This window comes from Hordeum vulgare, chromosome 5H (genome assembly GCF_904849725.1).
Source record: "Hordeum vulgare subsp. vulgare chromosome 5H, MorexV3_pseudomolecules_assembly, whole genome shotgun sequence".
NCBI lineage: Eukaryota > Viridiplantae > Streptophyta > Magnoliopsida > Poales > Poaceae > Hordeum > Hordeum vulgare.
Window position 1 is genome coordinate 505,866,476 of NC_058522.1, and position 72,089 is coordinate 505,938,564.

Genomic DNA, 72,089 nt, shown 5'->3' on the forward strand with positions numbered 1-72,089 from the left:
AGCTTATGCGCGTTTCATGGCCCGTCCGTGTTACGTATACCTGAAGCTGAAGATGCCAGGCCCGAAAGGTGTGATCACCATCACGGGCAATCGACAGCGGGCCGAAGAGTGTCTGCAGCAGGGATCAAGAATCGCCGACCAGCAGATGGCCGTCCTCGAGCTTGACGAGTACAAGAGAACAGTCGACCCCGCTGACTTGATGCGTTTGAAGAAGCTAGCTTTGGAATCTGCATTCCAGTCGGCGGGAGAGACGAAGAAGGTCAGCATCCACCCGACGGACGCCACTGCTGCCCCGACGAACATCTCCACCACCCTCGATCCTAAATAAGAAGCCGAGCTCACCCAATTCCTCCGTGAGAACTGGGATATCTTCGCACGGAAACCCTCTGACATGCCAGGTGTATATCGCAGCTACAAATCAAGTCGTCGGTACTGTTCTTACAGTCGAACGAGAAGAAGAAGGCAAAGCATACAAAGTTCAGCGGCCAGTGTATTACGTCTCCGAAGTCCTGACTCCTTCCAAGGAGAGGTATCCCCACCAAAACTCATCTATGGGATTTACATGACTGCGAAGAAGGTAGCCCATTATTTCCAAGACCACTCGGTGTCTGTTGTTTCCGATGCCCCGTTGTCGGAAATCCTCCACAATCGGGACGCATCAGGCCGAGTGGCAAAGTGGGCAATGGAGATGTTGTACTGCGATATCAAGTTCGAGGCCAAGAAAGCTATAAAGTCTCAAGCCCTGGCTGACTTCATAGCAGAATGGGTAGAGCAACAGCAACCGACCCACATCTACTCGGCTCATTGGACAATGTTCTTTGATGGGTCCAAGATGTTGAATGGCTCTGGTGCTGGCGTTGTGATCGTATCGCCAAAGGGCGACAAACTCAAATATGTGTTGGAGATACACTTTGATTCCTCCAACAATGAGGCAGAATATGAAGCTCTCCTTTATGGATTGTGTATGGCCATCGCACTCGGCGTCCGTCGCCTGATGGTCTATGGCGATTCAGATTTGGTGGTTAATCAAGTGATGAAAGAGTGGGACGTCAGGAACCCCACCATGACCACATACTGCAATGCAGTGAGGAAGCTTGAGAAGAAGTTTGAAGGTCTAGAACTTCACCATGTTCCGCGACTGAAGAACCAAGCAGCTGATGAGTTGGCAAAACTCGGATCCACTCGGAGACCAGTCCCGAGTGACGTCTGCCGCGAGCACCTCCACCTTCCCTCAGTCAAAGAAGATCCTTTCACAGAGGAACCAGCACAACCAAAGAGCTCGAAAGATCCGACTGAAGTCGACGTACCTGCTGTGGTTGATCTGATCATGGAGATTCTTGCTGTCATCCCCGATTGGACTGTGCCGATCATTGCATATATCCTGAGGCAGGAATTACCAGAAGACGAAGTCCAGGCCAGGCAGATAGTCCGCAGGTCGAAGTCGTTCACTGTCATTGATGGCCAGTTGTACAAGGAAAGCGTTTCAGGCGTTCTTCAACGATGCATCTCCCAGAGGAGGGACGGTTAATCCTGGAAGATATTCACTCGGGAACCTGCGGTCATCATGCCTCTTCGAGAGCGATCGTCGCCAAAGCATTCAGAGCTGGTTTCTTCTGGTTGTAGGCAAACGAAATGGCTAAAGATATGGTCGACCGATGTGAAGGCTGTCAGTTCTACTCCAACAAGTCCCACAAGCCAACATCTGTGTTGAAGACAATCCCTCTTGTGTGGCCGTTTGCAGTATGGGGATTAGATACAGTCGGTCCATTCAGGACAGGCCAAGGAGGATACACACAGGAGTCGCACGTTCCAAGCAGGCGACCTGGTGCTCCGAGTGGATCAGCAAAGACCTCACAAGCTGGCTCCTGCCTGGGAAAGACCCTTCATCATCTCCAAGGTGCTGAACAACAGAGCATACAGACTCTACAACATCGACAGGGAGACAGACGAGCCGCGAGCATGGAACGGTGAGATCTCCTGAAGCGCTTTTACACGTGACCGTCGACTGAAGCGATGTAAAGAACAAGTATTGATGAAATAATATAAAACAGATTGAGCTTTTGCAGATTCAGAATTCTTCCGTGGTCACAAACTCCGGTCTCAAAAAAAAACTTAGCTGCGATCCAGAATCGCCTAAGTTCTAACTTTCTCCGAGTGTGCACTAAACGTCGCACTGGGAGACTTAGCTGCGATCAAGAATCGCCTAAGTACTAACTTTTTCCGAGTGTGCACTAAACGTCGCACTCGGGGACTTAGCTGCGATCAAGAATCGCCTAAGTACTAACCTTATCCGAGTGTGCACTTAACGTCACACTCGGGGACTTAGCTGCAATCAAGAATCGCCTAAGTACTAACTTTCTCCGAGTGTGCACTTAACGTCACACTCGGGGACTTAGCTGCGATCAAGAATCGCCCCAGTACTAACTTTATCCGAGTGTGCACTTAACGTCGCACTCGGGGACTTAGCTGTGATCAAGAATCGCCTAAGTACTAACTTTCTCCGAGTGTGCAGTTAACGTCGCACTCGGGGACTTAGCTGCGATCCAGAATCGCCTAAGTACTAACTTTATCCGAGTGTGCACTAAACGTCGCACTCGGGGACTTAGCTGTGATCAAGAATCGCCTAAGTACTAACTTTCTCCGAGTGTGCACTTAACGTCGCACTCGGGGACTTAGCTGCGATCCAGAATCGCCTAAGTACTAACTTTCTCCGAGTGTGCACTAAACGTCGCACTCGGGGACTTAGCTGTGATCCAGAATCGCCTAAGTCCTAACTTTCTCCGAGTGTGCACTAAACATCGCACTCGGGGACTTAGCTGCGATCCAGAATCGCCTAAGTACTAACTTTCTCCGAGTGTGCACTAAACGTCGCACTCGGGGACTTAGCTGCGATCCAGAATCGCCTAAGTACTAACTTTCTCCGAGTGTGCACTAAACGTCGCACTCGGGGACTTAGCTGCAATCTAGAATAACCTAAGTACTAACTTTCTCCGAGTGTGCACTAAACGTCGCACTCGGGGACTTAGCTGCGATCCAGAATCGCCTAAGTACTAACTTTCTTCGAGTGTGCACTAAACGTCGCACTCGGGGACTTAGCTGCGATCCAGAATCGCCTAAGTACTAACTTTCTCTGAGTGTGCACTAAACGTCGCACTCGGGGACTTAGCTGTGATTCAGAATCGCCCAAGTACTAACTTTCTCTGAGTGTGCACTAAACGTCGCACTCGGGGACTTAGCTGCGATCCAGAATCGCCTAAGTACTAACTTCCTCCGAGGGTGCATAGAACGTCGCACTCGGGGACTTAGTTGCGATCCAGAATCGCCTAAGTAATAACTTTCTCCGAGCGTGCACTGAACGTCGCACTCGGGGACTTAGCTGCGACCAAGAATCGCCTAAGTAATAAGTTTCTCCGAGCGTGCACTACTCGTCACACTCGAAGACTTAACTGCGATCAAGAATCGCTGAAATGGGAAAGCTTCCCGAGACTGTATCCTACAGATACACTCGGGGACTCAGCAGACCCTGCTCATGTGGATGTCAAGACCATTGACAATTACATGAGTAGCAGACCCTCATTGAGGCTCATGTGGATGTCAAGACAACTGACAATTACATGAGTAACAACTCGCTCCGAGTGCAGCATGTCCGTCGCACTCGAAGACTTAGCCGCGATCATGAATCTCCTAAGTACTCTATTACCTTCGAGTGTATCCTACAGATCCACTGAGGGACTCAGCAGACCCTCATTGAGGCTCATGTGGATGTCAAGACCACTGACAATTACATGAGTAGCAGACCCTCATTGAGGCTCATGTGGATGTCAAGACAACAGACAATTACATGAGTAGCAGACCCTCATTGAGGCTCATGTGGATGTCAAGACCACTGACAATTACATGAGCACCAACTCACTTTGAGTAAGGCCTGTCCGACGCACTCGACGACTAAGCCGCGATCATGAATCGCCTAAGTACTCTATTGCCTTAGAGTATACCCTACAGATCCACTCAAAGACTCCGCAAGACCCTCTCCGAGTGCGGCTTGTCTGTCGCACTCGACAACTTAGCCGCGGTCATGAGTCGCCTAAGTATTATATTACCTTCGACTGTATCCTACAAATCCACTCGGAGACCCCGCAAGACCCTCCCAGAGGCTCATGCAGATGTCAAGACAACTGACACTTACATGCTCCGCTTGTTTGCCATTGGATTCACCAAGAAACGCCAAACAAAACTCGAGCCAAAATTGCAACAGAAGAGCAAACGATTTGATTCAAATTCGAAGTTCACCTAAAGATGGTTCACTCGGTGCGGATCAAGCTTACCCGCACCGAACCAAGAATGTGACGGCCAACAGAAGTGGCCAAGGTTTCTTACAACCAACACTTAGCATACCAAGGTAAAAGTTTTCTTACGCGTCGTCCGGATTGGCGCCAGGACCGGAGGGCTCCACGAATGTGTCCAGGTCGACCCCGTCGGCGATGCGGGTGGCACTCTCAAGGAAGGTTTCCATGAAGTCTTCGAATCGAAGTTTCTTTGTGTTGGCGACCTTCAACGCTTTCAGCTTCTCCTCGCGCACCTCCTTGCAATGCACTCGGACCAGGGACAGAGCAACATCTGCACCACAGCGAGCCGCAGATTTCTTCCATGACTGCACCCGGTTTGGGACCTCCTCCAGTCGAGTCATCAAGTTTTCCATCTCATGCCGCGACTCATCTTCCGGCCAAAGCTCCTTGTCGATCCGGCCGACGACTTCTCTCAGTCGACCGATGAAAGGACCAACTTTGCCCACGCGAATGTGCGCTGCGAGCAGATCTCGATTGGCGTCCTCGCCGAGTGGAATGTTCTCGCGAATCGACCGCTCCACGTCAGCTGCTTCAGCTTCAGCGTCCATGCAAAAATCTGCAAACACAGGACAAGCAAACAATAAGCGCCGAGTGTAACACACGTACCACAAGCACTCGGAAAAACAGGACTTACCACCCAGACGCGTCACCATCTGCCGAGCCCAGTCACTGACGTATTTCTCCTGCGCTATACACCGTTTGTTCAGCACATCCATTTGTCCCATCAGCGCGGACCTTTGTTTCCCCATCTTCTCAACTTCAGCAGTCAGTGCCTTGTTCGCTTCACGAGCCTGTTCCAACGACTTCTCTCGTTCCACCAGAACCTCCTTCATACCAGCCATTGCAATCAGTGTCGCATCCAGCTCACCGGCAAACTGAACCTTTTCCGCCCTAAGAGTCTCGTATGATGTCCCCATCTCACAAGTTTTCTGCCAGCCAGCACCAAGAGACGATCAGACAAATCCAACACTAAAAAGTCTAAGTTCTTCAGACCCCTGCCGACGCAAGCAGTCGACAGCGGTCTCGGGGACTACACCCAGTGAGTTCACTGAGAGTGACCCCACTGGCATGAAACTCAAACAGGTCCGCCCTAGGGAGATACATGAAAACACGTACGCCTACAAGGCTAATACTACCCGACCTGAGTAAAATTACTCTCCGGGACTCTTACAGTAGGTGCACTCCGAGTGCCCCAACTGTTAGCAATCGACCATATTATTTACGGATCTGACCAAGTCAAAGACAATATGCATAAAGACAACTGTCGGTGCAAGCACTCGACAGAAGTCTCGGGGACTACACCCACTGGGTTCACTCAGAGTGAACCCATTGCAAACATCATACGGTATCCGAGCACACCCAGTGGGTTACAAGAGAAAAGTAAATACTTACTAGCCCACTTACTCGGATATCGTCCCGCAGCTCCAAGCTCCGCTGGTACAAGGATGCGATGGAGTCGTACGCCTTCTAGGCTTCTCCCGCCATCAGCTCCGCCTGCGCCATGGTCCCCTTGGCCGCTCTGACCTGATCCTCCGGGAGGCGCTGGACGTTGAACTCAACATTTGACGGGCCTGGCATCGTCGGAAGCTCCTTGGGCATCCCAAGGCCCGCTCCAGTCGGTTCAGCAGCCACCAGCGCCTCCTCAGTCGGCGGCATCGCCTCAATCGGCGGACGTTCGCGGCGAGAGCAGTAACTGGCGGGACAGCCTCAAGGACAGGCTCCGCAGCTTGCTCAGGTCTCCCCTGGTCACCCTCATCCACATAACTCACCCCTGCCAGACCGAACGGCACGAGATCTCAGAAAAAGAAAGGGGCAAGACCGAAGACAGAATTCGCGATGCGATAATATAAAACTTTCGGAATCGCTACAACGCACCTGGCTGGGACGAGACGACGTTGTCCGCGTCCATGGATCATCCTCCTGACACGCCGGAGAGGTGCCAGAGGTGCCAGAGGTGGCAACCCTGTCGAGTGAAATTCATTCGACCATCAAACAGGAGTTCAATCGAATATCAGAAGAAGAACAATGCACTTACGTTGAGGTGACGGGAACAGTGACCCTCATCCGCGGCAAAGCCTTCCGAGGTTTAGATCCTCTTGGTTTAGACACCTTGGAAGGCTGACCCGCAGGATCAGCAGCAACGTCCCTGGTCCTCTTGGTGCTCCGAGCATTCGGGACCACGGGAGCAGTGGGCGGAGCACTCGAGGATGCTGGTGGGGCCGAGGGAACTGCAGGTTCATGTCGGTGCTTGGTTCGATGCTCCGGCAGCGGGGGCGGCGAGTCCTGCTCCTCGTCTTCCTCCTCCTCACTAGACTCTTCCTCCATTTCCCCGTTGTCGGAGACATACTCGGCGCTCTCCACGCTGCCCTCCTGGCTGCCCTCCTCCTCCTCCTCGGCCGGGTTCCCGTTCGAGACAGGAGAAAACCAGTTGGTCCACTTCTGCATAGAATACAGTCGGCGACATCAGACGCCAGGCAGAGATTCAAGAAAGCAATAAAAGTAAGACAGATACGCGCACTCGACAAATGGTACTCACCTGGTTCGGAGGAGGATTGTCCGTGCAGAAAGCCCTCACTCGCCGAGACCCTCTGGGTTCTCACAGGCTCCTCTGATCTGGAGCACCCACGACGCCACCTTCTCCTCGGTCACGCCCAAGACGTTGGTCCGAGTGGAGTCTTCGGGCCCCGTGTAGTGCCACATGGCGTGGTCGCGACCCTGCAGTGGTTGTATGCGCCGACCGAGGAAAATCTCCAGCAAATCTATGCCGGTGACTCCCCTTCTGACGACATCTACGAGTGCCTCGACCAGAGGCTGGATGTCGACCTTTTCCGCCTTCGTGAGCGCAAGCTGCTTAGGCGGAGCGGGTCGATCTAACCTAAAGGGAGGCAGCCCTGTCGTGGCATTCGGGCAGGCAACGTCCTGGCAGTAGAACCACGTCGACTGCCAGTTCCTAACCGACTCACTCAGTTGAAGGGCAGGATAACTACTCCTACTCTTGTTCTGGAAACCTAAGCCTCCGCAGAGCTGGAGAAGGTGTGTCTTATCATCCGACTGGTGAAGTCGTTTGATAGTTTGGGATCTAGCAGAGAAAATATGTTTGAACAACCCCCAATGGGGATGACAGCCGATGAAGCACTCGCACAGGACTATGAAAGCACAGAGATGAGCTATAGCATTCGGGGGAAAGTGGTGAAGCCGCGCCCCGAAGTGGTTCATAATGCCTTTGAAGAAAGGATGCGGGGGCAGAGAGAAACCTCGATATACGTGGCTGAGCAGCAGGACGCGCTCCCCCTCCCGGGGCGCCGGCTCGATCTCATTCTCCGCCGGCAGCCTCCACGACTTGTGCACGGTCATCCCGTGCTCCACCAGCTACAGCATATCCCCCTCCGTCACCGTGGAGGGGAGGAAGTCCCCCTGGATCCACCCCGCCGGCAACGCTCGCTGCCGCCGCTGAGCAGGAGCCACCGCCTTCCCCTTCTTCTTCTTCGCCTCCAGCTTGCTGGTCTGTCCCTTGGTCATGGCGGAAACTGCGGTTCCGTGAAGGAGAAGGAAAAGGAGGAAGCTTGGGTGCGCAGGGGAAGGCGAGAGGAGCGGAGCAAGCAAAGGCAAGAGATCCGGCGAGGGTAACGAGAAAACCCTCGCCGCTGGGGTTTAAGTAAGGTTTCGACTGTGTCACTGGCAGGTGGCCCCGAAACCTTATCCCCCGACCAACCGCGGCGATATCAGTGGAGAAGATGAAGGCGCGAGAATCGAGGCGTCAGGCGCTACTCGAGCGCGATGGCGTCATCCCCGCTGAGCGCGCGGTTACCGAAATTTGAGGATCCCGGAAAATCCGCCGCTGTCAGTTGACTGGTCGCGTCAAGAGATACCCTGGAAGCACTCGGTTTCCGACAGTTTATTCCACAAAGAATTCCACTCGCATCGTTGGTCAGAAAAGATAAAATGGATCGAGGCAAGCAACGCCAAAGTCACATCCGTTCCAGTCGGATCCAAACTTCAAGCATCGCTTCGTCGTTCCAACCCTAATCCATTCGGGGACTAATGCTGGGGTCATAGTCCTAGGGTAGGGTCATAGGCCTGCCTTGTAGGTCCAACCCATGGACTACCCCTCATAAGGGATAAGACCCTTAGTCAGTTCCGACTGAACTAAGGAGTTCCCTCCATCCAGTCGGTAACAGATCCTCGACCGTCCAGTGAGAGATTAGCATTCGGAGTTTATCAAACTAACCGACTGGATTCCACTCTGTGCATCGTAACCCCCCTGGAGGGAAACGGTCATACATTTCCATGTTCCTTTATTATCATTTAATACGTACGTTACCTGTAACGTAGGCATTTATTCGCCACTACTCCACCCCTGTGCACCGAACCGTTGTGGAGGTTAGCGCACTCTATATAAGCCACCCTCCCCCACTGGTGCAGGGGTTAGCAATTCACTGTATTCCATATTCCACTCGACTACAAGCTCCCTGAGCACTGAGACGTAGGGCTATTACCTCCACCGCAGAGGGGCCTGAACTCATACAACCTCGCCGTAGCTAAGGCTCTGCCCATCCCTTTCGTACCCTACACATCTACTGTCAGGCTTATACCCACGACAACCTCCTTGCTATTATAGCTCCCATATTGAAGCTCTTGTCACCTGTTACTGCGCTCTTAAGGATACTAAGGTCAGAAGCGCTTAGGTGACAATGTGCACCCTTGCCGTTAATGCACCTACCTATGAAGAGGGCAAGGTACTGCAAGGCAGGGAAATGGATGCTTCCTATGGTGGCTTGCATGATATCTCTGGTTTCTCCAACAGTTATACTCGAGATAAAGTCTCTGACCGAAGACTTAGGAGGATCATTAACACTACCCCCATTGGGTATCTTGCAAATCCTATTAAATCCTCCAGATCCATGGTAAATGATTTATCATACAGATCAAATAGTATGGATGAGTCACGGCCAACTGAGAATTTAAATCTACGCACGAAAGAGGCAGTGAGCATAGCATACTGTTCACATTTATCTGAGAGGAAGTCTTCTAACCCGGCATTGCGGACAAGTGTATCAAACTCATCCTTGAAACCTGCTTCGATCATGAACTCATCGGAATGCCATTCACATGGTTGTACCGGTGTGTCCCTTAGTTGAAAAGGTTCAGGCTCCCGAAAAGACAGACGAGGACCCTTCTTACTTGAGGAACCACCATGAAACTTCCTCCTGAACATAATTTCCTTATGCTGAAATTTTTGAAGTTCAAGAGAAAAGTGAATAAAGACCCACCACACCTTGTAGCAACTACTCCTACTAGTGCCTAGAGACCGTATCACGCGCTAAAACTACTTGGGACCAGCTAAAATCAACATTTATAGCTCAAGAACAGGGTCACCAAGGTAGCAAGAATTCGCGAAGGATAAAGCACTAGAGCAAAAACAAATTGGACCAATGGAGGAGTCACTTACCAAGGAGTAATTTCCCCAAAACAGTTCGGAGAATGGTGCTTTGAGCAAGGAGATCGAAAATCACACCCAAATGAGCAAGAACACGGGTTTGAGCTGCGAAACTATTTTTTATGGAGGTGGAAGAAGAGGCTGAGAGATGGAATGAGTGGAGGGGGTGCCTTTGGGCCCCACAAGCTTGCACCCCACCACCAGGGGGGGTAGGTGGCGGTGGCAGGGCTTGTGGCCCACCGGTCTGGCCCCCATGCCAGCTCTCAGGCCCAGAAATTTTCAAAAATTCCAGAAAAAATCATACTAAATTTTCAGGACCATCGGAGAACTTTTATTTTCGAGGTATTTTTCTCCGGGACGCTAAAAGAGAAAACAGGGAAAAACTAAACTAATTCTATCATTTTTCTTCTAAGCAACATAAAAGGAAAACTCAAAACAGAGGTATGTGACTCTTTGATTCATCCGTTTCATGGTCATCGAAAGAAATCCGTCAATGGGATTGATCAAGTCCTTATGACAAAACCTTCTCGAATCGCAAGAGAGAACGGAGAATTTTCTGATAGCCACTAAGTCACCTCAATGGGGATACGTATCTCCCCAACAAGCAAATCATACTTCATCTTGACACGAGGAATAGAGCATTCAAAGCTCCCAATGAGAATCGGTGAAGTGTTTTCGATAGCATTGATGCAATGTACTGGATATCATTTCTTCGGAAAGTGCACTGTGTGCTCATTACCGTTGACATGGAAAGTGACATTGCCTTTGTTGCAATCTATAATATCCCCTACAGTGTTTAAAAAGGGTCTTCCGAGGATGACAACCATGGCATCGTCCTCGGGAATATCCAAGATAACAAAGTCTGTTAAGATAGTGGTGTTAGCAACCACAATAGGCACATCCTCGCAAATGCCGATAGGGAAAGCAGTTGATTTGTCGGCCATTTGCAGAGAAATTTCAGTGGGTGTCAACTTATCCAATTCAAGTCTACGATAAAGAGAGAGGGGCATAACACTAACACCGGCTCCAAGGTCACATAAGGCAGTTCTTATGTAGTTTCCTATAATAGAGCAAGGTATAGTGGGCACTCCGGGATCACCAAGTTTCTTAGGAGTTCCACCTTTAAAAGTATAATTGGCAAGCATGGTGGAGATCTCAAGATCGGGTATCTTTCGTTTATTAGTCACGATATCTTTCATGTACTTGGCATACGGAGACATCTTGAGCATATCAGTTAACCGCATCTGCAGAAAGACGGGTCTTATCATCTCAACGAAGCGCTCAAAATCCTCATCATGTTTTTTCTTGGATGGCTTAGGAGGGAAGGGCATAGGTCTCTGAACCCATGGCTCCCTTTCTTTACCATGCTTCCTAGCAGTGAAGTCATTCTTATCGTACTTCTTAGGTCGTTCATTATCAGGATTAACCGTAGGTTCAATCTCCACATCCTCATCATTGCTAGGTTGAGCATTATTATGAACATCACTGTCCATATTGTCACCAGGTTCATGTTCATCACTAGATTGTGTTTCTACATCAGACGCAGAGATATCATTAGGTTCTTCAGGTGTGACAGTATTTGGTGAACTGGCGTGTAGGCTCCTATCATCCTTCTTCTTCTCCTTAGGATGACTAGGTGTATCAGCATTGATTCCTTGAGAATCTTGATCAATTCTCTTAGGATGACCTTCAGGATACAAAGGTTCCTGAGTCATTTTGCCTCCTCTAGTAATGACTCTGACAGAGTTGTCATTTAATTCATTGAGCAAGTCATTCTGAGCTTTAAGTACTTGTTCTATCTAAGTAGTAATCATAGAGGCATGTTTACTCAGAAGCTTCTATCTACACAAGCACTTAAATGGCTAAGCATACGAGTACTTTGTTCCAAATGTCTCCTAACATAATCGTTGAAACTCTGTTGTTTGGCAACAAAGTTGTCAAATTCATCAAAGCATAGGCTAGCAGGTTTATCAAAAGGAATATCACTCTCATCAAACCTACGCAGAGAATTCACTTCTACTACTTGTATCGGGTTATCGAGACCATGGATCTCTTCGATAGGTGGTAGATTTTTGACATCTTCAGATCTAATGCCTTTCTCTTGCATAGATTTCTTGGCTTCTTGCATATCTTCGGGACTGAGGAATAGAATACCTCTTTCTTAGGAGTTGGCTTAGGAGGTGGTTCGGGAATAGTCCAAGCATTATCGTTGATCAAGATGTTATTCAGTAGAGTCTCAGCTTGTTCTACAGTCCGTTCCCAAAAACACAACCGGCACAACTATCTAGGTGGTCTCTAGAGGCATCGGTAAGTCCATTATAGAGGATATCAAGTATCTCATTCTTCTTAACAGGGTGATCAGGCAAAGCATTTTGTAGCTGGACGAGCCTCCCCCAAGCTTGTGGAAGACTCTCTTCTTGGAGTCGAGCAAAGTTGTATATTTCCTGCAAGGCAGCTTGCTTCTTATGGGCAGGGAATTATTTCTCACAGAAGTAATAGACCATCTCCTGGGGACTACGCACACATCCAGGAGCAAGAGAGATGAACCAAGCTTTAACATCATCCTTTAGAGAGAAAGGAAATAGCTTAAGGATATAGTAGTGGCGGATCTTCTCCTCATTAGTGAAAAGGTTGGCTATTTCGTGCAGTTTGGCAAGATGGGCTATGACCGTCTCAGACTCATAACCGTGAAAAGGATCAGATTCGACTAGAGAGATTATCTCAGGATTGACAGAGAATTCATAATCCTTATCGGTGACAAAGATAGGCAAAGTGGCAAACTTCGGGTCATTTTTCATCCTAGCTTCCCGAGATTTTTCCTTCCACTTGAGAAGTAATTTCTCAGCGTCATAGGCATCCTTACACACAAGAAAATCCTTAGTTATCTCTCCCTCCATAACATAACCCTCAGGTATATCAGGCAATTCATATCTAGGAGAGCTAGATCTAGCAGGAGCAAAAGCAGGTTCTATCTCAATAGTATCGGCAGTATCAGAAGCATCACGAGCATTGGCAGTAACTCTAGCAATATGAGCATCAAGGAACACTCCTGGTGGAACATCAGGCAAAATAGTATCTCTAGCAGTATCAAGCATAGCATCATCAGGCAAAATAGCATCTCTAGCATCATCAGGCAAAGCAGTATCAGGCATAGCATCTCTAGCAGTATCAAGCATATCATCTCTAGCAGTATCAAGCATAGTATCAAGCATAGTATCATATGGCATAGTATCAAGCATAGCATCTCTAGCAGTAGCGTCATAAGCATCATCAAGCACAGGCGACATATCAAGATTTCTAGCAGGAGGTGATGTCGCAAACTTACTCATAACTGAAGGTGAATCAAGTGCAGAGCTAGATGACAATTCCTTACCTCCCCTCGTAGTTGAGGGCAAGACTTTGGTCTTCGGATCCTTCAGATTCTTCATAGTGATCAGCAGATATAAATCCCAAGTGACTCAGAGTATATAGCAATACCTCCCCGGCAACGGTGCCCGAAAAATGCTTGATGCCAACTGTTCTTCCCCTTTGTAACGGCACCAGAAGAATGTTGTTAGCACTCTCCGGCAATCGAAACTAGAAGAAGGTTGTTGACGGCCCACAAGCGCATGGGACCGCAGCAGTTTTCGAGGGTAGAGTATTCGACCCAATTTGTTGGTTTACCGGACAGGAGGTGAGAGGATACTCTCAAGTATTAGCAGCTGAATATGTCAGATGCAACCACACCTAAAAGATTAGTATCTGCAAGCACAGTAGTAACAGCAAAGTAATATGATAACAACGGTGTCAGAAACGATCTGTTGACAGCAGACTATCCCTAACGATTGTATCAATGGCGCCAAGTTGCCTCGTTGATGGAAGTTGTCAGTTCCCGTCAACGTCCACCGAACCAAAATTGTGCAAGTAGCAGCAGTAGCAAGCGACAGTAGTAGCAACAGTAGCAGCAGAGCAAGAAAACTAAGAGCAGTAGCAACAGTAGTAGCACCAGCAGCACAACAAGACAAGTAACAACAGTAGCAACAGTAGTAGCAGCAGCAGAGCAAGACAAGTAACAACAGTCAGCAGTAGGACAAACTCGTAGGCAATGGGTCGGTGATTTGTTTGGATGATATTCATCATGCAACAGTTATAACACGGAGAGATATGTGGCTAGCTTCCGTTCGTCAATGTGATGTAGGCATGCATTCCGTGTGTCGTCATACGTGCTCAGGGAAAAGAACTTGCATGACATCTATTGTCCATCCCTCCCGTGGCAGCGGGGTCCAAAAGGAAACTACGGGATATTAAGGTTCTCCTTTTAATAAAGAACCGAACCAATGCATTAGCACTTGGTGAACACATGAACTCCTCAAACTATGGTCATCACCGGGAGTGGTTCCGGTTATTGTCACTCCGGGGTTGCCGGATCATAACACATAGTAGGTAACTACAACTTGCAAGATCGGATCTAAAACACACATATATTGGTGACAACATAATAATTTCACATCTGAAATCATGGCACTTGGGCCCTAGTGACAAGCATTAAGCATGGCAAAGTAGTAGCAACATCAATCTCAGAACATAGTGGATACTAGGGATCAATCCCCATCAAAACTAACTCGATTACATGATAGATCCCATCCTACTCATCACCGCCCAGCGAGCCTATGAATAGATTACTCACGAAAGACGAAGAGCTTCATGGAATTGGAGAGGGAAGAAGGTTGATGATGACGATGGTGACGATTTCCCCTCTCCGGAGCCCAAGACGGACTCCAGATCTGCCCTCCAGATGAAGAACAGGTGGTGGCGGCGCCTCCATATCGTAAACGCGATGAAAACTTCTTTTTTTTTCTGGGACGAAAGGGATCTTAATGACCCGAGATTGGGGGCGGCAGAACCGTGTGGGCCCCACAAGCATGCCTACCGCCACCAGGGGGTGGTGGCGGAGCCAGGACTTGTGGCCCACTAGCCCACCCCCTGAGGTGGAACTTGGCACAGATATTTTTCTTATTTTCCAAAACTGCTCCCCGTAAATTTTCAGCAAGTTTGGAGAACTTTGATTTCTGCACAAAAATAACACCAAGGCAATTCTGCTGAAAACATCGTCAGTCCAGGTTAGTTCCATTCAAATCATGCAAATTAGAGTCCAAAACAAGGACAAAAGAGTTTGGAAAAGTAATTACGATGGAGACGTATCAGGAAGCAGGTTCGTAGGCCTATCTCTAATGAACAACTCCGTCAGTAGTCCCCGAATTGGTTGTGGTATTGCAAACCGAGTGAATGACTTCCTTAGATGTGTTTGGTGTTTCGGGGATGCTAAGGTTGCACCCCGAGGCTGCGTCATTCGGACTCTCGGCGAACCTCAACGGATTCGAGAGTTACGAATCCCGAATGCCCGAACATACAGGTATGTCCGCAGTTGGTAGTGATCGACTATCTTTCGAGAAGGTAGATTTAATGGATCGGACAATCGTGAGCTGTGAGCTCCGAATGCCTAACCGGTGAGTTGGGATGGATCCCACTCGCATCGAAGTAAAGACAATCAGGTCATCTTCATTGGTTCCCCGAGTGATTGGGGTCCTGCGGGGGGACAAGCAAAGAGAACATTCGGCCCACCTCGTCACACGCCATGGATAAGGAATCCATTCGGGATATGAGGTGGAATGGTTTTTTCTACTACTATTTGAATCGAAGGAGCGCTCGCGGGCAGAGGTTCCGGCGGAGACGCGGGTAGTGGAGGTAGTGGGGTGAAGCCCCGATTTCCACGCCCATGATGTCGCTGTCGTGCTACAGTGTGCGCCATCCTCGGGATACTACGGATATTCCTCGCGTTGGCGACGTACTAGGTGGGGAATCTTCCCGTTGGGTATTTAAGGCACGAGCGGTCGGGAGAGGAAACCATGCCTCAGATCCGGGTCATTTCCAACTCCACCTCCGCCCTCTCACCATCGAAGCCGAGAACTGCATGCCAACTCCGATGATTCCCAGCCATGACTCCTACGCTGCGCAGCATGGTGAAGGGAGCGACGGCGAAGGCCGAGCGGGCCAAGAAATGGTCGCTGCGGATCCTCTTCGAGCGCCGGAGCGCCCCCGCGAGGCTGGATCTAGGGCAACTAGATGTCGTCCCGAGTTTCAGAGGGGCGGTTGCCAGAGCTAGAGAGCGAAGGCGTGAGTGCCCACGGTAGCTGGCGACTGCCCGAACACGGCGAGCAATAACCCGTGCCTCAGAATGACAACCGAGTGCTCGTAGTCACCCACATCGAGAGAGGTTGCTCCTTGCCTCCGCACCTCTTTTTTTGATCGTTTCTTGGTTACTTTGGGTCTCAACTCCACCACCTTCCCCCCAACGATGTATCGTACTCAGCCGCATTTGTATCCTTGTCACGTGCATTGGGGGTTGTTCAAGCGCTTGTTCACGTGTCGAGTGATGACCGTGAAGAAATCTTCTCCGTAGAGGGGGGAGGACTAAATGTAGTGCATCTGTGTGGAGGCTTAGGTATTCAGCACAGGGGCAAGAGTAGCTTCCCCGAGATGAGTGTTCCAGATTCGGTGAAGAACTGGCAGGATTCTTGGTTTTACTGCCGAGACGTCACAGTCGGCGAGGGTCATCCGGGCCTCCCCCCTATACTATTGATAGGATCAGTCGGCTCCTTCCTTGACCGTGTCCAAGGAGGAGAAGAATGATGTAGATATCTTGGTGATAGAATTAATAGCCTTGATGCGGAAGGGTGTGAATGGGATGGACCTCCTGGAATCTTCTTCCAGCGTAGGATCCAGCCTCTCTAGGCTAGATCCCATCCAATGTAGAAACATGAAAGCCGAGTGATCCAACTCGTGTTCCTCCTGAGGAGATTGGGGAAGAGGCGCTGGAGAATAAACTCAGGGCCATCACTCCGGTGAGGGACAATCTCAGGGGCTCCAGGCAGGTGCCCCTTTCTCAGCGGAGGAGCTGCTGAATGAGGTAAGCTATCGAGTATCTGGACGAAGTGAACTTCTTCATTGCTTCAAATCCTATTCGTGATTTTGCTTTCTTCATTCGGCAGGCTTTTACAGGGCTGGTTAGTTCCGTTTCGACAGTTGACCGTCCACCCATTGATGCGGAGAGTGACACTGAGAACCAAGACACCGAGCACCTGGAGGGCTCGGAGGACGATGATGATGATAGCGGTGATGACGAGGAGATAGAGGAGAGCAACAACGAGAACGGAGATGACGTGGAATCTTCTTCGTCTGACAAGGTTCCAACTGAGGCCCGTTCCAAGGAACGCCGGGACCCTGGAATTCGTGTTGGCGCCCTAAAATCTTTGTCGGTGGCGAAGCCGAGTGCGTCAGCGATGCTGACTCGCAGCTCCAAATGGGGTTGGAGCGAGCCTGAGATGCTACCGGAGCAAGCCACCAATCAGCCTAAGACCACAAGCTCCAAACCTTGCAAGGCCATTCTACTGCGCATCAAGGTCGACGTACCCGTGGCTTCAGCATAAAAAATCCAAGTGATGATTGGATTTTTGTTGTTTCTATTGCAGTCCTGATACTTCGACTTCTTCACTCGAACCCAAGACCTCTGACAAAGGTAGAGCAGACGTTGATGTCGCTTCATCTAAAGGTAACCCTTGAGCTTTTCTCGTGATTCATTCGAGACTCCGATTTTGGCAATACGAGTGGCCTTTTGAATGTCTTGTGAGCATGTGCAGAGCCGCGAAACATGATTGAACTCGACGCCGACGTCCCCTCTGTAGTTGGAGAAGTGCTGAAGGAGGCTTCGACTCCCAGCCAAGTGAGCATCAAGGCCAAGAGTCCCGTGGTGAAGGAGACCACCTCGCCTGGGGTGTCACTCGGCCTATATCCGCTGACCACTCCATCGCCTCTCCCCAAGGATCGCAACATCTTCCAGATCCACCATACCCCAGAGTGTTAGGAGGAGGCACGCAAGGAAGCCTTGGCTCAACTGGACGTGATGGTTGGGTGATTGAAGGAGGCGTATGACGCGAGTGAAGCCGTGGCAAAGAACATTCGGGTGAATCCTTCATGTACGCCTTTGTTTCTGAATCTATTCCCGAGTGGGCATGCTCAAAGGTACGCCCACTTGGTGTTTGCTTTCAGTGGGGGCGCGTTGAGTGCACCAAGTGGGTGTAGTCCCTGAGACTACCATCAACTAAAGTAGTTGGCGGTAGTCTTATTTTCTTTGTATGTTCGACAAAGGCTAGTAAGGTGCGGAGCCTTTTTCTTTCCTCTATATCTCCAGTGGGGGCGCGTTGAGCGCACCAACAGGGTGTAGTCCCCGAGGCTACCGTCGATTGAGGCAGTCGGCGATATGCTCAGTTTGCTTGTCTTGATCGATAGAGGCTAGTCGGGTGGGGAGCCCTTATCCTCTATCGCTCTAGTGGGGGCGTGCTCAGCGCACCCACTGGGTCTAGTCCCCGAGGTTACCGTTGACTGAAAAAGTCGGCGGTCGTCTTAGAGTTGTGATGTTATATTATGCCTTACTTGTATTTGTTGATGGCAGACTTCTTGTGGGCTCGGGGGTCGTGATGATGTCGTGGATAAAGAGTTGCAGGAACTCCGACTGAGCCTCGATGCATAAAAAGCCAAAAAGAAGCGACTGGAGCAGGAAAAACGAACAACTCTGGGTAAGCTCTCGCCATCCGACTGATTCTTGCGTCGGTTATCTTTTATGATCCGACTGAGGCTATCTTGTCAGATCGCCTTTCTGAGAGGCTGAAGAATTCCATTTCTCTAGTTACCATGAAGGAGGCCCTCGAGAAGAGGGATGAAGATCTCGCATCCGTTTGGAAGGAGGCCAAGCAGAAGACCCAAGCGGCCGAGGCCAAGCTCAACACGGTTGGAACTTTGGAAGAATAGAATCGGCTTTTGAAAGCCGATGTGGAGAAGATTGCAACAAAGCTTGCCGAGCTAAAGAAGAACTGTGCCGAGTGGTAGACCAACTTTGAGAAGGTCGCCGCCAAGAAAGCTGAACTGGAGAAGTTCATTGAGGACTTCAGCGTGGAACTCTGTGAGATTCTCAAAGGTATGTTGAGCGTTCGAATGCTTCCCCATTGCCACTCTGAAATTTCTGAGTGGCATTTCTCATCCTTTGTTTTCCCGTTGAGTGGAGCCTTCGCCGCTGATGTTGAAGAAGAGATGACGCGAATAGAGAAAGAGCTTGATCCCAAGAGAGGGCTTCTGAAGAACAACACTGCTTTGTCTCTCCTCAGACTGGAGGCTCATGTCGATTATGTACTAGCTTGTTTCAAGTTGCTCCAGTCAGCCGTTGGGGAGATATACCAGGAAAAAGCCCCTGATAGTGCACCCGTGAAGGATGCCTAGACCATCATGAACCGTGTGAAGGCCATTCCCAATGAACTCAAGTCGTGGAAGAAGTCGTCGGCAAGGGTCGGAGCTGACATTGCCCTTTCACTCGTCCGCATCCATTGCAAGGGGTGGATGAAGAAAATATGAAGAGTCTCCGGGTCGTCAACCGCAAAAGCGCCAAGTTTGAAGAATTCATGGATATGTTCATGGTGGCTGCCACTCAGATTGCGGAGGGGGTCGATCTTTACACCTTCATCGAATCAGTGGAATCTTTGGCCTCCAAGTGATTCTCGGAGGAAAAACGTTTAAGTTTTAATTCGTCGTCTCGAGATGCCGAGTGATTTTATGTAACCCCAAACTTCGAGTGGGATCTGGGCCCTCTCTTATGCGTACCTTTAGTTGAACTTGATCCCGTTTATCCATGTTTGAGTTTGGATCTTATTTGCTCGGTTGTCTTTATTTGGGGTCACTTTTACTCGGCTGAAAACCGGTTCGCATCCGAGTCCCCAAGTGTGGAAGTTGTCCTCACTCGGGATTGTTTTTGACTTAGGCAAAAGCAGGTTCCCAGCTAAGCCCCCAAGTGTGGAAGTTGTCCTCACTCGGGATCGGTTTTGACTTAGGCGAATGCTGGTTCATAGCTAAGCCCCCGAGTGTGGAAGTTCTCCTCACTCGGGATCGGTTTTGACTTAGGCGAATGCTGGTTCGCGGCTAAGCCCACGAGTGTGGAGGTTGTCCTCACTCGGGATCATTTTTTACTTAGGAAATGCTGGTCCACAACTAAGCCCCCGAGTGTGAAAGTTGTTCTCACTCGGGATTGGGGTTTTGACTTAGGCGAATGCTGGTTCGCGGCTAAGCCCCCGAGTGTGGAGGTTGTCTTCACTTGGGATCGGTTTTGACTTAGGCGAATGCTGGTTCGCGGCTAAGCCCCCTAGTGTGGAGGTTATCCTCACTCGTGATCGTTTTTGACTTAGGCAAATGCTAGTTCGCAGCTAAGCCCCCGAGTATGGAGGTTGTCCTCAATCGGGGTCGTTTTTGACTTAGACGAATGCTTGTTCGCAGCTAAGCCCCCGAGTGTGGAGGTTGTCCTCACTCGGGATTGTTTCTCCCTAGGCGAAAGCGAAATCGCTGCTAGGGATGATTGTCCTATTCATCTTGGCGCTCGAATGAATATCTTGCCTTCATTCGAAACCGCTTTAACTTAGGCAAAGACTGGTTTGCAGCTAAGCCCCCGAGTGTGGAGGTTGTCCACACTCGAGGAAGGGTTTACCTTAGGCGAACCAACTTCCCTACCAAGAAATGTTTGTTCAATTTATCTTGGCGTCCGAATGAAAATCTAGCCTTCATTCGAAATGGCTTTAACTTAGGCAAAACTGTTTTGCAACTAAGCCCCCGAGTGTGAAGGCTTCCAAGATCACTCGGGGAAGGGTTCACCTTAGGTGAAACAGGTTTGCTACCAAGAAATGTTCATTCTTGCAAACATGTTGATGGTATGTCCATCTTGGTGTCCGAATGAGGATATTGTCTTCAATCGGAACCATTTTAACTTAGGAGAATGTTGGTTCGCAGCTAAGACCCCTAGTGAGGAGGTTGTCCACACTCGAGGCAAGTTTTACCTTAAGAGAAAATAGGTTTGCAGTTAAGGATTTTCTACCCACTGGGGGCGCATTTCACCGGAGTGAATTATTTGCGGATAGTTGAAGAAAGTAAGAACTTTATGCTTATAATCATTCGGATTCATTACATGAATGAAAAAGAAAAGTTCTATGTGTAGAACTTGTCGAGCAGGTCCGCCTTCCATGTTCTGGGCTCCTCCACGTCGTTGTCGATGGTGTACTGTCGATAAGCTCCATTGTGCATGACTTTGGAGATGGCAAACGACCCTTGCCATGGAGGTGCCAGCTTGTGGGGTTTCTGTTAGTCCAATCGGAGGACCAAATCTCCCTCTTGAAATGCGCGGCACCTGACTTGCTTGGCGTCCTAGCATCATAGGTCCTACTGGTACACCATGGACTGAATGAGGGCCAACTCTCTCTCTTCCTCTAGAAGATCCAAATTGTCTTGGCGTGCTGCTTCAGCTTCAGTTTCATTGTACTGCTCCACTCGGGTAGAGTTGTGACATCACTCACTCAGCAGAACTGCTTCCGACCCATACACCATGAAGAACGGAGTACGCCTAGTTGAAGGATTCGGAGTCATTCGCATACCCCACAGGACGGATGGTAATTCTTCTACCCATGCGCCCGCGACATATTTGAGGTCTCTCATCAGCCGAGTCTTCAGTCCTTGAAGTATCATACCATTCATCCATTCCGCCTGTCCATTCGACTACGGGTGCGCCACGCAGGCATAATTAACCTGAGTACCTTGGGAGTGACAGAACTCACGGAACTCTTCCAAGTTGAAGTTGGTTCCGTTATCGGTGATGATGTCGTGAGGGACACTGAATGTGAAGATGACCCGCCGAATGAAGCTCACGGCAGTCACCGCGTCCAAGGTTTTGATGGGTTTAGCTTTGACCCATTTGGTGAACTTATCTACCACATCTAGCACGTGGATGAATCCACTCGTCCTAGTGCACAAAGGGCCGACCATGTCGAGGCCCCATACGGCAAATCGCCAAGTGAGCGGAATCCTTTTCATCATGGATGCAGGCTTGTGTGGTTGATTCTTGTAAAACTCGCATCCGACGGACGGGTCCACTGATACGTCTCCAACGTATCTATAATTTTTAATTGTTCCATGTTATTATATTATATGTTTTGGATGTTTTATATGCATTTGTATGTTATTTTATATTATTTTTGGGACTAACCTATTAATCTAGAGCCTAGTGCTAGTTTCTGTTTTTTCCACGTTTTTGAATATTTCAGATAAGGAATATTAAATGGAGTCCAAACGGCATAAAATCTCTGGAAAGATTTTTCTTGGACCAGAAGACATGCAACAGACTTGGACTAGGGGGTGTCGTGGGTATAAGTCTGACAGTAGATGTGTAGGGGACAAAAGGATGGGCAGAGCCTTAGCTACGGCGAGGTTGTATGAGTTCAGGCCCCTCTACGGTGGAGGTAATAGCCCTACGTCTCAGTGCTCTGGGAGCTTCTTGTCGAGTGGAATATGGAATACAGTGAATTGCTAACCCCTTGCACCAGTGGGGGAGGGCGGCTTATATAGAGTGCGCTGCCCTGCACAACGGTTCGGTGCACAGGGGTGGCGTAGTGGCGAATAAATGCCTACTTTACAGGTAACGTATGTCTTAAATGCTAATAAAGGCACATGGAAACGTACGACCGTTTCCCTCCTGGGGGGGTTACAATGCACAGACTGGAATCCAGTCGGTTAGTTTGATATACTCCGAATGCTCACCTCCGACTGGATGGTGGAGGGTCCGTTGCCGACTGGATGATGCGAAGTCCTTAGTTCAGTCGGAACTGACTAAGGGCCTTGTCCTTTACGAGGGGTAGTCCTAGGGTAGGACCTACATGACAGGCCTATGACCCTACCCTAGGACTATAACCCCATCATTAGTCCCCGAATGGATTGGGGTTGGAACGACGAAGCGATGCTTGAAGTATGCATCCGACTGGTATGGATGCGACTTTGGCGTTGCTTGCCTCGATCCATTTTATCTTCTCTAACCAATGATCCGAGTGGAAGTATTTGTGAAACAAACTGTCGGAAACCGAGTGCTTCCGTGGTATCATCTCACGTGACCAGTCAACTGACAGCGGCGGATTTTCCAGGATCCTCAAATTTCGGTTACCGTGCGCTCAGCGGGGATGACGACATCGCGCTCGAGTAGTACCTGACGCCTCGATCACCGCGCCTTCATCTTCTCCACTGATATCGCCGCGACCGGTCGGGGGATAAGATTTCGGGGCCACTTGCCAGTGACCCAGTCGGAACCTTACTTAAACCTCAGCGGCGAGGGTTTTTTCGTTACACTCGTCGGATATCTTGCACTTTCCTGCTCTGCTCCTCTCGCCACCTCCTGCGCATCTCAAGCTCCTTCCTCCTTCTTCTCCCCTGCGAATCCGCGCCCTCCGCCATGACCAAGGGGCAGACTAGCAAGCTAGAGGCGAAGAAGAAGAAGGGGAAGGCGGCGGTTCCTACTCAGCGGCGGCAGCGAACGCTCCCGGCGAGGTGGATCCAGGGGGATTTCCTCCCCTCCACGGTGACGGAGGAGAACCTGCTGGAGTTGGTGGAGCACGGGATGATCGCGCACAAATCATGGAGGTTGCCGGCGGAAGGCGAGATTGAGCCGGCGCCCCGGGAGGGGGAGCGCGTCTTGCTCCTCAGCCACGTGTACCGAGGTTTTTCTCTGCCACCACACCCCTTCTTCAAAGGTATCATGAACCACTTCGGGGCGCAGCTCCACCATTTTCCTGCCAATGCCATAGCTCATCTCTCTTCCTTTGTCGTATTGTGCGAGTGTTTCATTGGCTGTCCCCCCCATTGGGGGCTTTTCAAACATATCTTCTCTGCTAGATCCTAGACCATCAAACGGCTTAGCAAGTCGGATGACAAAACCCACCTTCTCCAACTCTGTGGAGGCTTAGGCTTTCAAAAGAAGAGTAAAAGTAGCTATCCTGCTCTGCAGTTGAGTGAATCTGTTAGGAACTGGCAGTCGACATGGTTCTACTGCTAGGACGTCGCTTGTCCGAATGCTTCCACTGGACTCCCTCCTTTTATCTTAGACCGACCAGCTCCTCCTAGGCAGCTCGCGCTTACGAAGGCGGAGAAAATCGAGATCCAGCCTCTGGTCGACGCGTTTGTAGAGGTCGTCCAAAAGGGAGTCACTGGCATAGATTTGCTGGAGGTTTTCCTGGGTCGGGTTATCCAGCCTTTGCAAGCTCGACACCATGCCATGTGGCATTACACAGGGCCTGAGGACTCCACTCGGACCAACGTCGAGTGCGTGACCGGGGAGATGGTGGCGTCGTGGGTCCTCAACATCACCGGCGCCTGCGAAAACCCTAGAGGATCTCGGCGAGTGAAGGCATTCCGGAAGGACAACCCTCCTCCAAACGTTGTGAGTACAACTTGCCGAGTGCACACAACTGTCTTAGATTTATTGCTTTCTTGAATCACTGTCTGACGTCTGATGTCGTCGACTGTATCTCATGCAGGAGTGGACTAACTGGTTTTCTCCCGTCTCGAACGGGAATCCGGCCGAGGAGGAAGAAGGCAGCCAGGAGGGTAGCGTGGAGAGCGGCGAGTACGTCTCTCACAGCGGGGAGATGGAAGAGGAGTCCGCAGAAGAAGAAGAGGCAGATGAGGAGCAGAACTCGTCGCCTCCGCAGCCAGAGCCTCGGACTAAGCACCGTCATGAACCAGTGGCTCCTTCAGCTCCTCCAGCGTCCTCGAGTGCGCCGCCAGCTCCTCCAACTACTCTTGTGGCACCGAGTGCCTCGCCGGCCGTTCCCGTGGCTCCGAGCGTTCGGAGCACAAAGAGGACCGGGGATTCTGCCGTTGAGCCCGCGGGCCAACCCTCCAAAGCAGCAAAACCGAGTGGATCTAAACCTCGGAAGGCCTTGTCGTGGATGAGGGTCACGGTTCCCGTCACCTCAACGTAAGTGCATTGTCCTTCTATCTTCCTTCAGTACTTGATTGAACTCCTGCTTATTGGTCGAATGTATTTTACTCGACAGAGTTGCAACCTCTGCCACCTCTCCGACACGCCAGGGGGATGACCCCATGGACATGGACAACGTTGCCACATCCCAGCCAGGTGCGTCGTAGTGACTCCGAAAGCTTACGTTATTGCGTCACCAATTCTGTCTTTGGTCTTGCCTTTTTCCTGTGGTCTCACGCCGTGGGAGCTGCCAAGGGAGCCATGGTGCAGGCGGAGCTGATGGCGGGAGAGGCCAAGAAGGCGTACGACTCCATCGCGTCCCTGTACCAGCGAAGCTTGGAACTGCGGGACGATATCCGAGTAAGTGGGCCAGTAAGTATTTACTTTTCTCTTGTAACCCAGTGGGTGTGCTTGGATGTCGTATGATTTTTGCAATGGGTTCACTCTTAGTGAACCCAGTGGGTGTAGTCCCCGAGACTTCTGTCGAGTGCTTGCACCGGCAGTTGTCTTTATACACATTTTTTGTTGACTTGAGCAGATCAAAAATTAATCTGTTCGAATGCTGACAGTTGGGGCACTCGGAGTGCACCTACTGAATGAGTCCCCGAGAGTAATTTTACTCAGGTCGGGTAGTAGTAGCCTCATAGGCTTAGGTGTTGTTGTTGGAATTATGCCCTAGACGCAATAATAAATATAGTTATTATTATAATTCCTGTATCAAGATAATCGTTTATTATCCATGCTATAATTGTATTGAATGAAGACTCATTTACATGTGTGGATACATAGACAAAACACCGTCCCTAGCAAGCCTCTACTTGGCTAGCCAGTTGATCAAAGATAGTCAGTGTCTTCTGATTATGAACAAGGTGTTTTTACTTGATAACTGGATCACGTCATTAGGAGAATCACGTGATGGACTAGACCCAAACTAATAGACGTAGCATGTTGATCGTGTCATTTTGTTGCTACTGTTTTCTGCGTGTCAAGTATTTATTCCTATGACCATGAGATCATCTAACTCACTGACACCGAAGGAATGCTTTGTGTGTATCAAACGTCGCAACGTAACTGGGTGACTATAAAGATGCTCTACAGGTATCTGCAAAGGTGTTAGTTGAGTTAGTATGGATCAAGACTGGGATTTGTCACTCCGTGTGAACGGAGAGGTATCTCGGGGCCCACTCGGTAATACAACATCACACACAAGCCTTGCAAGCAATGTAACTTAGTGTAAGTTGCGGGATCTTGTATTACGGAACGAGTAAAGAGACTTGCCGGTAAACGAGATTGAAATAGGTATACGGATACTGACGATCGAATCTCGGGCAAGTAACATACCGAAGGACAAAGGGAATGACATACGGGATTATATGAATCCTTGGCACTGAGGTTCAAACGATAAGATCTTCGTAGAATATGTAGGATCCAATATGGGCATCCAGGTCCCGCTATTGGATATTGACCGAGGAATCTCTCGGGTCATGTCTACATAGTTCTCGAACCCGCAGGGTCTGCACACTTAAGGTTCGACGTTGTTTTATGCGTATTTGAGTTATATGGTTGGTTACCGAATGTTGTTCGGAGTCCCGGATGAGATCACGGACGTCACGAGGGTTTCCGGAATAGTCCGGAAACGAAGATTGATATATAGGATGACATCATTTGATTACCGGAAGGTTTTCGGAGTTACCGGGAATGTACCGGGAATGACGAATGGGTTCCGGGAGTTCACCGGGGGGGCAACCCACCCCGGGGAAGCCCATAGGCCTTGAGGGTGGCACACCAGCCCTTAGTGGGCTGGTGGGACAGCCCAAAAGGGCTCTATGCGCCAAGAAGAGAAAATCAAGAGAGAAAGAAAAAAGGAGGAGGTGGGAAGGAAGGGGACTCCCTCCCACCAAACCAAGTCCAACTCGGTTTGGGGGGGGGAGTCCTCCCCCCTTGGACTCGGCCGACCCCCTTGGGGCTCCTTGAGCCCCAAGGCAAGGTCCCCTCCCTCCCACCTATATATACGGAGGTTTTGGGGCTGATTTGAGACGACTTTTCCACAGCAGCCCGACCACATACCTCCACGGTTTTTCCTCTAGATCGCGTTTCTGCGGACCTCGGGCGGAGCCCTGTTGAGACAAGGTCATCACCAACCTCCGGAGCGCCGTCACGCTGCCGGAGAACTCTTCTACCTCTCCGTCTCTCTTGCTGGATCAAGAAGGCCGAGATCATCGTCGAGCTATACGTGTGCTGAACGCGGAGGTGCCGTCCGTTCGGTACTAGATCGTGGGACTGATCGCGGGATTGTTCGTGGGGTGGATCGAGGGACGTGAGGACGTTCCACTACATAAACCGCGTTCACTAACGCTTCTGCTGTACGATCTACAAGGGTACGTAGATCACTCATCCCCTCTTGTAGATGGACATCACCATGATAGGTCTTCGTGCGCGTAGGAAATTTTTGTTTCCCATGCGACGTTCCCAACAGTGGCATCATGAGCTAGGTTCATGCGTAGATGTCTTCTCGAGTAGAACACAAAAGTTTTTGTGGGCGGTGATGTGAGTTTTGCTGCCCTCCTTAGTCTTTTCTTGATTCCTCGGTATTGTTGGATTGAAGTGGCTTGGACCGACATTACTCGTACGCTTACGAGAGACTGGTTTCATCGTTACGAGTAACTCCGTTGCTCAAAGATGACTGGCAAGTGTCGGTTTCTCCAACTTTAGTTGAATCGGATTAGACCGAGGAGGTCCTTGGATGAGGTTAAATAGCAACTCATATATCTCCGTTGTGGTGTTTGCGTAAGTAAGATGCGATCCTACTAGATACCCATGGTCACCACGTAAAACATGCAACAACAAAATTAGAGGACGTCTAACTTGTTTTTGCAGGGTATGCTTGTGATGTGATATGGCCAATGATGTGATGTGATATATTGGATGTATGAGATGATCATGTTGTAATAGAAATATCGACTTGCACGTCGATGGTACGGCAACCGGCAGGAGCCATAGGGTTGTCTTTATACTAACGTGTGTGCTTGCAGATGCGTTTACTATTTTGCTAGGATGTAGCTTTAGTAGTAATAGCATGAGTAGCACGACAACCCCGATGGCAACACGTTGATGGAGATCATGGTGTGGCGCCGGTGACAAGAAGATCGTGCCGGTGCTTTGGTGATGGAGATCAAGAAACACGCAATGATGGCCATATCATGTCACTTATGAATAGCATGTGATGTTAATCCTTTTATGCACCTTATTTTTCTTAGAACGACGGTAGCATTATGAGGTGATCTCTCACTAAAATTTCAAGACGAAATTGTATTCTCCCCGACTGTGCACCGTTGCTACAGTTTGTCGTTTCAAGACACCGCGTGATGATCGGGTGTGATAGACTCAACGTTCACATACAACGGGTGCAAAACAGTTGCGCACGCGGAACACTCGGGTTAAGCTTGACGAGCCTAGCATGTGCAGACATGGCCTCGGAACACATGAGACTGAAAGGTCGATCATGAATCATATATATGATATGATTAGCATAGGGATGCTTACCACTAAAACTATACTCAACTCACGTGATGATCGGACTTGAGCTAGTGTAAGTGGATCATGAACCACTCAAATGACTAGAGAGATGTACTTTTTGAGTGGGAGTTTAGCGAATAATTTGATTAAGTTAAACTCTAATTATCTTGAACATAGTCTAAGTCCACTTTGAATATATTTGTGTTGTAGATCATGGCTCACGCGACAGTCATCCTGAATTTTAATACGTTCCTAGAGAAAGCAAAGTTGAAAGATGATGGAAGCAACTTTGTAGACTCGGCTCATAATCTTAAGCTAATCTTACAAGCTGGGAAGAAGGATTATGTCCTTAATGCTGCGTTAGGAGATGAACCACCCGCTACAGCTGATCAGGATGTTAAGAATGCTTGGTTAGCACGTAAGGAGGACTACTCAATAGTTCAATGTGCAGTCTTCTATGGCTTAGAACCGGGACTTCAACGTCGCTTTGAGCGTCATGGAGCATTTGAGATGTTCCAGGAGTTGGAGTTTATCTTTCAGAAGAACGCCCGGATCGAGAGGTATCAGACCTCCGATAAATTCTATGCTTGCAAGATGGAGGAAAACTCATCTGTCAGTGAACATGTGCTCAAAATGTGTGGGTACTCAAACCGTCTAGCTGAGCTGGGGATTGAACTCCCGCAAGAAGCTATCACTGACAGAATCCTTCAATCACTGCCGCCAAGCTATAAAGGCTTTGTGTTGAACTACAACATGCAAGGGATGAACAAGTCTCCCGGCGAGTTGTTTGCGATGCTGAAAGTCGTAGAGTCTGAACTCCGTAAAGAGCATCAAGTGTTGATGGTGAATAAGACCACTAGTTTCAAGAGAAACGGCAAAGGCAAGAAGGGCAATTCGAAGAAGTGCGGCAAGCCTGTTGCCAATCCGACGAAGAAACCCAAAGCTGGACCTAAGCCGGAAACGGAGTGTTACTATTGCAAGGGTATGGGTCACTGGAAGCGCAATTGCCCCAAGTATCTGGCAGATAAGAAGGCGGGCAAAGAAAAATCAGGTATATTTGATATACATGTTATTGATGTGTACTTAACCGGCTCTCGTAGTAGTGCCTGGGTATTCGATACCGGTTCTGTTGCTCATATTTGCAACTCGAAACAGGAACTGCGGAATAGGCGAAGGCTGGCGAAAGATGAAGTGACGATGCGCGTAGGAAATGGTTCCAAGGTTGATGCAATCGCCGTCGGCACAGTGTCACTTCAGTTGCCGTCAGGATTAGTGATGAACTTAAATCATTGTTATTTAGTGCCTGCGTTGAGCATGAACATTATATCTGGATCTTGTTTATTGCGAGACGGTTACTCTTTTAAGTCAGAGAATAATGGTTGTTCTATTTCTATGAGTAACATCTTTTATGGTCATGCACCGAATGTGAGAGGATTGTTCATATTGAATCTTGATAACGATACGCATATACATAGCACTGAGACCAAAAGAGTTAGAGTTAACAATGATAGCGCCATATTTTTGTGGCACTGCCGCTTAGGTCATATTGGTGTAAAGCGCATGAAGAAACTCCATGCTGATGGACTTTTGGAGTCACTTGACTTTGATTCACTTGACACGTGCGAACCATGCCTCATGGGCAAGATGACTAAGACTCCGTTCTCAGGAACAATGGAGCGTGCAAGTGACTTGTTGGAAATCATACATACCGATGTGTGTGGTCCGATGAGCGTGGAGGCACGCGGCGGATATCGTTATTTTCTCACCTTCACTGACGATTTAAGTAGATATGGTTATGTCTACTTGATGAAGCACAAGTCTGAAACATTTGAAAAGTTCAAGCAATTTCAGAGTGAAGTGGAAAATCATCGTAACAAGAAGATCAAGTTCCTACGGTCTGATCGTGGGGGTGAATATCTGAGTTTCGAGTTTGGTGCTCACTTAAGACAATGTGGAATTGTTTCACAGTTAACACCGCCTGGAACACCACAGCGTAATGGTGTGTCCGAACGTCGTAATCGTACTCTATTAGAGATGGTGTGATCTATGATGTCTCTTACTGATTTGCCGTTATCATTTTGGGGCTATGCATTAGAAACAGCTGCATTCACTTTAAATAGGGCACCATCAAAATCCGTTGAGACGACACCATACGAACTGTGGTATGGCAAGAGGCCAAAGTTGTCGTTTCTTAAAGTTTGGGGATGTGATGCTTATGTCAAAAAGCTTCAGCCTAAAAAGCTGGAACCCAAAGCGGAAAAGTGCGTCTTCATAGGTTACCCAAAAGAGACAGTTGGGTACACCTTCTATCTCAAATCCGAGGGCAAAGTGTTTGTTGCTAAAAACGGAGCATTTCTCGAGAAGGAGTTTCTCTCGAGAGAATTGAGTGGGAGGAAGATAGAACTTGACGAGGTTGTCGAACCTCTCATCCCTCTGGATGGTGGCGCGGGGCAAGGGGAAACCTCTGTCATTGCGAGCCGGTTGAGGAGGAAGTTAATGATGATGATCATGAAACTCCAGTTCAAGTTTTTGTCGAACCACGCAGGTCGACGAGACCACGTGCTGCTCCAGAGTGGTACGGTAATCCCGTCTTATCAATCATGTTGTTAGACAACAATGAACCTGCGAATTATGAAGAAGCAATGGTGGGCCCAGATTCCAACAAATGGCTGGAAGCCATGAAGTCCGAGATAGGATCCATGTATGAGAACAAAGTGTGGACTTTGGAGGTACTGCCTGAGGGCCGCAAGGCCATTCAGAACAAATGGATCTTTAAGAGGAAGACGGACGCTGACGGTAATGTGACCGTTTATAAAGCTCGACTTGTGGCAAAGGGTTTTTCACAAGTTCAAGGAGTTGACTACGATGAGACTTTCTCACCCGTAGCGATGCTTAAGTTCGTCAGAATCATGTTAGCAATAGCTGCATTTTTCGATTATGAAATCTGGCAGATGGATGTCAAAACGGCGTTCCTTAACGGTTTCCTTAAGGAAGAGTTGTATATGATACAACCCGAAGGTTTTGTCGATCCTAAGAATGCTAACAAGGTGTGCAAGCTCCAGCGATCCATTTATGGACTGGTGCAAGCATCTCGGAGTTGGAACAAACGCTTTGATGAGGTGATCAAAGCATTTGGGTTTATACAAGTGGTTGGAGAATCTTGTATTTACAAGAAAGTGAGTGGGAGCTCTGTGGCGTTTCTAATATTATATGTGGATGACATATTACTGATTGGAAACAACGTAGAGTTTTTAGAGAGCATAAAGGATTACTTGAATAAAAGTTTCTCTATGAAGGACCTAGGAGAAGCTGCTTACATTCTAGGCATTAAGATCTATAGGGATAGATCAAAACGCCTGATAGGACTTTCACAAAGCACATACCTTGATAAAGTTTTGAAGAGGTTCAAAATGGAACAGTCCAAGAAAGGGTTCTTGCCAGTTCTACAAGGTACGAGATTGAGTAAGACTCAGTGCCCAGCAATTGATGAAGATAGAGAGCATATGCGCTCCGTCCCCTATGCTTCAGCCATAGGTTCTATCATGTATGCGATGTTGTGCACTAGACCGGATGTTAGCCTGGCCATAAGTATGGCAAGTAGGTTCCAGAGTAATCCAGGAGTGGATCACTCGACAGCGGTGAAGAATATCCTGAAGTACCTGAAAAGGACTAAGGAGATGTTTCTCGTGTATGGAGGTGACGAAGAGCTCGCCGTAAAAGGTTACGTCGATGCAAGCTTTGACACAGATCCGGACGACTCTAAGTCACAAACCGGATACGTATTTATTCTTAATGGGGGTGCAGTAAGCTGGTGCAGTTCCAAGCAAAGCGTCGTAGCAGATTCTACATGTGAAGCGGAGTACATGGCTGCCTCAGAGGCGGCTAAGGAGGGTGTCTGGATGAAGCAGTTCATGACGGATCTTGGAGTGGTGCCAAGTGCACTGGATCCAATGACCTTGTTCTGTGACAACACTGGTGTCATTGCCTTAGCAAAGGAACCAAGGTTTCACAAGAAGACCAGACACATCAAACGACGCTTCAACCTCATCCGCGACTACGTCGAGGGAGAGGACGTGAATATATGCAAAGTGCACACGGATCTGAATGTAGCGGACCCGCTGACTAAACCTCTTCCACGGCCAAAGCATGATCAACACTAGAACTGTATGGGTGTTAGATTTATTACAATGTAATTCACATGATGATGTGAGGGCTAGATTATTGACTCTAGTGCAAGTGGGAGACTGTTGGAATTATGCCCTAGAGGCAATAATAAATATAGTTATTACTATAATTCCTGTATCAAGATAATCGTTTATTATCCATGCTATAATTGTATTGAATGAAGACTCATTTACATGTGTGGATACATAGACAAAACACCGTCCCTAGCAAGCCTCTAGTTGGCTAGCCAGTTGATCAAAGATAGCCAGTAGCATGTTGATCGTGTCATTTTGTTGCTACTGTTTTCTGCGTGTCAAGTATTTATTCCTATGACCATGAGATCATATAACTCACTGACACCGGAGGAATGCTTTGTGTGTATCAAACGTCGCAACGTAACTGGGTGACTATAAAGATGCTCTACAGGTATCTCCGAAGGTGTTAGTTGAGTTAGTATGGATCAAGATTGGGATTTGTCACTCCGTGTGAACGGAGAGGTATCTCGGGGCCCACTCGGTAATACAACATCACACACAAGCCTTGCAAGCAATGTAACTTAGTGTAAGTTGCGGGATCTTGTATTACGGAACGAGTAGAGAGACTTGCCGGTAAACGAGATTGAAATAGGTATACGGATACTAACGATCGAATCTCGGGCAAGTAACATACCGAAGGACAAAGGGAATGACATACGGGATTATATGAATCCTTGGCACTGAGGTTCAAACGATAAGATCTTCGTAGAATATGTAGGATCCAATATGGGCATCCAGGTCCCGCTATTGGATATTGACCGAGGAGTCTCTCGGGTCATGTCTACATAGTTCTCGAACCCGCAGGGTCTGCACACTTAAGGTTCGACATTGTTTTATGCGTATTTGAGTTATATGGTTGGTTACCGAATGTTGTTCGGAGTCCCGGATGAGATCACAGACGTCACGAGGGTTTTCGGAATAGTCCGGAAATGAAGATTGATATATAGGATGACCTCATTTGATTACCGGAGGGTTTTCGGAGTTAGCGGGAATGTACCGGGAATGACGAATGGGTTCTGGGAGTTCACCGGGGGAGGCAACCCACCCCGGGGAAGCCCATAGGCCTTGAGGGTGGCACACCAGCCCTTAGTGGGCTGGTGGGACAGCCCAAAAGGGCTCCATGCGCCAAGAAGAGAAAATCAAGAGAGAAAGAAAAAAAAGGAGGAGGTGGGAAGGAAGGGGACTCCCTCCCACCAAACCAAGTCCAACTCGGTTTGGGGGGGGGAGTCCTCCCCCCTTGGACTCGGCCGACCCCCTTGGGGCTCCTTGAGCCCCAAGGCAAGGTCCCCTCCCTCCCACCTATATATACGGAGGTTTTGGGGCTGATTTGAGACGACTTTTCCACAGCAGCCCGACCACATAGCTCCACGGTTTGTCCTCTAGATCGCGTTTCTGCGGAGCTCGGGCGGAGCCCTGCTGAGACAAGGTCATCACCAACCTCCGGAACGTCGTCATGCTGCCGGAGAACTCTTCTACCTCTGTATCTCTCTTGCTAGATCAAGAAGGCCGAGATCATCGTCGAGTTGTACGTGTGCTGAACGCGGAGGTGCCGTCCGTTCGGTACTAGATCGTGGGACTGATCGCGGGATTGTTCGCGGGGCGGATCGAGGGACGTGAGGACGTTCCACTACATCAACCGCGTTCACTAACGCTTCTGCTGTACGATCTACAAGGGTACGTAGATCACTCATCCCCTCTCGTAGATGGACATCACCATGATAGGTCTTCGTGCGCGTAGGAAATTTTTGTTTCCCATGCGACGTTCCCAACAGTTGTCATGTAGCTCAATAGGACGGACTTGTTTGAGTTTCATGCCAGCGGGGTCACTCTTAGTGAACCCACTTGGTGTAGTCCCCGAGACAGCTGTCGACTGCTTGCGTCGGCAGGGGTCTGAAGAACTTAGATTTTTTATTGTTGAATTTGTCTGACCGTCTCTTGGCGCTGACTGGCAGAAAACTTGTGAGATGGGGACAGCGTACGAGACTGTTAGGGCTGAAAAGGTTCAGTTTGCTGGTGAACTGGATGCGGCATTGGTTGCAATGGCTGGTATGAAGGATGTTCTGGTGGAACGAGAAGAGTCGTTGGAGCAGGCCCGTGAGGCGAACAAGGCTTTGACTGCTGAGGTGGAGAAAATGGGGAAACAAAGGACGGAGCTGAAGGGGCAGATGAAGATGCTGAACAGGCGGTGCATAGCACAGGAAAATTACGTCGGTGATTAGGCCCGGAAGATGATAGCGCTTCTCGGTGGTAAGTCTTGTTTTTCCGAGTGCTTGTGGACCGTGCATTTCATTCTGCGCTGACTGTTTGGTCGTCCTGTCTTTGCAGATTTTTGCATGGACGCTGAGGTTGAAGCAGCTGACGTTGAGCGGTCGATGCTTGAGAACATTCCACTCGGCGAGGACGCCAATCGATATCTGCTCCGAGCGGACATTCGGCTGGGCAAAGTTGGACCTTTCATCGGTCGACTGAGAGAAGTCGTCGGCCGAATCGACAAGGAGCTTTGGCCTGAAGACGAGTCTCGGCACGAGATGGAAGGCTTGATGACTCGGCTGGAGGAGGTCCCGAACCGAGTGCAGTCATGGAAGAAGTCTGCGGCTCGCTGTGGTGCGGACGTCACTCTGTCTCTGGTCCGAGTGCATTGCAAGGAGGTGCGCGAAGAGAAGCTGAAGGCGTTGGAGGTCGCGAACACGAAAAAGCTTCGATTCGAAGACTTCATGGAGACCTTCCTTGAGAGCGCCACCTGCATCGCCGACGGGATCGACCTCGATACATTCGTAGAGCCTGCCAGTCCCATCACCAATCCTGACGACGCTTGAGAAAACTTTTACCTCGGTATGCCGAGTGTTGATTGTAATAAACTTTGGCCACTGCTGTTGGCCGTCACATTCTTGGTTCGGTGTGGATAAGCTTGATCTACACCGAGCCAACTATCCTTAGGTGAACTTTGAATTTGAATCGAACCTTCTGCTCTTCTTTTGCCAAAGAGTTGCTGATACGAATTTGGCTCGTGTTTTTGTTTGGCGTTTCTTGGTGAAGCCAATGGCAAACATGCGGAGCATGTAATTGTCAGTTGTCTTGACATCTACATGAGCCTCACTGAGGGTCTGCTGAGTTCCCGAGTGAACCTGCAGGATACACTCGAAGGCAATAGAGTACTTAGGCGATTCGTGATCGCGGCTAAGTCTTCGAGTGCGACTGTCAGGCCGTACTCGGAGCGGGTTGTTACTCATGTAATTGTCAGTGGTCTTGACATCTACATGAGCCTCAATGAGGTTCTGCTACTCATGTAATTGTCAGTGGTCCTGACATCGACAGGAGTCTCACTGAGGGCCTGTTGAGTCCCCGGGTGTATCTGTAGGATACAGTCGAAGGCATTTTAGTACTTAGGCGATTCGTGATCGCAGCTAAGTCCTCGAGTGCGGCTGTAAGGTCGTACTCGGAACGGTCTGTTATTCATGTAATTGTTAGTGGTCTTGACATCTACATGAGCCTCAATGAGGTTGTGCTACTCATGTAATTGTCAGTTGTCTTGACATCCACATGAGCCTCAATGAGGGTCTGCTGAGTCCCCGAGTGTATCTGTAGGATATAGTCGAAAGAAGCTTTATCATTTAAGCGATCCTTGATCGCAGTTAAGTCCTCGAGTGCGACGGTTAGTGCACGCTCGGAGAAAATTTTTACTTAGGCGATTCTTCATCGCAGCTAAGTCTCCGAGTGCGACGTTTAGTGCACACTCGGAGAAAGTTAGTACTTAGGCGATTCTTGATCGCAGCTAAGTCCCCGAGTGCGACATTTAGCGCACACTCGGATAAAGTTAGTACTTAGGCGATTCTTGATCGCAGCTAAGTCCCCGAGTGCGACGTTTAGTGCACACTCGGAGAAAGTTAGTACTTAGGCGATTCTTGATCGCAGCTAAGTCCTCGAGTGCGACGTTTAGTGCACACTCGGAGAAAGTTAGTACTTAGGCGATTCTTGATCGCAGCTAAGTCCCCGAGTGCGACGTTTATTGCACACTCGGAGAAAGTTAGTACTTAGGCGATTCTGAATCGTAGGTAAGTCTCCGAGTGCGACGTTTAGTGCACACTCGGAGAAAGTTAGTACTTAGGCGATTCTTGATCGCAGCTAAGTCCCCGAGTGCGACGTTTAGTGCACACTCGGAGAAAGTTAGTACTTAGGTGATTCTTGATCGCAGCTAAGTCCCCGAGTGCGACGTTTACTGCACACTCGGAGAAAGTCAGTACTTTGGCGATTCTTGATCGCAGCTAAGTCCCCGAGTGCGACGTTTAGTGCACACTCGGAGAAAGTCAGTACTTAGGCGATTTTTGATCGCAGCTAAGTTTTTTTTTGAGACCGGAGTCTGCGACCGCAGAAGAATTTTGAATCTGCAAAAACTCAATCAGCTTTGTATTATTTCACCAATACTTGTTCTTTACATAGCTTCAGTCGACGGTCATGTGTAGAAGCGCTTCAGGAGATCTCCGTTCCATGCTCGCGGCTCATCTGTTTCCCTGTCGATGTTGTAGAGTCGGTATGCTCCATTGTTCAGCACCTTGGAGATGATGAAGGGTCCTTCCCAGGCAGGAGCCAGCTTGTGAGGTCTTTGCTGATCCACTCGGAGCACCAGGTCGCGTGCTTGGAATGTACGACTCCTGACGTGTCACGCGTGAAAACGCCGCAGATCTTGTTGATAAATGGTTGAGCGAGTCAGTGCCATCTCGCGCTCCTCCTCTAGAAGGTCCACTCCGTCTTGCCTTGCTTGTTCTGCTTCAGCTTCGGAGAAGAGTTCGACTCGTGGAGCATTGTGGAGCAAGTCACTCGGAAGGACCGCTTCTGCTCCGTAAACGAGGAAGAACGGTGATCGCCCTGTAGATCTATTCGGGGTTGTGCGGAGACCACAAAGCACTGAAGATAGCTCGGTGACCCATGCGCCAGCGGCATGTCCCACCTCCCGCAGGAGTCGGGGCTTCAAACCTTGCAGAATAAGTCCATTCGCCCGCTTTGCTTGTCCGTTTGTTTGAGGATGCGCCACAGATGCAAAATCCACTCGGATACCTTGGCTTGCACAGAAACCTTTGAATCTGTCCGAGTCAAAGTTTGTCCCGTTGTCCGTGATTATGCTCTGAGGTACCCCGAATCTGGAGATGATGTCCCTGACAAACTTGATGGCTATTAGGGCGTCGAGCTTCTTGATGGGCTTGGCTTCAATCCATTTTGTGAACTTGTCGACTGCCACCAACAGATGTGTGTATCCACCTTGGCCTATCCTGAATGGACCGACTGTATCTAATCCCCATACCGCAAACGGCCAAACAAGAGGGATTGTCTTCAACGCAGATGTTGGCTTGTGGGACTTGTTGGAGTAGAACTGACAGCCTTCACATCGGTCGACCATATCTTTAGCCATTTCGTTCGCCTGTAGCCAGAAGAAGCCAGCTATGAATGCTTTGGCGACGATTGCTCTTGAAGAGGCGTGATGATCGCAGGTTCCCGAGTGAATTTCTTCCAGGATTAACTGTCCCTCCTCTAGGGATATGCATCGTTGAAGAACGCCTGAAACGCTTTCCTTGTACAACTGGCCATCAATGACAGTGAACGACTTTGACCTGCAGACTATCTGCCTGGCTTGGACTTCGTCTTCTGGTAATTCCTGCCTTAGGATATATGCAATGATCGGCAAGGTCCAATCGGGGATGACGGCAAGAATTTCCATGATCAGATCAACCACAGCAGGTACGTCGACTTCAGTCGGATCTGTCGAGCTCTTTGGTTGTACTGGTTCCTCTGTGAAAGGGTCTTCTTTAACTGAGGGAAGGTGAAGGTGCTCGAGGCAGACGTCACTCGGGACTGGTCTCCGAGTGGATCTGAGTTTTGCCAACTCATCAGCTGCTTGGTTCTTCAGTCGCGGAACATGGTGGAGTTCTAGACCTTCAAACTTCTTCTCGAGCTTCCTCACTGCATTGCAGTATGTGGTCATGGTGGGGTTCCTGACGTCCCACTCTTCCATCACTTGATTAACCACCAAATCCGAATCGCCATAGATCATCAGGCGACGGACGCCGAGTGCGATGGCCATGCGCAGTCCATAAAGGAGAGCTTCATACTCTGCCTCATTGTTGGAGGAATCAAAGTGTATCTGCAACACATACTTGAGTTTGTCGCCCTTTGGCTATACGATCACAACGCCAGCGCCGGAGCCATTCAACATCTTGGACCCATCGAAGAACATCGTCCAATGATCCGAGTAGATGTGGGTCGGTTGCTGTTGTTCTACCCATTCTTCTATGAAGTCAGACAGAGCTTGAGACTTTATAGCTTTCTTGGCCTCGAACTTGATATCATAGTACAACATCTCCATTGCCCACTTTGCCACTCGGCCCGATGCGTCCCGATTGTGGAGGATTTCCGACAATGGAGCATCAGAAACGACAGACACCGAGTGGTCTTGGAAATAATGAGCCACCTTCTTCGCAGTCATGTAAATCCCATAGATAAGTTTTTGATAGTGGGGATACCTCTGCTTGGAAGGGGTCCGGACTTCGGAGACGTAATACACTGGCCGCTGAACTTTGTATGCTTTGCCTTCTTCTTCTTGTTTGACTGTAAGAAGAGTGCTGACGACTTGATTTGTAGCCGCGATATACAGAAGAAGGGGCTCTTTACTGAGCGGAGCAGTAAGAACCGGCTGGGTGGAAAGTAGGACTTTGAGGTCATCGAATGCAACTTGGGCTTCATCTGTCCACTCGAAAGTATCTGATTTCTTCATGAGTCGGTACAGAGGGAGTGCTTTCTCGCCGAGTCGACTGATAAACCTGCTCAAACCCGCTAGGCAACCTGTGAGCCGTTGAACATCGTGTATTCTGACCGGCCTCTCCATTCGGACGATGGTCCCGATCTTTTCGGGGTTGACATCGATCCCTCGTTCGGAAACGAAGAAACCGAGTAACTTTCCGCTGGGAACGCCGAATGAACACTTGGCGGGGTTGAGCTTGATATCGTACCTACGAAGGTTGGTGAATGTTTCTGCCAAGTCAGTCAGCAGGTCGGAACCTTTGCGTGAGTTGACTACGATATCATCCATATACGCCTCCACATTCCGACCGATCTGGTCGAGGAGGCATTTTTGGATCATGCGCATAAAGGTAGCTCCTGCATTCTTCAAGCCGAATGGCATAGTGATGTAGCAGAAGCACCCGAATGGGGTGATGAAGGCTGTTTTTAATTCATCGGGGCCATACAGACGGATCTGATGATAGCCCGAGTAGGCATCAAGAAATGACAAACGCTCAGAACTCGCAGTCGAATCGACAATTTGATCGATGCGGGGGAGCGGAAAATGGTCTTTCGGGCAGACCTTATTGAGATGCTTGAATTCGATGCACATTCGGAGCGACTTGTCCTTCTTGGGCACCATGACAACATTGGCGAGCCACTCGGAGTGGTGTACCTCGCGAATGAAGTTGGCTGCCAAAAGCTTGGCCACTTCTTCTCCGATTGCCTTCCTCTTGTGCGCGGCGGACCGACGCAGGCATTCTCGGACAGGCCGAGCGGTGGGATCCACATGCAGCCGGTGCTCAGCCAACTCCCTGGGTACACCTGGCATGTTAGAGGGCTTCCATGCGAAGATGTCCCAGTTCTCACGGAGGAATTGGGTGAGCTCGGCTTACTATTTAGGGTCGAGGGTGGTGGAGATGTTCGTCGGGGCAGCAGTGTCGTCTGTCGGGTGGATGCTGACCTTCTTCGTCTCTCCCGCCGACTGGAATGCAGACTCCGAAGCTGGCTTCTTCGCACACATCAAGTCAGCGGGGTCGACTGTTTTCTTGTACTCGTCAAGCTCGAGAACAGCCATCTACTAATCGACGATCCTTGACCCCTGCTGCAGACACTCTTCGGCCCGCTGTCGATTGCCTGTGATAGTGATCACGCCTTTCGGGCCTGGCATCTTTAGCTTCAGGTACACGTAACATGGACGGGCCATGAAACGTGCATACGCCGGGCGGCCCAGAATTGCATGGTACGCGCTCTGGAAGTCCACCACCTCGAACGTCAGCTTTTCGTTGCGGAAGTTCTTGTCGGAGCCGAAAACGACGTCCAACGCGATCTGGCCGAGTGACTTGGCCTTTCGTCCAGGGATGACTCCATGGAACTGCATGCTGCTCTCGCTGAGTTTGGACATCGGAATGCCCATCTCCTTGAGAGTGTCGGCGTACATGATGTTCAAGCCACTGCCGCCGTCCATGAGGACATTGCGCAGTCGGACTCCTTCTACCACCGGGTCGATGACCAGAGCCTGTCTCCCTGGGGTGGGTACGTGTGCTGGATGATCCGACTGGTCAAAGGTGATTGCAGTCTGAGACCATTTGAGGAACTTGGGGTTGGTAGGGGTGGCCAAGTTCACCTCCCTATTCACCAGCTTCAGTCGACTCATGCTCTCAACGTCAGCGAAAATCATCAGTGTTGCATGGACTTGGGGGAACGGATCCTCCTTATCCTCCTCATCCTGTTCATTGTCCTTTTCACTCGGTTGCCCTTCGCCGAACCCCTGGATCAGGAGGCGACATTGCCGAGTGGTATGCCTCGGATATATGGCGTTGCCCTCTTCATCCATCTTCGTATGAATCGGACATGGCTGGTCCAGGATGGGATTGTTGAACTGCTTCTTCTTGGGGATGAACTGAGCCTTCCCCTTGCCTTTGAACTTGGCGTTGGTAACAGCTGCAGCTTCTGCCTGCGGAGTGGACGGAACTTTTTGCTTCTGCTTCCGAGTGTTACTCCCATCTCCATCGGCGACTGTTTTGTGCTTGCCGCTTCGGATGCGGTCCTCTTCTTCGCCATTTGCATAGCGTGCCGCTATCTCCATCATCTTGCTCATGGAGATGTCGCCTGTTCGGCTGAACTTCAGGCACAGATCCCTGTACCGCATGCCTGCCTTGAAGGCGCAAACTGCTTGATGCTCTGTGACGTTCTCCACCGTGTGGTAGAGGGTCGTCCAACACTGAATGAAATCGTGCAGGGGCTCATTCTGCTTCTGGACACAGTGCTGGAGCTCCACGAGGCCAACATGGCACTTGCACGTCCCTTCGAAGGTCCTGATGAACACTCGGGCCAGATCTGCCCAGCTGTAGATGCTTGAGGGGGCCAACTGGTTCAGTCACGCTCGCGCCGAGCCGTCGAGCATCAGAGGGAGGTGCTTCGTGGCGACGTGGTCGTCCCCTCCTCCGATCTGGACTGCCACTCGGTAATCATCCACCCACGTTTCTGGCTTGGATTCTCCTGTAAACTTGGTGATCCCCGTCGCCAATGGGAAGTTGGGAGGGATATTAGCCGAACGGATGGCTCGACTGAAACACTCGGGACCAGAAACGATGGCCCTGCTTTCACTCGGACGGTCAATATCGTGACCACCGCGGTGGGCTTGACCCCTGTCGACCCTCCGCTGGGCGATATGCCCTCTTGCGTCGGGCCTTGGGTCGTAAGTGTCACCAACTGAACACCGATCATCATGATGTCAGGGCCCGTAGGGCCCACCCCGCGGAGGGGTGCGTGAACGTCGACGATCTTCGGGATTTATGGAACGGCTGCCTCCCCTGTGTCGCAGATGAGAACCAGGGCTATGAACTGACCGATGCGTGTTCGCATGAACAGAACTATTGTGGATCCTGTTGTGCGACTGGGAGACCGCCGACTTTTGCTGCTGCGCCGTGTGCAGCAGGGCGCGGATTTGCTCGATCCCCCTGCCAGCCTCTGAATCAGTCGGCTGAAGGGAATCGGCTATCTTGGCAGCGGCAGCCAAGTTGAGGATGGGCGTGCGGAACAACTCCACGTTGCTCCGCCGAGTGTGCCGACTGGCAGAACGGCGAGGTGGACGGTGAGCGCCGGATGTTTCGCTGATCTCATGCTCGTTCCGGCCAGCTTGGCGGGGACTTTTATGGGAGTTGGCCATGTGTACTTCTGCTGCAGGCCCGCGACCCAAGTACTCGGAAGGGGTCTTAGTCGGAACCGAGTCCGAGCGCTGGGACGGCGGGGCAACCACAACCGACTCTAGGACCGCCACTTGCAAAGACGCATTCTGGCGCGCCTGGGCGTGTTGCACCCAACGCTGGAGCCGGGGACGGCAAGACCGCTTGTTGCGGCGCGCGACGGTGGCGTAGGCCGACACCGGAGTCGACTGCTGGAGAAGACGAATGTCGCGGGCGCCGGCACGGAAGTGCGTAGCTCCGCGACGGGGAAGCGCCTCGACGTCGAGAGGTGCGTCCCGAAGCCACCCCGAATCGTCGACGATGAAGGAGAGATCGCCGAAGAGGATCTCGTGACCCATGCTCGAATCTCCACCGGACGACATGACGAAAAGATGTAGTAGCAAACTCGCCGGAAGTCGCTTAGACGCCTGCCCCAAGGTGGGCGCCAACTGTCGTGGGTATAAGTCTGACAGTAGATGTGTAGGGTACGAAAGGATGGGCAGATCCTTAGCTATGGCGAGGTTGTATGAGTTCAGGCCCCTCTGCGGTGGAGGTAATAGCCCTACGTCTCAGTGCTCTGGGAGCTTGTTGTTGAGTGGAATATGGAATACAGTGAATTGCTAACCCCTTGCACAAGTGGGGGAGGGCGGCTTATATAGAGTGCGCTGCCCTCCACAATAGTTCGGTGCACAGGGGTGGAGTAGTGGCGAATAAATTCCTATGTTATAGGTAACGTATGTCTTAAATGCTAATAAAGGCACATGGAAACGTACGACCGTTTCCCTCCTGGGGGGTTATGATGCACAGACTGCAATCCAGTCGGTTAGTTTGATATACTCCGAATGCTCACCTCCGACTGGATGGTTGAGGGTCCGTTACCGACTGGATGATGTGAAGTCCTTAGTTCAGTCGGAACTGACTAAGGGCCTTGTCCTTTACGAGGGGTCGTCCTAGGGTAGGACCTACATGACTGGCCTATGACCCTACCCTAGGACTATAACCCCATCAGGGGGCAAGTCATAGCCCACTTGGGCTGGCCTCACCAGCCCACTAAGGGCTGGTGCGCCACCCTTGGGTCACCAGGCTCACTCCCGAGTGGGTGGGCCCCTCCCGGTGAAGATCCGCAACCCATTCGTCACTTCCGGTACATTGCCGGTAACGCCCGAATTCTTTCCGGTGACCAAATGAAACCATCGTATATATCAATCTTTGTTTCCGGACCATTCCGGAAACCCTCCTGACATCCGTGATCTCATCCGGGACTCAGAACAACCTTCGGTCACCAACACCTATAACTCAACTATGCTGAAACGTCACCGAACCTTAAGTGTGCAAACCCTACAGGTTCGAGAACTATGCACACATGACCCGAGATACTCTCCGGTCAATAACCAATAGCGGGACCTGGATGTCCATATTGGTTCCTACATATTCTACGAATATCTCTATCGGTTGAACCTCTATGTCAAGGATTCATATAATCCCGTATATTATTCCCTTTGTCCTTCGGTATGTTTCTTGCCCGAGATTCGATCATCGGTATCACCATACCTGGTTCAATCTCGTTACCGGCAAGTCTCTTTACTCATTCCATAATACAAGATCCCGTAACGAACTCCTTAGTCACATTGCTTGCAAGGCTTGTTGTGATGTTGTATCACCGAGTGGGCCCCGAGATACCTCTCCGTCACATGGAGTGACAAATCCCAGTCTTGATCCGTGCCAACCCAACAGACACCTTTGGAGATACTTGTAGAGCACCTTTATACTCACCCAGTTACGTTGCGACGTTTGATAACCCACAAGGTATTCCTCTGGTGTCCGGGAGTTGCATGATCTCATGGTCATAGGAACAGATACGTTGACATGCAAAAAACAGTAACAATAAACTGACACGGTCATATGCTACGTTTATAGTTTGGGTCTTGTCCATCACATCATTCTCCCAATGATGTGATCCCGTTATCAAGTGACATCACTTGCCTATGGTCCCGAAACCTTGACCGTCTTTGATCAACGAACTAGTCAACTAGAGGCTCACTAGGGACAGTGTGTTGTCTATCTATCCACACATGTATTTGAGTTTCCAATCAATACAATTCTAGCATGGATAATAAACGATTATGATGAACAAGGAAATATAATAATAACTAATTTATTATTGCCTCTAGGGCATATTTCCAACAGACCTGCACGGGGCCCACAAGCCAGGGGGCGCGGCCACCCCATGAGGACGCGCCCTGCAGGCTTGTGGCCTCCCGGCAACTGACTTGCCACCTACTCTAAGTCTATTGTGTGTCTTCTGGTCCAAAAAAATCTTTCTCGAGATTTCATTCCGTTTGCACTCCGTTTAATATTCCTTATCTGCAATATTCAAAAACGTGGAAAAACATAAAGTGACACTAGGCTCTAGATTAATAGGTTAGTCCGAAAAATAATATAAAACAGCATATAAATGAATATAAAACATCCAAGCTATATAATATAATAGCATGGAACAATCAAAAATTACATATATGTTGGAGACGTATCAGCATCCCCAAGCTTAATTCGTGATCGTCCTCGAGTAGGTAAATGATAAAAACAGAATTTTTGATGTGGAATGCAACCTAACATATTTATCCATGTAATATTCTCTAATGTGGCATGAATATTCAGATCCATAAGACTCAAAACAAAAGTCTATATTGACATAAAAACAATAATACTTCAAGCATAGTAATAAGGTAATTGCTTCCTTTCGAAATAGCATGGTCTTAGAAAGTTATCCCTACAAAATCATATGTTCTCGCTATGCTCCATCTTCACCACACAAAGTTATCCCTACAAAATCATATGGATATAGCACTATAGGTGGAATAGAATGTGGTGGGGGTTGCAAAAAGAAAGGAAGAAGATAGTCTCACATCAACTAGGCATATCAACAGGCTATGGAGATGCCCATCAATAGATATTAATGTGAGTGACTAGGGATTGCCATGCAACAAATGAACTAGAGTTATATGTGTATGAAAGCTCAAAAATAAAACTAAGTGGTTGTGCAAAAGATGTGTACCACTAGACCGTGAAACTGACAACATAGGAGACTCTCTATGAAGAACATGGTACTACTTTGAAGGACGAGTGCGGAAAAAGATAGTAGCATTTTCCCTTCCCTCTTTCTCTCATTTTTTTGATGGGCTTGTGATGACAAGATGATGTATATACTTATCGCACCTCATTGGTTACCCAAGTGGAAGGTTGATATGTAGTCAGCAGCAAGTTTTCCCTTACACGGGAACTGTAAGGTTTATCGAACCAGGAGGTATATACTTCTCGCACCTCCTAGGATCAACAAGTAGGTGTCTCCTGTCCTGGTTAGCACAAGTCGTGGACCTGCACACACAACAAATAACTTCGCTCCCAACAAGTACAGAGAGGTTGTCAATCTATCCGGCCTTGTAGTTTGCAAAGGATCAAAACACAAGCGGGAAGGTAATAGTGATTGCAACGGAAAAGTAAATGAAAGCGGTAAATGATGGAGGTGTAAACAATGATGATAATATGGACCGGAGTCACATGATGTTCACTAGTGATGTCTCTCTCCCAAAATACGATAAACAACTATGCTTGGGTAAACAAATCACAGTTGGGCAATTGACAGAATTATGAACGCACCGCAATGCTAATTATGCTACTTGATAGTTAGAGATTCAATAGTAATGGGCAGTACGCCAAGACAAGTAGACCATTTATTCATCAGCATCTACTTACTAATCATCCACCTTGAGATATCTATCCCGAACATCTCGCTGGTATTAAGTTGCGAGCCCCACCCAAAGTGTAAACTCAAAGCAACAGACAACTGCATTAACGAACTATGCGTAAGGTAGACAATCCTTGCAACCATGGTCACAAGCACCGTTGTTTTCTCCCTAGTGGCAATAGCACATCCCCTAGTCTCATGTTTCTATCACTCAAGCTAGACATCGAGGGGCATGAACCCACAATCATGCATAACGCTCCCTCTTGGAGTTACAATCTACTACTCGGCCAAAGCAATAAATAGCAACGCAGAACATGCATGAATCACTAAGGAACATAATATAAAAAGGATAATCAAATATATAACTCATAAGAATCTGAACATAATCTCATAATCCATCGGATCCCAACAAACCGAGCATAGCAATAGCAAGAGAATTACATAGATGCCTTGATCATGTAGGGCAGCTCACAAGGATTAACCATTGAAGCACAAGATTGGAGAGAATACATCACATAGCTACTAGTCATGGACCCATGGTCCAAGGAGGACTACTCACGACACGTCCAGGAAGCGTCCATGGCGATGGAGAAGCTCCCGGAGGTCAAACCTCCCTCCGGCAGGGTGCCTAGGGCCTGGCCGCGCCAGCAGGTCGCCTCGCCAGCCCCTGGCCCCCCTCTGGCCCATCTTCGGTGATCGGGAAGCTTCTGTTTCACTGATTTTTTATATATTTTTTATGGAATTTTTATGGCTTCAGAAAATTTGGTAAAAGCCCCTGCAAAATAGACATCAGCAGACAGAAACTGGCACTGGGTGCACTGAGTTAGTAGGTTAGTACAAATATGTGTAAAATGATATAAAATTGTAGCAAAACATATCACAATGTCACCCAAAAGATCATGGAACAAGCAGAAATTATAGATACGTTTGGGACGTATCAACATCCCCAAGCTTAATTCCTGCTCGTCCTCGAGTAGATAAATGATAACACAAAAATTTCTGTGGTGACATGCTAACACACATATAAGAACTTCAAAGTAAAGCAAGTAAGATATGCAATTCAAGTCAAGATAATAACAAGCAAGAGTTTATATCTAGTATTGAGTTTAGCAAAGTAAGAACATAAAGGTGCAAGAGCTCTCGCTGTCCATGACTCGAATGTCTCCAAATGGTGTTTGCGTGCAAGAAGTGGGAGATGGGTTGAGATCATAATATATATATATATATATATATATTTTTATTGAGAACTCAATCTACTAAACCTCACACTTAGTCTCCTTCGGAATCTTATTTTGACTCATTCCCAGACCACTAGTCAGGCACAAGTCAAATGATCCTCTCCCTTTCAACTTTGAGCACTCATGCAATGGATGAGCATAAGCAAGATATGTTGGCACTTAGGATGGAAAATAGAATAATGGTGGGAAAGGAAGACAAAAAGGTGTGAAAGGCTCACATCAATGAGGACAACCATAGGCGAGAGAAAGCCAAATGATAGATGTGAGGAGTAGGGATTGCCATGTAACGGATGCACATATGAGCTAAGGTAAGCTCTCCAATGGAACTAGTGGGGGTGCATCCAACTTGTTTGCTCATGAAGACCTAGAGCTCATTTGAGGAGGCTCATCATTGGAATATGCAAACCAAGTTCTATAGTGTAAGGGTCCCCACATAGTTATGCATGAATGATAATCTCTATGTAGTACCAATATAGCAATGGAGTACGAGTGTGAATCTTCAAAAGGAATAGTAGTGTTGCCACTTTCTCTCTTTTTATTATTATTATTTTCTTTTCTATTTTATTTATTTTTTGTGGCCTCTTTGGCTCTTTCTTTTTATCTCGCATTTGTCCTCTTTGGGATCTTTTATTTGTCCTCTTTGGGACGTTTTCCTCACTTAAGGGCAACACTCTATGTTTTACATGAATAAAAAGAAGATCATCACACTTTATAAGAAGTACTCAACATAAAGACAAGTGAAAACTATCACGATGTATGCAAATGTATGCCTCTGCCAGTGTAGCAGGATATGCTATGATACTAGCGTGTCATGTAGCAATAATTGGGGCAAGGCCCAACTATCATGCGGCTCTATGATCAAGCAAAAGCATGTATGACATGAAGATGAAGTCATAAGATGATGGATGTTGCATGGCAATGTATCTCGGAAAGGCTATGGAAATGCCTTAATAGGTAGGTATGGTGGCTGTTTTGAGGAAAGATATAATGAGGCTTATGTATGACAGAGCATATCATGTCATGGGTTTGGATGCACCAGCGGAGTTTGCACCAACTCTCAATGTGAGAAAGGGCAATGCACGGTACCGAAGAGGCTAGAAAAATATGGATGGTGGAAGTGTCAACAATCGAATACTCACATTAGTCCTAAGAACTCATACACTTATTATCGGTAACCCTCTATCTAGTTAGGAAATTCACAAAGAGACAGGTACCTTGAAGAGGAGTGTTTGGGGGTTTGGTTATCCTTGCGCATCCTCGACTCATGGTAACGTGAGGGTACTCTGTATATTTCAACCCCTCTAGAGGTTAGCGATCAATTTAGTAGCTAGAGTTCTCAACTAATTTTTAGTTTTTGAAAAACACACGGATTTCCCAAAATACAACACCTATCACTAATAGGCTCAAGCTCTTGGCAGCAATAGTCCAAACATTACTCAAATCAATACCTCAAAACTATTGCAGATTACTACTATACTTAAATAGCAATCTCAATTACCTACCCATGCAAGACACACAACTAAGTGCAACGAGCCAACTCTCTAAACAAGATAAGCATGATAATTCAAGAGAGTTCCAGAAGCAACCTAAATAATAGCTCTTAAAAAGATAAGCATGAAAACTAAGAGCTAAGCATGACAGTAGCTACGAAAAGATGAAGAACACACAAAAAGATAAGCATGAAAACCTATGTTGTGTTCTAGAGTGGAATGGAGCGTGTCTCTCTTATAAACAACATAGGCTAGGTTCTGACTTGTTATGAACAGCAAGCAAAACTAAAACAAACTAAAAAGTAAAGAGCAAGGCGCTCCAAGCATAGCACATATCATATGAAGTGATAAAAATATAGCATGGAGATGGACGAACTGATGATTGTCGATAGAGAATGGGATGCACGGGGGCATCCCCAAGCTTAGAGGCTTGAGTCTCCTTGAATATTTCTTTGGGTGCATGGGGGCATCCCCAAGCTTGAGCGCTGGACACTCATGTATCTTCTTTCATCATCTCTCCCATCGTATACTTGAAAACTCCCTTCATACGAAACTCATCATAAGCTGATTAGAGTGATTAGTACCCTTAATAAAATAATTCATTATCTGCTGGAAATAAATATTTTCATGAAAAGCTACTGCTTCTCATGATTTCCAAAAGATTTTTGCAAATAAAAAGCAAGCTTAGGATACGCAAAACAGTGGAAACATAAAATATGGCAGAATCTGTGAAAAACATAACAACAGGTAGTAAATAATTTATTCGGGGCACTTCTGCAACTCAAATCAAAAAAATCATAACAGATGCCAGAAAGGCAACTATATAGAGCATGCTGTCAAAAAATCAGATCAAAAAGATGATCTGGTGAGTTTGGGTGAATTGTTCTGTCAAGCAGACATAATCTGTTTCTGGACAGCATGTCACAATTCTTGAACTTTCTTGCAATCGGAGGCTATAACTTGGCACAAAGCGCACCACTCCAATTATCAGAGTAAGTAGATCATATTTTATTCACAATTCCCAAGTTTTATTGATTTTTCTAGTTTTGTAGCAAATTTCACATATTTAAATAACTTTATGTCGATTTCCCAAAATTAATTCAAATTTGATTTACAAGTGTGTGATAGTTCTGTCCTAAAAAATAGCAAAATATGTTTTAGGTACACATGCAGCCACTATATGGAAGAACCACTTATAGTTTTGAAAGATTCAACCCCTTGCTATGAATAGTCATGCCGACCATTTTGACCCAGTTTTGGGGAAAATGACAGAAAATGGATAAACGTTCAAAAAATGCAATCCTTTCACATGGAGTCCTTTTATGTGTACTAGTTACTACAAAAAATACTAAACTTTGAATATGGCAAATTTGGAAAAAAATCTTCACAAAATGACCTATCATGTTTGAACTTGATGGCATTCAAGTCAAATGACTAAGGCGATGATCACATTCATTGCATAATATTATAATGTGCCCAAATTACAAACATAGGTGCATCTTACCATTTCAAACAATGTTGTCAAATAAAGTTTTCAACTTTTTTGTACAAAAAAATCTTTTCTCATTTTCCAAGTGTCAAAAATGGGTATTTTTTTGTGAAGCAAGTAAAAAAACATGGTTCAAAATGGCACCACTCCAATTATCAGAGTAAGTAGATCATATTTTATTCACAATTCCCAAGTTTTATGGATTTTTCTAGTTTTGTAGCAAATTTCACATATTTAAATAACTTTATGTTGATTTCCCAAAATTAATTCAAATTTGATTTACAAGTGTGTGATAGTTCTGTCCTAAAAATAGCAAAATATGTTTTTAGGTACACATGCAGTCACTAGATGGAAGAACCACTTATAGTTTTGAAAAATTCAACCCCTTGATATGAATAGTCATGCCGACCATTTTGACCCAGTTTTGGGAAAAATGAAAGAAAATGGATAAACGTTCAAAAAATGCAATCCTTTTGCATGGAGTCCTTTTATGTGTACTAGTTACTACAAAAAATACTAAACTTTGAATATGGCAAATTTGGAAAATAATCTTCACAAAATGAGCTATGATGTTTGAACTTGATGGCATTCAAGTCAAATGACTAAGGTGATGATCACATTCATTGCATACTTTATTATAATATGCCTAAATTAGAAACATGTGTGCATCTTGCCATTTCAAATAAAGTTTTCATCTTTTTTTGTACAAGAAAATCTTTTTCCATTTTCTAAGTGTCAAAAATGAGTATTTTTCGTGAAACAAGTACAAAAACAGGGTGCAAAATGGCACCACTCAAATTATCAGAGTAAGTAGACCATATTTTGTTCACAATTCCGAAGTTTCATGGATTTTCTAGTTTTGTAGCCAATTTCGCATATTTAAATGACTTTATGTCGATTTCCCAAAAGTAGTTCAAACTAAACTACAAGTGTGTGATAGCTCTGTCCTAAAAAATAGCAAAACATATATTAGGTACACAAGTAGTCACTATATGGAAGAACCAGTTCTAGTTTTGAAAGACTCAACCCCATGCTATGAGTAGTCATGTCGGCCATTTTGACCCAGTTTTGGAAAAATGAAAGAAAATGAATAAAATTTCAAAAAATGCAATCCTTTCACATGGAGTCCTTTTATGTGTACTAGCTACAAAATACCAAACTTTGAATATGGAAAATTTGAAAGAAAAAAATCTTCACAAAATGAGCTATCATGTTTGAACTTGATGACATTCAAGTCAAATGACTAAGGCGATGATCACATTCATTGCATTCTTTATGATAATGTTCCCAAATTAGCAAAATAGGTGCATCTTGTCATTTCAAACAATGTTGTCAAATAATGTTTTCATATTTTTTGTACAGAAAAATATTTTCCCATTTTCTAAGTGTCGAAAATGAGTATTTTTTGGAAGCAAGTACAAAAAACAGGGTGCAAAATTGCAACACTCCAATTATCAGAGTAAGTAGACCATATTTTATACAGAATTCTGAAGTTTCATGGATTTTCTAGTTTTGCAGCCAATTTCACATACTTAAATGACTTTATGTCGATTCCCCAAAAGTAATTCAAATTTGTACTGCAAGTGTGTGATAGCTTTGTCCTAAAAAATAGCAAAATATGTTTTAGGTACACAAGTAGTCACTATATGGAAGAACCACTTATAGTTTTGAAAGATTCGACCCCTTGCTATGAATAGTCATGTTGACCGTTTTGACCCAAATTTGGAAAAAATGAAAGAAAATGAATAAAAGTTCAAAAAATTCAATACTTTCGCATGGACTCCTCTTATGTGTACAAGTTACTATGAAAAATACCAAACTTTGAATATGGCAAATTTGAAAAAAAAACTTCACATAATGAGCTATCATATTTGTACATTGACGGCACTCAACTCAAATGACTAAGGTGGTGGACATATTTATTGTATAGTTTACTATAATGTACACACATTAGACACATAGGTTCATCCTGGCATTATAAACAATGTTGAAAAATATAGTTTCCTACTTTTTGGTACAATAAATCCAATTTTCATTTTATAAGTGTCAAAAATGTGTGCTTTTATGAAGCAAGTACAAAAATGAGGTTGCAAAATGGCACCAATCCAATTATCACACTAAGTATACTATGTTCTGTCCAACAATTCCCAAGTTTCATATATTTTCTAGTTTTCTAGCTACTTTTGTACATTTAAATGAATTTACCCCAATTTTCCGAAAGAAATTCAAAATTGAACTGCAAGTGCATGAGAAAATTGAAGACTTTCTTTAAAAAAATCATATATGAGTTATTGAGTCCATACTTGGGACCTATCCGAGAAAATAAAATGGATTTCAAACATGAAGATGCCAAGATACGACCTTGCAAATATAATTTGTTGGTTTTAAAATTTCAGAAAATGCAACTGAACTCGAAAAATCTTGCAAATTGGCATGGTGAGTCCATATGACTTCTTCAAGCCATGGAAATTTTGAGAAGATTTAAAGATGTCACGCCCAAGATGCGACCCTATCCTCAATTTGGCACGAAGGCCTCGTCAGGGATAGAAGCGCATCTCGTCGTGTCGCAAGAATGGATATCGTTACAAGTACATGTACTGAAAAGAAGAGATATATATACAGAGTTGGCTTACACTCGCCACAACCTACATCAGAGTCACATCAGTACATTACATAATCATCAAGAGTAAGAGCAGGGTCCGACTACGGACGAAAACAAACGAGAAAAATAAAAACGACGTCCATCCTTGCTATCCCAGGCTGTCGGCCTAGAACCCATCCTAGATCGATGAAGAAGAAGAAGAAGAAGAAGAAGCAACTTCAAATGAACAATCAACGCGCTCGCATCAAGTAACCTTTACATGTACCTGCAACTGGTGTTGTAGTAATCTGTGAGCCACAGGGGACTCACCAATCTCATTTCCAAAGGTATCAAGACTAGCAAAGCTTATTAGGTGAGGCATGATTAAGTGGTGAGGTTGCAGCAGCGGCTAAGCATATATTTGGTGGCTAACTTACGAGTACAAGGAATAAGAGGGGGATGATCTACGCATGACGTACGTGAACTACTGATGATCAAATGAATGATCCTGAACACCTACCTACGTCAGACATAACCCCACCGTGTCCTCGATCGGAGAAGAAACTCACGAAAGAGACAGTCACGGTTACGCACACAGTTGGCATATTTTAATTAAATTAACTTCAAGTTATCTAGAACCAGTGTTAAACAAAGTTTCCACGTTGCCACATAACCGCGGGCACGGCTTTCCGAAAGATTTAACCGTGCAGGGGTGCTCCAACTAGTCCATCACAAATTACCACAAGCCGCTTAGAAATCCTCAATCACGAAGCTCGCGATCTCGTCGGATTCCCTAGTGGAAAACCTCAACTCTGAGATTACCCAAAGCATCACTGGAATCCCGTTGCACAAGATATGTCGTCAAAGGTAAAACTAATCTAGCAAGGCCGCTCGGCGAGTCGACGATCCCGATAGGAGCCGCGTATCTCGTTCTCAGGACACGACGGATAAGCTACGCGTACGAGTGCCAAACCTCGAGTTTCCTCGCGGTGGCCCCGCACAGTGCTCTCTTTTGGACCAGCACCATCAGCACTGGCCCTACCTGTATTATGTAGAATTACTCCTCGGGTAGCGCTAACTCCATATGCATTTCAATATTATCAAGTTATTATGTTGGGAAAATAGTACCAATGTTGGGCCTTTCCAGACCAGCTTTAATCTAAAACGAATTATCAAGGGGGTCCCCATAACAACCCCGATCATGTTAGGAGCGCTCAATTATGCAACATAAAACCGTAGCCGAAACTAAGGGGGCAAAGGTGGAACAAAACACCAGGCTAGAAAGGCCGAGCCTTCCACCTTTTACCAAGTATATAGGTGCATTAAATTAATAGCAATTAATATGGTGATGTGACAAGGAACCCATGTTTTCACATGGAAGCAACTGCACCTGCAACTAGCAACGCTAACATAAGGTTAAGCAAGCGATAACATAGCCAATCAGTGGTTTGCTAGGTCGAACAGGTTGAAGGTTATCATGGCATTGTTGAGAGGCTGATATTTAACATGTGGTAGGCAACGAGACATAATCGATAGAAGCGATAAAACTAGCAAGGCAATGATAGTAATGGTATGTGGGGAAATGGTCATCTTGCCTGAGATCCCGCTTGGAAGAAGAATGCCTCCGTGAAGCAGACGAACCGATGTAGTCGAACGGGTCCTCACAATCCGACACGCTTGCGGAACTCTAACGAGACGAAGCAAACCGGAAATAAGAATCAACACACGATATTCACCACACGATGCACAACACAAATGATGCATGAGCAGCTGAATACATGCAAGACACGGCATGACAATTCACGTCGAACAAACACTACACATTAAGTGAAGTTCAATATGCAACGAGTTGCATATTGACGAAACTCCACATATGAATTATTTAGTTCACTCCTGGTTATTTACACGGCAATATTAATGTTGTCAAGCATGCAAGAGGTGAAGCAGAAATTAAACTACCTATCTAGACATTTTAAATGAGGTCGGAAATGACATATAGCATCTCCGAGACGACCTCACATGTTAATTTACAATTCTGTCCAGATCTGAATTAACACATTTAATTAGTTGTTAAACAGCAAACAAATAGGTTCACATGATTCTATGCGTCCTCTCAAGCAATCTGCACATAGAGAACATCTCCAACGGAGCTACGGATCAAAAGTTACAAGCACCGCAAGATATGATGGCATGAATGCGATATGTGTGCAACGACGGCTACGAGCACTTCAAAACATACAAACAGCAAGAGAAAATGAAACTACACGAGATTCTAAGCAAGTTTCATGTAGGACACGATCAAATCGGAGCTACGGTTCAACAACTACGAGCAAACAAGAACTGACTACAATCTGCCAAAATCAGCCGCATAGCACTTTCTACGCCCCACAACTACGAGCTACACAACTCCGATATGCTCAAGCAAGGCATGGAACGAAAGAGGGCAAGAAGCACTACTACAATCAACTAACAACAACTAGCATGGCATCATGGATCACTAGGGAAAGAAGACACAAAATGGCTTCCCACACACTATTTCAGACTTAGTGAAAATTACACCTCATGAAAGTGCAGTTATCGATCTGAAGCCATATTGACAGCAGCAAAACCAATAGCTACAGGACTCCAAATGGCATGAAAATTTACAGCATGCTAGAGAAACACAAGGGGTACAACTAACTCCATTGGAACAACCTCAAAAGAGCTACAGAACAAAAGCTACAAGCAAGACAAGACAGCAACAAAATATAACAGATTCCAGACTTAGGAATATTTCAGCTCCTCTAAAACAGCACTATTACTAGCAACTTGAGAGCAAGCAAAACACACCTAAACATGCATTTCTATTGCAACTAAAAATACCAGGGGCTAGACAAAACATCCAAGATCAAATCTCTAGTTGACAACTTAATCAAACGGAGCACGGAATAAATCCTACGAAAATGACAAGAGGGCAACATGGCAAAATATCGCGGGAACTAACTTGCTCAAAATCTAAATCTAATTGCACAGAAAAATCCATGGGATTTTTCTACCCCGAAAACATATAAAATATGAGGGGTTGCACAACAAAATAATGCCACACGAAAATGCGAGAAAATAACCTATACACGGGGAAATAAACTAGCGGCAAATCCCTACACGTAAAAAAATACCAATGACCGCTCTAAAATGCATGGCAAATAGGTTCCTAAAACATGGGCATTTTATCTATGTCATACGAGCAACCCGGTCTTGCACGAGAAATAAATACGGTGTCTATCCTATCTAGACAGCACGCTAACCTATGCATTCGACACGTCAAACAACGTCAAATAATTATGCAAGTTTTATGAACGGGTGCTACGCGTAAAACTACATGAAAACCATATACAATACACCTCAAACCGACTTACGGTTTAAAAGATACGGTCGATCTAATATGTCTATTAATCTGGAAATAATATTTTCCTAAAACATCCTAAATTCCCTAATGGGCCGAACTGGGCGCAACCTAACAAAACTAGAAGAGTGCATAGGCGGGGGATAGTCTCGGCTGAATGGGGGAGCTCACCTTGGGCCTAGGGCGTTGGCAGGCCGCGGAGAGGTGAGGCGGAGGAGCTGGGTCGCAGTGCTGCTCCTGGGCCTCGGAGCGCAGTGGGCGCTTGCTGGGCCGCGGCTGTTGGGGAACGTCGCATGGGAAACAAAAAATTTCCTACGCGCACAAAGACCTATCATGGTGATATCCATCTACGAGAGGGGATGAGTGATCTACGTACCCTTGTAGACCGTACAGCAGAAGCGTTAGAGAACGCGGCTGATGTAGTGGAACGTCCTCACGTCCCTCGATCCGCCCCGCGAACAATCCCGCGATCAGTCCCACGATCTAGTACCGAACGGACGGCACCTCCGCGTTCAGCACACGTACAGCTCGACGATGATCTCGGCTTTCTTGATCCAGCAAGAGGGACGGAGAGGTAGAAGAGTTCTCCGGCAGCGTGACGGCGCTCCGGAGGTTGGTGATGACCTTGTCTCAGCAGGGCTCCGCCCGAGCTCCGCAGAAACGCGATCTAGAGGAAAAACCGTGGAGGTATGTGGTCGGGCTGCCGTGGAAAATCGTCTCAAATCAGCCCTAAAACCTCCGTATATATAGGTGGGAGGGAGGGGGCCTTGCCTTGGGGCTCAAGGAGCCCCAAGGGGGTCGGCCGAGTCCAAGGGGGAGGACTCTCCCCCTCCCAAACCAAGTTGGACTAGGTTTGGTGGGAGGGAGTCCCCCTTCCTTCCCACCTCCTCCTTTTTTTCTTTCTCTTGATTTTCTTCTCCTTGGCGCATAGGACACTTGTGGGCTGTCCCACCAGCCCACTAAGGGCTGGTGTGTCTCCCCAAAGCCTATGGGCTTCCCCGGGGTGGGTTGCCCCCCCCCCCCCCCCCCGTGAACTCCCGGAACCCATTCGTCATTCCCGGTACATTCCCGGTAACTCCGAAAACCTTCCGGTAATCAAATGAGGTCATCCTATATATCAATCTTCGTTTCCGGACCATTCCGGAAACCCTCGTGACGTCTGTGATCTCATCCAGGACTCCGAACAACATTCAGTAACCAACCATATAACTCAAATACGCATAAAACAACGTCGAACCTTAAGTGTGCAGACCCTGCGGGTTCGAGAACTATGTAGACATGACCCGAGAGACTCCTCGGTCAATATCCAATAGCGGGACCTGGATGCCCATATTGGATCCTACATATTCTACGAAGATCTTATCGTTTGAACCTTAGTGCCAAGGATTCGTATAATCCCGTCTGTCATTCCCTTTGTCCTTCGGTATGTTACTTGCCCGAGATTCGATCGTCAGTATCCACATACCTATTTCAACCTCGTTTACCGGCAAGTCTCTTTACTCGTTCCGTAATACAAGATCCCGCAACTTACACTAAGTTACATTGCTTGCAAGGCTTGTGTGTGATGTTGTATTACCGAGTGGGCCCCGAGATACCTCTCCGTCACACGGAGTGACAAATCCCAGTCTTGATCCATACTAACTCAACTAACTCCTTCGGAGATACCTGTAGAGCATATTTATAGTCACCCAGTTACGTTGCGACGTTTGATACACACAAAGCATTCCTCCGGTGTCAGTGAGTTATATGATCTCATGGTCATAGGAATAAATACTTGACACGCAAAAAACAGTAGCAACAAAATGACACGATCAACATGCTACGTCTATTAGTTTGGGTCTAGTCCATCACGTGATTCTCCCAATAACGTGATCCAGTTATCAAGCAACAACACCTTGTTCATAATCAGAAGACACTGACTATCATCGATCAACTGGCTAGCCAACTAGAGGCATGCTAGGGACGGTGTTTTGTCTATGTATCCACACATGTAAATGAGTCTTCATACAACACAATTATAGCATGGATAATAAACTATTATCTTGATACAGGAATTATAATAATAACCACATTTATTATTGCCTCTAGGGCATAATTCCAACAGCGGCGAGGCGGTCAACGCCAGGGGGATCGAGCGCTGGCCTCCCGACAGGACGAAGCCCCAGGCGATGGCAGCGCCTCTCGAGGCAGAGGTCGGCGATGCTCCAGCGAGGCGGCGGGGCAGTCGACGAGGCCGGGAGGCGGCGGATCTGGCCGGATCCAGCGGGGGCGGCGCGCCGGCGGCGGGGCAAAGCGGATCCGGCTGCTGGGCGTGGCTCGGCTGACCGGCGGCGGCAGCAGGGCCGGCTAGCGCGAGAAGCAGCTGCGCAGCGGCTCAGGACATGGGCAGGGAGCTCCGGCAAGGGCGCGGCGCTCCGGCGGCGGCCGGTGGCCGGCGGGAGGCGCGAGGAAGCTCGAGAGGAGCGGATCCGGCGTGATCCAGCATGGGAGGAGAGGGAGCCGGCTAGGGCGCCTCGGCGATCCGGGCCCGTTGGGCCGGCTGCGGGCTTGGGCGGGCCCCGGCGGCTGAGGGAGGAGAGAGGAGGTGGGGTTGCGCTAGGGTTTGGTCCGGATTTCGAGGAGGAGAGAGGAGGCTGCCTAAAAATAGGAGGAGGGGTCTATTTATAACAAATGAGGGGGCTAGGTTAGCCGGAATTTCGTTCCGGATCCAGAGGCGGGGTCGGATTCGAGTAATTCCGAATGCGGGACGGACGAGTGGCTGAGAAGAGGGGCTTACCGGAGACGAGAGGGGAACGGGCGGCACGGCAACAATTTATAACACACCGAAAGATGTCCGACGGTAGACCGAATACGGTGCCGCTACGGGCGACCGTTCGGGTACCACACGGTCTCCCATCGCGACGAAATTCGACAGGCGGTCTAGCGATAACTAATTACGACCGCACGTCAAATCTCAACCTGATCAGAGAAAGTTTTACACACACTTTAAAAACAGGGTTTCAACGATGTCGCGGGCGCGTGCGAGTGTGAACGGGCTCAGAACGAAAAATGACGAGAACCGGCAACTAACAACGGGTGCAAGTTTTGAAAACTGGCGGCAACGGGATGCCGATGCAATGCGATGATGATGCGACAAAAGAAAAATAGACACACGACGAAAATGGAAAGAGAGGGGAATCTTCTGGAACGCCGGCATCGGGCTGTCACAAAAGACTAGTTGATATGTAAAATTTGAAAGAAAGATGATAAAGAAAACACACAAAGATTTTTCCGAGCGCAACACTCGATAAAGATTCGTTGTTGTCTGATTGGTCGAGCGGGCCATCCCATGGATCGTGCCTCCCCACCGTTCAATTTACTAAGATCCAACGACTCTCACGCTTTTCCTCAAACAGCCACAAATCCTTCATCCATCCTATCTATCTCGTGCCCCTGCCTCCTCTCTTCATCCTCTACCCATGCACACCTCCTTATGTCTTCCTCTTTGTGCCACCACGAGCCATCAAGGAGGGGAAGATGCATCCGAGCTAGGAGCGGCGCAAGCAGCTGCGGTATATGGAAGGAGCTGCAGCTCCTTCTCCTTCTCTGTCATCTCCCCTTCATCCCACTCCCTTGCATCCCCTCCTTGGTGAGCAGCAGCAGCATCATCCATTAGGAGAAGTAGCAGCTGTTGGGGAACGTCGCATGGGAAACAAAAAAATTCCTACGCGCACGAAGAACTATCATGGTGATGTCCATCTACGAGGGGGATTTCAGATCTACGTACCCTTGTAGATCGCACAGCAAGAAGCGTTAATAAACGTGGTTGATGTAGTGGAACGTCCTCACGTCCCTCGATCCGCCCCTCGAACCGTCCCACGATCCGTCCCACGATCCGCTCCGATCTAGTGCCGAACGGACGGCACCTCCGCGTTTAGCACACGTACAGCTCGACGACGATCTCGGCCTTCTTGATCCAGCAAGAGAGATGGAGAGGTAGATGAGTTCTCCGGCAGCGTGATGGCGCTCCGGAGGTTTGTGGTGATCTATCTCAGCAGGACTCCGCCCGAGCTCCGCAGAAATACGATCTAGAGGAAAAAACCGTGGAGGTATGTGGTCAGGCTACCGTGGCAAAGTTGTCTCAAATCAGCCCTAATACCTCGGTATATATAGGAGGGAGGGGGAGGGACCTTCCTTGAGGATCAAGAGAGCCCCAAGGGGTCGGTCGAAGCAAGGGGGGAAGTCGTCCCCTTCCAATCCTAGTCCAACTAGGATTGGAAGGTGGAGTCCTTCTCCACTTTCCCACTTTCCCTTTTTTTCTCTTTGATTTTTCCTATCTCCTGCGCATAGGGCCTCTTTGGCTGTCCCACAAGCCCACTAAGGGATGGTGCGGCACCCCTAAGGCCTATGGGCTTCCCCCGGGTAGGCTGCCCCCCCCCCCCCCCTGGTGAACATCTGGAACCCATTAGTCACTCCCGGTACATTCCGGGTAATGCCGAAAACTTTCCGGTAATCAAATGAGGTCATCCTATATATCAATCTTCGTCTCCAGGCCATTCCGAAAACCCTCGTGACGTCCATGATCTCATCCGGGACTCCGCACAACATTCGGTAACCAACCATATAACTCAAATACGCATAAAACATCATCGAACCTTAAGTGTGCAGACCCTGCGGGTTCGAGAACTATGTAGACATGACCTGAGAGACTCCTCGGTCAATATCCAATAGCGGGACATGGATGCCCATATTGTATCCCACATATTCTCCGAAGATCTTATCGGTTCAACCTCAGTGTCAAGGATTCATATAATCCCGTATGTCATTCCCTTTGTCCTTCGGTATGTTACTTGCCCGAGATTCGATCGTCGGTATCCGCATACCTATTTCAATCTCGTTTACAGGCAAGTCTCTTTACTCGTTCCGTAATACAAGATCACATAACTTACACTAAGTCACATTGCTGGCAAGGCTTGTGTGTGATGTTGTATTACCGAGTGGGCCCCGAGATACCTCTCTGTCACACGGAGTGACAAATCCCAGTCTTGATCCATACTAACTCAACGGACACCTTCGGAGATACATGTAGAGCATCTTTATAGTCACCCAGTTACGTTGTGACGTTTGATACACACAAAGCATTCCTCCGGTGCCAGTGAGTTATATGATCTCATGGTTATAGGAATAAATACTTGACACGCAGAAAACAGTAGCAACAAAATGGCACGATCAACATGCTACGTTCATTAGTTTGGGTCTAGTCCATCACATGATTCTCCTAATGATGTGATCCCGTTATCAAGTAACAACACTTGCCTATGGTCAGGAAACCTTGACCATCATTGATCAACGAGCTAGTCAACTAGAGGCTTACTAGGGACGGTGTTTTGTCTATGTATCCACACAAGTATTGTGTTTCCAATCAATACAATTATAGCATGGATAATAAACAATTATCATGAAGCCGATGAAGCTTTCGAAGCCTTAAAACGGCAACTGATCAACCCGCCGGTCTTGGCCGCCCTGACTGAGAAAGAGCCCATGCTTTTATATATTGCGGCAAACTCCAAAGCGGTGAGTGTGGCGGTGGTCGTCGAAAGGAAGGAGGAAGGAAAGGAATACCCTGTGCAGCGCCCGGTGTATTTTATCAGTGAGGTGCTAACTCTTTCCAATAGTGGCCGATTCCAGTAGTGTGTGTTAGACAGCACACCAATCAAGTTGCCTCCATGTGTCTTTCCGATGTAACTTATGTGCTTCCATCTAATTTTGCTTGGGTGAATCAATCGAGTGTGATTTAAAATCAACAAGGGGTATATGCTTAGGTATTCATTACAAAGAAAAAGTGTATGCTTACGTATTAAAAAAAATGGTGCAGAGTCTAGGTGTGGCCGATGTCACACCTTGCCCACTGGGCTCCTCCACCAGTGATACTACGTGAGAGGACCTCCAATGCGATGTGCCGATAGGTGTGTGATCTGGCAACATGTTGGACAAATCCGGTTGAACGGGCTCTACGCTGGATCGACGAGACAACTCATAATGTGTCATGCGTTTCACGCTGGGATGCGGCTCAACGGTAATTACACGTGTCATGCCGAATCAATTTGATGCTATTATGTGCTAAGCTATACCTGAAGATATAATTGAAACATATCATGAAAAATCAAAGGAGAAATAGAGAAATAATACCCAAGTCTCTTTCCCGAAAGCAAGAGGAAAAGGACAAGGAAAATTAACTAGCAACCAAAGAAAGACGAGAGTACGAGACTAGAAAGAGGGGGCGAAATTAGCCAACGCGCGCGTCCATGGCAACCCAGCCACACCAATCGTCCAAGAAAATCCTACAGCGCGAGGCACAGCCGGCGAAGGGCAAGATGGAGCGGAAGCCCAAGACGAAGAGGGCCGGCGCGGCGGCGCCGGTGAGGGCGGGGACCTTCACGGAGCTCGACTTCGACGCGGCCGTCCAGCTGCTGCATCTCAGCGGGATTAGCGCCTCCTCGGGCACCCCTCGCGCCCGCCCCGTGGTCCCCTCGGGCAGCTCCTTCTTCTCCTCCCTACCCTCCGCGGTGGCGCCGGCTCCTGGCGCCGTATTTCTTGGTGGTTGCGTGGACTGGGAGGAAGACGAGGAGAACGAGGTAGCCGGGAGCCAGCGCAGGATGAAGCGCTACCGCTCGATCACCGAGATCTATGCCGCGACGGAGGCGCACCGGCAGCCGCCAGAAGAACAAGAATGAATAGACATGGAGAGATGTGAGGGGAGAGGGGCCTTCTTGTAATTCAGGTGATTACTAGGGGGTAGCTGGTAGTTCAAGCCTGCAGTCCTCTCCTTCCTCTCGCCGGGAGGAGGAGTCGCTATGGCTATCGATCTCGTTGTAAAAGCTGCATCTTTGCGATAAGAACTTACTTGTTGTCCGGACTCCGGAGCTGAATCGATCCATGCCGGCTTCTGAATACTGAACTGAATTCATTAATTCCGTTCGTCTCGTCCTGTGGTGCTAGCTGGCTAGAGTCTGGATCTCGGCCGAATCGGTCGCCTTTGCAGATCGATGGTCTCCACGGCGAAGAGGATGATCAGCTCCGGCCGTGGATTAGGCTTGGCGGCTTGCGACTCTGCACGGCGCGGCGCGGCCGATAATGCCTGAGTGTAAGCAATTTTCTGTTCGCTGAAAGATCGATCGATTCGTGAAATTTGCTGTTGCGTTTGTTTGATTTGGACAACGACGAGATGCAGCGCACTGGTCTGCGAGTCCAATTTCCAACGAAAATGCTCGCTCTATGTGCGGCAGAACTTTAGTCCTGTATATCAATGGATACGGGCGCAGAAATGCTGGCCAATCATCGCTGTCACTCGGTCCGGCGGCGAGCGCCTTCGATACAACTCCTGCATCTTCATACTGGTGTGGTCGATTCAGGCTGGTCCAATTTGTTGCACTTGGACGCGACAGGACGAGCAGCTAGGATCAGAAACAATGGCGGGGGGCGAATGGAATGTTCTAGAAGCGCTTCCATGCAAGCAGGTAGCGCGAGAGTTCCATTTCTTGCAGCCCCCCGTACGTGGTTTCCTTTCCGATTAAGCCACGATCGGGCTTATAATCTGAGACGACAGGCTGCAGACAAATGGAGTATATTATTTCTGCTGCAGGTTGTTGCACTGATCAGATCTATGGAAATGTGATCCTCCAAATAGAACAGTTCGAGTTCAGACTTCAGAGTGAGTTCGCCTGAGTTTGTTGCAAGCCGGCAACTTTTCCGTGTAGTTCTACCGTATCTGGCTTGGTTAATTTTCCTCTGATGCTGCTGCGAGACATCAGACATGCATCTAATTAAAGGTCATTAAGATCGAGCTAGCACCGACGATGCATGCATGTTTTCAGCGCCACCTGACAGTGTAAAGATATATACAGAGAGGTCGATGTGCTGTCTGAAATTAACAGGTCATATATGCTTACTGTGCTTTAATTTGTGAAGTTCACAAACGTGGCAATAACTAGTTTAACAAGCTTTGTAACGCAAGAGCAAAGAAAGAAAGAAACAGAATAACTTTCTGCCATCCATATGTGCTTGGACATGGCTTGCTTTGGCAACAGGTTGGGATAGCAATAAGAGAGTTCCGATAATTCCATAAGTGTGAGTGAAATAAGTTGTTGAATCTGTATGTGTTTACTGGCTTGCTGAATCATTCAGATATGTATTTTTTTAGATGATATTAAGATTAGCTTGATTAAATAAGGTAATTTTATCACAAACATACATGCGACACAGGACCCAAATGTGTTTGTTTATGCAGTCTATAAATTATGGTCCACCCTTCTCAAAATGGCTTGGAAATCTCGAAGTTTGGTAAGTGCAATAACGAATAATGGGTGGTATAACTGAATCTTGTCATTCTAATGTCTGAACGGTTTGGAGCTTAAAATCAGGTTTCATCATTATATAGTAGATCAATATGTCTATCTGTATGTGTTATGATATTGCTCGAAATTGCTCGATCTTTCGCCTTAACCAATAAATAATAAAACATAATTTGGATGATAAATTCATTAGGTGCAATCTTTTCATATTGTCTTTTATAGTGGCATTATTTCTTCATCTATTCATGTCGAAGCTTAAATTTCTAATCCATTGCAGTTCATCCTTTCTTGTAGCTACTTTCTCTACACAAATTGATCACTGCAGATCTCACAAAGAGTTAGAGATTAAGTAAACAAAATAACAGTCACCCGGGAGGGGGTAGGGAAGGCTACCCCCCTGAATACATTATTCAAAACGCCACGAATGCCAGTTTACAGAGTTGCATTAGCGCGCGATGGGAGGTATTGATGCCAGTTTATTAAGATTAAGTGATTTGACTGGCCTTTTGCATATAAGCTAGAACAAGGAAAGCTTCATTTGTTATTTTAGTGGACATTATCAAAATTGTTTGATATAAATTTTAACTATCTTCTATTATGTGTTTTCCAGTATATTTTTTCTTAATTTGTTCAAGGTGTCGAAGCTTTCTTGTCCTGTTAGAGTTCACTTTGTTATGGCTACTTTCTCTAACATATTGATCACCGGAGATAATCTGGGCAAGAGTTTGAAAAATGTGATCTAACTTGCATAATTACCCTTTCCCGATAAAGTATGGATCTTTATTAAATTTAAATAAAGAATCAAGAGGATATGAATAAATGAATATACATCCGACCTCGCATGACTAGGATCACACAGGCAACATCATTGTACAAACACATACACACACACAAAAATCGCACAAATGCGTACAAGACCAAAGTTATCCCTAAGTTGAGAGAGCAAAAACTCCAAAGCGATCAAACTAGCAGTCGAAGAACTACATCAACAACCATCCGCACCAACCATCTCTAGACTTCACAAGAAGAACTCGAAAGGATCTCCAGTAGTAATGCATTCATGAAGGGAATGCCACTGAGACGACATTGTTGCAGAATTCAACCACCGAAGGCCATATCCTTTGGGTTTTCACCTTGAGGAACAAATCCGACATTGCCAAGGTAACAACACAAAAACACCAACATTGCCAAGTATACAAACTAATATTAGACAGAGGGTCTTCACATAGGAGCTCGGGACTGGGTACTCGAGAAGTGCTACCAAATCAAGGTCATGATGGGTTGTCGTCACCACTTTTCGTGATACCATCAACTAGATGGATAGGACGGTCTTAATTGAGATTCCACCCAAGTGAAAACCATGCCCACACAAGTAGGTAGTCGAGCTGTCAAAAAAAAAGTTCATGTCATATATGTGACAAACATTAGCAATGGAAGCAAGTCATCGACACCACCAAAATCCCAATTTGGGACGCCCCATTAATCTGGCACGTCCTATTTCTCTGTGTCCTCGCATGTGGTGGAAGAATCGGTTGGTTAACATACTCACCATCGCCCTGAATCCATAGGTATGAGATACTCTGATCCATCAACGGCCACCGTCCAACTATCGTCACGGCAACCGCCTAGTAGCATAGGACCACGGCGCCACTCGTCACTACTAGGGAAAAGCCTAGCAGTAGCGTAGGTTTTCCCTATAGCAGTAGCGCGGGTGCCTACGCTTATGCTACGATGCTACAACTAACTTTTATAACCCGCGCTACTACTAACATGCAACAGCAGTAGCGAGCTTTTAGAACCCGCGCTACTACTATTAGTTCCGAAAACCAAAAAAATCTCTATCCCGTGCGTTCTGTCAATGGTGTCAATGGTTGGATCCAGCGACGGCAGGGGTCGTCGGAGGTGCGGACGGGCTGCGGCAGACAGGATCCGGCGATGATTGTTGGAGAGGGACCGGATCTAGGGCAGAGCAACACGACGGTGTGAGGATTCTCTTTGCGGCCAAGGCAGAGAGCTCCTGGTTGGCCATGTCGATGACCTACACAGGAGTGGGCATAGGAGGTGAGTAATACCGAAGGAAGAGGGAGAGTGAAAAGGAGAAACAAGGGAGAGATGAAGGAGATGGAGGACGCATCGGGGCTGGTCGCCGGTGGTGAGGTGCTCCGTCGTGGTCGCATGGAGGCGAGGGGGAAGACGGACGAGCTCCTGGACGCCAGTGACGCGAGGAGGCGGCCTTGTTCGGTGCCATGGAGGAGGAGATGTGCTACGAAGGGAGCACCATGGGGGAGCCTATGAGAGAGGGGAGAGTGAGGGGAAAGAGGAGGGATTCGGCCGAGGATATGGGGACTTCACCTCCCTTGTACTTATTAGTCTTGAGGGGTATAAACCCACACTACTACTATCAACTTAGTAGTAGCGCGTGTTTATACCCCTCGCTACTACTATGGCATGTCCCGGGGAGCACGGTAGAGACCACTTAGTAGTAGCGAGGGGTATAAACCCACACTACTACTATCAACTTAGTAGTAGCAAGGGGTATAAACCCACGCTACTACTAATTAGTAGTATTGAGAGGCATAAACTCGCGCTACTAGTAAGTATCTACCTATAAACTTTTCTCTAGTAGTTGTTGGGATATTCTCCTCATGTGGGGTGTGAGGATATGAACATTTGAGGCCTTTTAGGCGGCCCAAAAGAGGTGCAAAAGCCCACTACCCATTAGGTTTATGGCCTAGGGTCATTTTGGTCTTTACACATGAGTGGATGGGGATGCTTTACCCTCCATCCAGCAGCCACCACCTAGTGTGATGAAAGTCAGTTCAGCCTCCATTGAAGAAGAAGAGAGAAAACTAAGTGAGAAAGGGAAGAAGAGAAAGATTGAAGGAAGAAGCAAAGGGAGCTCCTTCCCAAGGTTGTGATGATCCAGATCCACTACCTTGTCTCCTTCAAGCTGTGGTTTCACCATATTTGGTGAGATTGTTTCAATCCCTAGCTCTTGAGCCCCACATCTTGGTGTGTTCATCCAAGATTCATAAATCTTCATGTATGAGATCCTCTAGTGCTATCTAGAGAAGAAACTTGTTTTATCCCACATTTGATAATAGTGGAAGAGGATTTGGGTGGCTTCGGCCCGTGGTTTTTCCCCTCAAGTTGAGGGGTTTTCCATGTAAAAAATTGGTGTCTATTTATTGATGCTTGCTGCTCTTTAGAAAGTTACTCCTGCCACAAGACATTGGTCTGAGGAGCATCTTGTTTGTTGAGTAACATTTTTCCTCCATATATGTTGTTGCATACGTTTCCTTCTGTGCTAAGCAAGGATCCTTGAGTTAGTACATGATGTGGTGCTGAGATTACTTTGTTTCCGCTACAGTTTTCAGTTAACCACAAGTGCATTTGTGTGCTAATTCCCAACAGAGTGGCGTCAGAGCCTTGGTTGCTTAGAAGATTGCTAACCTCGATTGCTTCATTGTTGCTGGAAGTGCTGCTCACAATGGCTTTGGAAGAAAGCGCTACTATAAGTGGCATGATAAAACTTGATTCTTCCAATTACTCATTATGGAAGCCCATGATGGAAGACATCATTTATTGCAAGGATTTATATGAGCCAATTATGAAAGACAAAATACCTAGAGGAGTCACGGAAGAAGAATGGAGGGTGTTGCACAGAAAGGCAGTAGGTATGATTCATGTACATCAACCACAATATATTTCATCATGTTGCAAATGACACAAATCCGTATGAGATGTGGCAAGAGTTGGGGTCTATGTATGACAGGAAAACATCAATGAACAAGGCCTCGGTGATCAAAAGACTTGCAAAGCTTGAGTACCGAGATGGCACAAGTGTGATTGAGCACTTGAATGTCTTCCAATGCCTTGTAAATCAACTTTTAGCCATGAATATCAACTTTGAGGATGAGGTGCAAGCATTGTTGCTGCTGAGTTCCATGCCTGATAGTTGGAACACACTTGTTGTGTCTCAGCTCCAGATGGGAAGCTGACTTTGGAGATGGTGAAGAACAGCATGCTGAATGAAGAAGCCATAAAGAAGGAAAAGGGTGATGCCTCTTCTTCTAATGTGTATGTGGCTGAAACCCATGGGAAGAATGAGAATCGTGGACGTGGTCACACTAGATTTCAGCAAGACAGAAATAAATCCAGGGGGTCAAAGTCAAAACAGAGAAAAGATATTACTTGCTTTCATTGTGGCAATCCGGTACACATAAAGAGTGAGTGCAGGAAGTAGAAAATAGAGCTTGCACAGGGGAATCTTGCAAAGAAAACCAAGCAAAAGACTAAGAGTAGCTCAACCCTGACTGCAATAGATGAGGACTATCTAGTCATTGAAGATGATGAATGCTATAGTGATGTTTGTGATGATGCCATGAGTTGGGTTTTGGATTGAGGTGCATCCTTCCACATCACATCACACAAAGAGTATTTCACATCTTACACTAGTGGTGTCACTCGCCAAGTAAGGATGGGAAATAGTGGTTCATCAATAATTGTTGGAAAGGGATCTATATGCATTGAAACAAATATAGGTTGTAGGTTGATGCTCGATGATGTGAGGCACGTTCCTGACATAAGGCTGAATTTATTGGCAGTAGGCAAGCTTGATGATATCAAACATTCTATTTATTTTGGTGAAGGAAAGTGGAATCTCACCAAAGGCTCTTTGATTGTGGCTCGAGGAAGTAGGCAAGGTAATCTCTATGTGACTAAAACCAAGTTGTGCAATGAGGTGTTGAACATTGCTGAAAAAGACACTTTGGTGGAGTTATGGCACAAGAGGCTTGGGCATCTGAGTGAGAAGGGCATGCATGCTCTTGCTCGCATGGAGTACCTCCCTGAGTTGAAAGGTATATCCTTGAAACCCTGTGCATATTGGTTTGCTGGCAAACAACATAGGGTTGTATTTCGTACACTCCCTCCACACCGTGTAGAAAATGTTCTTGATATCATGCACACTCATGTTTGCTCCATGATAGAAAAATCTCATGGTGGAGCATTATATTTTGTGACTTTTATTGACAACCATTCAATAAAGGTTCTTGTGTATGTGCTGAAACACAAATACCAGATGCTTGAAGCCTTCAAGGAGTTCCATGCCAAAGTTGAGAGAGAAACTGGCAGGAAATTGAAGTGTGTGAGATCAGACAATGGTGGTGAATACCGAGGTCCTTTTGAAAGGTATTGCGGGAAGTTTGGCATTAGGCTTGAGAATAGTCCACCAAAGAATACCTCAGATCAATGATCTTGCAGAGAGAATGAACAGGACACTCACAGAGAGGGTCACACTTATGCTCTCTCATGCTCATTTACCTAATTCTTTTTGGGCTGAAGCATTGATGAATGCTATGTATGTGGTTAACCTATCTCCCTCAGTTCCTCTTGCAGGTGATATTCCTCAGAGAGTTTGGTCAGGGAAGGAGGTATCATACAAGCACCTCAAGGTCTTGGGTTGCAGGGCATTTGTACATGCCCCAAGGGACGAGAGATCCAAGCTTGATAGCAAGACAAAGCAGTGCATCTACCTCATCCAACCAAGTGAAGAGTTTGGCTACAGGTTGTGGGGTCCATCCAACAGAAAAATTGTGAGAAGCCGGGATGTGGTGTTCATTGAAGATGAGACAATAAAAGATATTTGGAAACTAGAGAAGCCAATGACCAACAAACCTCAGGTTGACATGGATCCAATCCGCCCTCCTCTCATGCATGACAATCATGGGGGAGACGATGACACTGGAGAAAGTGGTAATGTAAATGGCCAAGGCAGTACAAGTCAAAGTGACAAGCATCCATCAAGTGAGGATGATGAAGAAGTTGGTAATAATGATGCCAATGGAAATCCATTTGATTCACCACTAGTGCAGCAACAAATAAGAAGTGGTAGAGGATGCCTTCCTTCTTCTAAGTATCCAGCACATCAGTATGTGTTGATGACTAATGCAGGTGAGACATTGATGGTGAAAATCCATGAGAATAAGGAATAAGGAAGAATGGTGACAATCCATGCAGGATGAGATGAAATCCATGTATAAGAATGATACTTTTGAGTTAGTAAATCTCCCAAAGGGCAAGAAAGCACTCAAGAACAAGTGGGTGTACAGAGTGAATACTGAAGAAAACACCTCATACCCAAGGTACAAGGCCAGATTCATTGTGAAAGGTTTCGGTCAGAAAAAGAACATTGATTATGATGAGATATTCTCTGTGGTGGTCAAGATGTCTTCAATCTGAGTTATGCTTGGCATGGCAGCCACCATGGACTTGGAAAGTTAACAACTTGATGTGAAGACTACATTCTTGCATGGTGACCTAGAGGAGGAGATATACATGGAGTAACCAGAGGGATTCATGGTTGCAGACAAGGAGCACTTAGTTTGAAAATTGAAGAAGAGCTTGTATGGCTTGAAGCAAGCTCCTCGGCAGTGGTCCAAGAAGTTTGAATCTTTTATTACTAGGCTTGGTTACCATAAAGCACAACCTAACCACTGTGTCTTTATGAAGAGGTACGTCGAGGGTGACTTCATTATTCTCTTGATGTATGTTGATGATATGTTGATTGTCGGAAATGGCACAAAGAGGATTGCTCTCCTCAAGAAGGCATTGAGTAAATCATTTTCCATGAAGGATTTAGGACCAACTAAGAAAATACTTGGCATGAAGATCTCCCATGATAGATCAAAGAAGCTGCTTTGGCTCTCACGGGAAAGATACATTGAGAAGGTACTTGAAAGGTTCAATATGAAAGATGCAAAATATGTTATCTCTCCGCTTGTAGGCCATCACAAACTGAATTCAAAACAGTGTCCTACAAGTAAGAAGGAGAAACAAGATATGAGTAAAGTGCCTTACCAATCTATTGTTGGCAGCTCGATGTATGCCATGGTATGCACTAGGCCTGATATTGCCTATGCAGATGGAGTTGTTAGCCAGTTCATGACAAATCCAGGTAAAGCTCATTGGGAAGCGGTGAAGTGGATTCTCAGGTATCTCAAGGGAACTTCTACATCTTGTTTATGCTTTGGAAGTGGCGGTCATGTATTGTAGGGCTATACAGATGCAGATTATGCAGGTGACAAGGATCATAGGAAGTCCACATCTGGATACCTGATGACTTATGCGGGGGGAGTAGTGTCATGGCAATCAAGATTGTAGAAATGTGTTTCTACATCAACTACAGAAGCTGAGTACATAGCAGCAGTTGATGCTGGTGCTGATGCAACAAAAGACCTTCCAACGGCGCCAGAAACACGTGCTGACGGGAGACTGTTCTTGATACTCCTCAGCAACGGCACCAGGAATCCTTCTGCTACGGCTACGCCTTTAGGGACTTCCTAGGAAAATATGCAAAGGATTTCCCCGTGGCCTTGGAGCCTTGGGTTGGTGTTCCCTCGAAGTGGAAAGGGTGATGTAGCACAACGGTGGTAAGTATTTCCCTCAGTTTTGAGAACCAAGGTATCGATCGAGTGAAGGAGTATCACAAGTGCCTGCACAAACACAAAAGC